Source organism: Rhamphochromis sp. 'chilingali' (genome assembly GCF_963969265.1).
Source record: "Rhamphochromis sp. 'chilingali' genome assembly, chromosome: 2".
In the NCBI taxonomy this organism is placed as follows: Eukaryota; Metazoa; Chordata; class Actinopteri; order Cichliformes; family Cichlidae; genus Rhamphochromis; species Rhamphochromis sp. 'chilingali'.
Genome location: NC_137930.1, coordinates 34,150,334 through 34,211,281, shown reverse-complemented (window position 1 = coordinate 34,211,281; position 60,948 = coordinate 34,150,334). Strand labels below are relative to the sequence as shown.

Sequence of the window (60,948 nt, the reverse complement as noted above, 5' to 3'; positions counted from 1 at the left end):
AGTCCATGCAGCAGTATATGAATGACTAACCTCGTATTGTGGATGGATTATCTCAGTTGTTCTCCTGGCTGAAGTTTGGTCCTTTTACAGCATCCTGCCATGCGATTACATTTGTTCCTGACCACCGAGAACACTCACGTTAACTTTTATCGAGTGGAAAAAAAGTTAGCTTGTTTATATTATGCTAACATAGCTGTGTCGCTAGCGGTCACATAGCACATCATTATATACCAGCTAGCCAAACTTCAGTAACCCTACAAACGTCACTGCTGTTTAGTTTTCTGTCTTCATTTATGCTGGAAGTGATAACAGAGCTGTACGTTTTAATTTGTTTCCAAAACCCCGCAGTCAGGACATGCTATATTGTATTTAGATAGAAGCTAGCGAGCTAACTTCCTGCTAACTTCTAACTCCGTTAAATGTCATAAATTCCGTTTTCATGGATGCCTGGATGCTAAACTCAATTGTTACACCTGGTAGAGCAGAACGCTGATCATTTTATTAAAGATGAAAGACTTTAGACAGTTTTTCAACTCTCAGTAATGCCATAGTGATCGTTTGATATATGGACCTGCAGCGGAGTTTAGGCCCAGACACGGCTAGTGATGTCAGACTTAACCGGATACGAAAGGGTGCATTTTTTGAAATGTGCTCCTGCAAAAAAAAAAATAAAAGTGGATCAAAATGAATGTTAGTGCCAATCTTTGGACCATCTTAAGGCCTAATTATAATAACACTCAAATATTACTTCAAATGTATTTTATGGAAAATATTTACGCTTTTTTCAGCTAAAAAACCAGTGCGCTCATGTAATGAAACTGGGATTTAAAGGGTTAAAACCTCCGAAATATAATTAAACTTTATATGAATATTTCAGGGAGAAGTAGTTTTAAAAGACTGACTAATTTAAAGTGGAAAAAAATATGAATATATAATATTTTTATAGCACAAACGTGGCTGTTTTGTGGCCTTATGCTGGGCTTACACTGTGCGATTTATGGCCCATTTTGAGACGATTTTTGAGTCGTTTTGGCGATCGGCCCGATTTTGGCCTTCATCGTGCATTGTGTAGTATACGTGGGGTAACGAGAAGCGATTAACACCTCACGACCAGGTCCTGATCCCTCGCGACCGTTGTGAGGGTGTCACCGCAGCTTCTCACACTGCGCACACGCAAACAAAAATGTCAGCGAAAAAGACGGCGCAGCACGGCAGTGCAGCGTGTGATCTGGACACAAGCGATGGAGGCACAACTTGTAGAACTATGGCAAGCTCATCCGAGCCTTTTCGATGTGGCTTCACAAAATTATCACGACCACAACAACCGTGAAAATAGTTGGATCTACACTGCTGCTCAATCACAGCTGCCTGATCAATGTTTTTCATTAGCAATTTAGCAAAGTTGATGGTGGTGGTGTGCGTGTCTGTGTGAGTGAAAGACAGAAAGGGAGAGCGAGCGACAGAATTTCTGTTGTAACCTTCATTTTATGGACGCACAGTGTGAGCACTCAGGTCGCATCAGGCCGTATAGTGTGAGACCCTGCATCGTGACCTACGAACTTCCAACCCCTGCAAGTCAATCGTACAGTTTGAGCAGAAGCTGAATAACACGACTGAAAAAATCGCACAGTGTAAGCCCAGCATTAGGAACATGAAAGGGTGCATTTTTTAAGGAACAACCAGGGGTTAAGTCTGATGTCATTAGCCGTGTCTGGGCCCAAACTCTGCTGCAGGTCCCAAAGTCACTCGATCACTGCGGCATCACTGAGAGTTAAAAACTGTTTAAATCCTTTCATCTGTAATAAAATGATCCGCGTTGCTGCTCTACCAGGTGTAACTAGTAAGTTTAACATCTAGGCATCCATGAAAGCTGAATTTATGAAATTTAACGGAGTTAGAAGTTAGCAGTAAGTTAGCTTGCTAGTTTCCATCTAAATATAACATACCATGTTCTTACTGAGGGATTTCTGAAACAAATTGGTAAAGGGTAAATGGCCTGTATTTATATAGCGCATCACTGAGAGTTAAAAACTGTCTAAATCCTTTCATCTGTAATAAAATGATCCGCGTTGCTGCTCTACCAGGTGTAACTAGTAAGTTTAACATCTAGGCATCCATGAAAGCTGAATTTATGAAATTTAACGGAGTTAGAAGTTAGCAGTAAGTTAGCTTGCTAGTTTCCATCTAAATATAACATACCATGTTCTTACTGAGGGATTTCTGAAACAAATTGGTAAAGGGTAAATGGCCTGTATTTATATAGCGCATCACTGAGAGTTAAAAACTGTCTAAATCCTTTCATCTGTAATAAAATGATCCGCGTTGCTGCTCTACCAGGTGTAACTAGTAAGTTTAACATCTAGGCATCCATGAAAGCTGAATTTATGAAATTTAACGGAGTTAGAAGTTAGCAGTAAGTTAGCTTGCTAGTTTCCATCTAAATATAACATACCATGTTCTTACTGAGGGATTTCTGAAACAAATTGGTAAATGATAAATGGCCTGTATTTATATAGCGCTTCACTAGTCCCTAAGGACCCCAAATCGCTTTACATATCCAGTCATCCACCCATTCACCCACACATTCACACAAATTAAGACGTACAGCTCTACTATCACTTCCAACATAAATGAAGACAGAAAACTAAACAGCAGTGATGTTTGTAGGGTTACTGAAGTCGGGCTAGCTGGTATGTAATGATGTGCTACTTGATCGCTAGCGACATAGCTATGTTAGCATAATATAAACAGTGAAGCTGGATGATGAACGCTAACTTTTTTCCACTCAATAAAAGTTAACGTGATTCCCGAAGGTTCAGGGCAAATGCAATCGCATGGCAGGATGCTGTAAACAGGCTGAACTTCATAATGACTGAAACTAGCACCACTGAAGGAACAATCAGTATTGCCAACTCCTCAGTAAGGAAAATTGCTATTGGTTGTCCTAAAAGTCACTAGAAGTCGCTAAATGACGTCATTGCCTAATTTGCATAATTGGTCATGCTAATGTGATTTAATCTAACCTACGTTGTTGAAGAGAGAAATAACATAGTGGAAGAGACAAGAAGTGAGTAAAAACATTGTAAATGCATTTAGAATTTATTTAGAACTATAAATTAAATTTCTTTTAGCAATTATTGTTTTTTAATGTCACAATTCCAACCCTGCTCCTTTACCCGGGCTTGGACAGGCATAAGTGACCCGAAATTGGCACTCTGGTGGAGTTACTGTGTGTGTGTGTTTATAAGTAGTAGTGGTGTGCGGATCGATCCTGAAATATCGATTCCTCCGATACCAATCATTTATGTTCTAGAATCGATTCTCACATTAAAATATCGATATTTTAGTAATTTAGGGTTAATTTGTAGTTTATCATTAACAGCAACACAGTGGAAAGAAACTGTAACATTCGGATTGTCTACATTCAAAGGAACTACTTCCTCTTCCGCCTTTCATAGTCATGTGTGAAATACGGCTGTATAAATGTCTGGCCGCCCCCTGGCGCGCACTCACAACAATGGCTGAGCGTAATTGTGCGGACGTATTTTACCTCCACAAACAGCTGAGACGTGGTTTGCTATACATGTGGCAAAAAAGTGCTCCAAGAGTGAGGTGTTGTGGCCATACTAGGGAGACATTCAAAAGGGCTGCTTGGGGGGGGCATTTCTGTACCTTTTACAGGGTTTATTTATCGGATAAAATATGTTAAATATCACCGTTATTATTGGCCGGCCCGGAAACAGCGGGGGTGTCCAAATTCAGAGGCTGCTTCCACCTGAGGACCCGCCCTTCGCGGTCTAAAGAAAGCCGGGTAGTACGTCACAGGCTCCATTGGTGGAGTGAAACTCTGCCGTCTGCTCCTTGCTATCTAAAATATAACCGGACACTGGCGTAAACTCTTCTGTTTAATTAGTTTTCTGTTTGATGTTTATTCAGCTTTGTGAAAACCCTGGAGGAACCCACCCGATGGATTAATAAAGTTAAATTTAATTTAATCTAATCTAATAATTTTAATCTCAGCCAAACCGATTTGCTCACGAACAAATAAAACACTGAAAAAGCCAAACAATAACATTTTTAAGTTATCAAAGTGACTTATATATCATGTTTAACCCGAGTAGCGAAAGCCCGCGGGGGATTGAAAACGATGTGTCAGTTGGCTCAGATATTTGAAGTTTACACAGCTACATTCTGTGTAAATATGTTAAAAGGTTTTTTGCGACCCAGAAAGAGAAATAAGAGTAATATTAAAACTAAGTAGCTGCCACCGTTGTTGGAAACTGGAATTGGCTGGGCCGCGCTATGAATTCTGCGATATGGTTTTTCAATGTTGTTGTCCGGGTGGAAAATCGGGAAAATTTCGGGAGAATGGTGGCTCCAGGAGATTTTTGGGAGGGGCACTGAAATTCGGTATTCTCCCGGAAAAATCGCGAGGGTTGGCATGTATGGTTGTGGCAACATCACTAACCTTGTCAAACACCTCAGAGTAAATCATATCACAGAATATGACAAGCGTATGTTGAGGCGAACTGAAGAGGAAGAGAGGGACAGGTGCTGCTAGGGCGAGACAGACGTCTCTCACGGAGTCCTTTAGTGCTGCAGGCAGGCAAGGTGTTCAGATAGCCACAACTTCAGTTTTTTTATTTATATATGATGAACTCTGCATTAAGTGATAAGAACAAGTAATCTGATGTCCTGCAATCATTATGATGCTATAATTTGAGATACAATAAATAAAATACGTTTTTGTACAAAGTATCGGTATCGGATCAGTATCATCGATACCACCCTGAAAATTACTTGGTATCAGATCGGAAAGGAAATCAGTGGTATCGCACATCACTAATAAGTAGTTTTAAACCTTGTGATCCACAAAACAGCATCACAGTAAAAGAAGAACTGACTGCGTTACAGTCAGTGCGGAGCAGCGGCTTCACTCATACGCACTTTAATTTGCAGTTTGGACGCATAGGTTTGAACGTCTCGTGCCCTGATAGCAGCTGGGGGAGGACTATCCTCCGTCCGTGAGCGCTTTGGCACTGGCGAGGTGCCCACGGCAGCACCACTGCTTATTTAGCGTAAAAGCGATAAGCATTTCACGTCAAAACGTCGTCATAAATAAGTCTCCAATAACACCAGAAAATGTCGCCAGATTTGTTGCTAGTCGCTTTTTAGAAAAAAAGTCGCTAAAGGGGTCTGAAAACTCGCTAAATATAGGCAACACTGGGAACAATGGGCTGGGAGCAGTAGCGGAGCTGGGGTGGGGGGGGGGGTGGCTTACTGGGCTTAAGCCCGGGTTGTTTTTTCAGAAGCCTGGCGTCTTTTGGAGTGTAATTTTTTCATAGTTAGATGCCTGGCTGACAACTGTATAAAACAAAAACTACACACAATATTGTAGTGCACACTGTGGGAATTTACGACTGTGCGTAAATCCCCCCTAATATTGGTATGATCCGAGCTCAGACACTAAACGACTGAGCGAGGGGGCGGGGGGAGCTGCTGCCTGCGAGTTTGCTGTTGGAGAAGTGGAGACAGGCAGACAGAGGAAAACTGAAGTTCGACCAGGTACCAAAGCAAATCATTCATACTGTACAAATAATGTAAATATGACGGTGTATCACGAAAGATTGATATCAAACTGATCACTTGACCCATATTACGTTACTTGTTCAAGTGAATCAACAAATGGCGAAATGAAAAGCCGATCAACAACAATGCTGCTTCTTTAGAGAGTCTTAGCTTACGTGTGTTTATTTCATATTTTCAGTTGTTACCCTCCACGGCTAAATAAATCAGTTTCAGTAATGTACTGATATACAAGAATGGACATAAGGAGCTTCTTTCAAAGAAAAAACTCTGGTAGATGTTATTTTCTATATTATGCTTCGTATGTTGTTCAGTATATTTCTATGCAAAACAAGAGGAATTTCAATACACAGCAGTATATTCACAGTTTAAACCAGATATTTACGTACACTTTATGGAAAACACAAGAACATTTTTTTACTGTACAACATCAATTTAGAGCAGGGGTAGGCAACCTTTCTGATGGTGAGTGCCATTTAAATTTTCCTCAGAGGTCAGTGTGCCATATGATTGCATTAGCAATAAATTTAATAACGCTCTATATTAGCACTTACACACTATATAGAACTACTTTATAGAATTATATTTGTTCGAAGATGTTATCAAGAATGATAAGAAAAATAAACTGGGCCAATATGGCATGTCTGTTAATACAGAGACACACATGTTAATGTGATCTCTGGTCTCCCACTCAGAGACACAGGTCTCCGAGTGTCCAGCATTCAGACCTGAGGACACTCATGTGAGAGAAAATCTGCTCACACAGATATGTAGAGCCAAATACTGTCAATAAGGCCTCTGCAATGTTCTGAAGACAGTTAAACTTGTCAGGTAGTGATGTCCAGCAGGTGAAAATGAAAGCTCCATGAACACGCACAGCTGTGGATTCTAGCTGCTTCGATGTTGCATTAACTGGCATTAACCCAGCCAGTTAATGCGAGACAAACCCAGCTGCTCATTAAAGCTTTCTGGTTTGATCAGAAAATAAAACATTGGTCCATACACCTGAAAGTCCCAAAAATGCATTGTGTCTCGAGTCTACGGATGTATCCGTGTATTTCCGTGGTGCTGATGCTGTGCTGAGCGGAAAGCTCCTGAAGCTTTGAAGTGTCAGAATGTGGAAAGCTAGCAACGTCCCTCTCACCAGTAGGCTAAGTTATTTTTAGCCAATTACAAGTTGAATCTGGTAGTTGGGGTTGTTAGTTAAGATACCGTCATTAAGAAGAGGCACAACTAATGTGTCTATGCGAGCTGATTTGCGATGTGATGCACCTTCTCAGATTAATTCAGTGCATGTCGTGCCCAGGGCTGGACTGGGACAAAAAAACAGCCCGGGCTGTATTTCTTTGTGCCCCCCTTTCCCTGTTAATGCCGCCACCCCACCTGGCCCCCTGGCAAAACTTTGCTAGACCCACCCCTGCACAGTTACCAGCTGTCAGCTACTTAGAAAATGATATTGGTGTTATTTGTCTCTCAGAAACAGTTCATAACTTCCCTTCAACTCATTCATGTCACCTAAAAGGTAAACCTGTTTCTCCATCACCTGTTCAGCTCTGATGATTCAGTAAGGACATCTCCTGGTTTCATCTTCATGTTTCCCTCTCACCACATATCCAAACCGATATCATGACCAGCAGCTTTTACAGCTGTGGCTCCAGCAAACATCAGCTGATACTAGAAATTAATATTAAATAAATTCTAACAACAGCTGATCAAGCTTAAACGTGCTGCTGTTGTTTAGCGTGACATCCAGCAATTTCCTCTTTCTGGCGCAAAGTGAGCAATAAACAAACAAGAGAGAAAAGCTGATCAGCTGATCATTGATCAATTTCATGATTAAAGTAGCAACAGGAGAGAATGGGAGGAGAAGAGGCAGCTGTGCAGCAAAGACAAAGAATAACTCCACCTTTGTGTCTTTTTTCATTGTAGCTGAAATCCGGGACAAACTGCGTCCCCTCTCAGCTCAACATGAAACGCACAATAATTTCTCTGAATGCGGGACGATTCCGTCTTTTTACGGGACGGTTGGCAACTCTACTAACTAACCTTATGAATAAAACAAAGTTCACTATCAGTAACATAGTAGCACCCACCCAGCTGTATAGAAACTCCGTCATGCTAGCTAGAACGCAGTACGAGTTATTGTAACTGGCTGTAAAAAGTCAGCACAACGAAAATAAACTCCACCTAAACTTGGTTTATATCTGACCCAGATAGACTGCAGGCCATAACTTCTTACCTGAAGTTCAGTTCACCTGACACTCGGACCGCCCCGCCTCGGGTCTCTCCTCCTCCTGCCTCCAATCTCCCTCATCCAAGTGCTGGCCTCCACCACTTGTTAATTTTACTGAATCTGTGGAAGCTCCGCGATGCCACTACCAAACAACTGAGTTATTTTTACACACCGGCCAGCATCTGGCCAATCCAACACCTTTCATTGTTTATACCGTTACAAAAAATATATAAAAATCATCGGGCCACCGAGCAAATGCCCGGTATGCCCGATGGCCAGTCCAGCTATGGCCGTGCCATCAGTTAACCCTTTGCGTGCCAACTATGGCACGCGTGCCCAGGGTTGCCGACCCCTGATTTAGAGTAAACTTGTTTTGTTTTGGATAAATAAATATTGAAATATCTTTTGAATTAGTTAAATGTCAGAATAAAGAGAGACAGAGCTGTCTATTTTTTATCACTTTCATCAAATGTAGGAGTACATATACACCAAGTTTGTTGTTAATTAATAAGAAACTCCAGACGATTCCATTCTGAGCTGAAGAAGCTTCTGATAGGTTAGTAGAGTCCATGTGAGTAAACTGGTGGCACACCTGTGGATGCATATAAGGCAAAACACAGAGCCTGTTTCTATGACATGGGAAAATCAAGAGATGTCAACCAAAACACCAGGAAAAGAATTGTGGACCTCCATAAGTGTGGCTCAATTTTGAATACAATTTGGTGCCATGTGCAATTAAGAAATACAGATTCTCTCTTTACTCTTAAAGTTAACAATTATGTTTTTTTATATTTATCAACCTAAAAATCTGTTTTCAACTTTATATTTGATGATGTTGGTGTTTGGCTTGATTGTCAGCACAAAGAGGGAGAGAGAGAGGAACAGAGAGGGAGATGGAGAATGAGGACAAAACAGAAATGGAACAGGAGCAGGTGAAACAGACATGTAAGTAAATATGGTTTGTTTCCTGAGCGCAGAGCTGCTGGTGCTTGTTTCCCTACAGAGCACTTTATAGGCAAACCCACTTTATCAGCGGCTGATATTCAGTCACTGGCACACAGCTTTGAACCCTCTGCTGAGTTTTAGCTCTCAGTTGAGTTTAAACAGGTTTTAAGCCTTCAAGGCGTGATTGTAGATGCCGTACAGGTGAGTATTTCTCACCTGCAGTGGCATTGCAGGCCACGCCCCGTCACAAGCATTTTCTATTTAATTGACTATGTGCACGTTAGCATATGCTACTTCTGGTGCGGAAACTCCTGTGGGGAGCTTTGTTTCCGGTGTCCTATTCACGCCCTGTTTACGGTCCAAAACAAGTTAAGCAAATGAATGAATCAAACAGCGATTTACATTTCTATAGATGTCTTGGGCATTTACCCAATATATCCGTAAATGATGTTCATCGACTTGTCAATATTTTTTCCCCGTAGCCAATTTTATTTTTTGACGGTGCAAAACGTTTGGTGGACATCGTGGACATACAGTACTGCACTTCAGAGTCACACCGCTAGCGATCGATGCAGCGATTCTGTACTGTACAGGAGAGACGTCATGGAGGAGATCGTCTGCAGCGATCAGGATGCGGGACACAATGTGATGTAAAAAGAAGTAAGCATGCAAACTTGCACTAAAAAACTGCAAAACAGCGAGGTGAAAGGTGAACCGCGTTATTATCGAGGGACCGCTGTAATTTTTAAGGTAAGTCACAACATACCCTTCGTAAATACTAATGTATAGAAACCGTTACCAGCAATCATTCATTTTTTGTGTGGCTTTTTTCACAGTTTGTTAACATGCTGTGTAGGTGTGTACTTGACTAGCTGATATCGACATAATGGGAGAAACATCTGGTTTGACTATTCTTCACCTGTAGTTTGAATGCTGAACATTTGCCTGTTTAAATCATAAGACCAGTCACTATACAGAGATGTGCTTCTGAATGTGGATGATGTGTCTTCTGCTGCAGTAATGCAGTTCTGCTTGTGTTGAGTGATGTAAACAACTGATCGATCTAAACGCTTTAAACATCAAAATTGATCATTAGATTTTTTATGACACAACAGTGGTGAGTGTTCCCACCTTCTGCTCTTTGTAACTTAACACGACCTTTCCATTTTTCGAGTTTTGGACATGATTTAGAAGTTAGCATTTTCTCGTGCACAGGGTCAATTATAAACTTTGTCTAAATTATGTCCTGGGTTTTAACTATTTAATAATAAAAAGGAAACACAAAAAACACTGAAGGTCATGAAAATTAATTGAGATTTAGCAATTCAAGAACACACCCACCTTATTTATTGAAAAGTATTGGTATTGGTATCGGCGATACAGGTCCGTATTTACTTGGTATCGGCTCAATACCAAAATATGCAGTATCGCACACCACTACGGAGCATTACGGCTATTGTAGTCAGGAACCTCGCGGAGTAATCTGGGTCCAAAACTCCGTCTGTTTCAGGTCCCAAAGTCAAACGAACACTGCAGCATCACTGAGAGTTAAAAACCATCTAAATTCTTTCACCTTTAATAAAATGATCAGCGTTGCTGCTTTACCAGGTGTAACAATTAAGTTTAACAGGCCAGGGATCCATGAAAACAGAATTTATTAAATTTAACAGAGTTAGAAGTTAACAAGAAGTTAGCTTGCTAGTTTCTTTTTTATTTAATGCAAAATTATATTTTGTTTTAATTTACTTTCAAATTCTTCAGTTGCTGAATGGGCTGCATAGTTTTCAAAATTGCATAGTTCAGAATAGCTATAATTGTACCAGATGGTTGCATTCAGTTAAGTTGGACTAGACTGTAATACAAACCGTTCAAGTTTGTCAACAATAAAACTTACTGAAATGAGAGAAAGACTGAGTGCGAGAATTTGATATTAGATAAAATGAATATTGATAAAGTTTACCTTTATGTACAGACTCTGAATATCGCAAAATATTTTTAAAAATTGCAATAATATCGTATCGTGCGTTAAGTATTGTGATAATATAGTATCGTGGGATGTATGGTGATTCCCACCTCTACTAAACAGTAAAGCTGGAGGATGAATGCTAACTTTTTTCCAAGTTCCAAGGGTTCCCAATAGTTAGGGACAAATGCAGTTGCATGGTAAGATGCTGTAAACGGACCAAACTTCAGTTGGGAGAACAACTGAGATAATCCATCCACAATACAAGGTTAGTCATTAATACACTGCAATAACATGGGAATAGAGCAGCTGCAAGAGAATTCAACATTAATGAATCAATAGTACGGAAGTGGAGGAAGCAAGAAGAATGAATTGAGTAAAGTTTGACTTATCTGACTGTTTTGTTTCGCTTAATGCACCTTATAATCTGGTGTGCCTTGTGGTACAAAAAATACGGTACGCATTACCATTTTTTTTTTGTTGTTGTTTTCCTGTCATGCCTGTTTCATTCATTCTGGAAGTACCGTATCCACTAGGTCACTGACTCTGGGAGAGACCAATAGTTATCAGTAGTGTAGGAGAGAAAGGGACAGGTAAAACACAAAATAGTATATTTTACCAATTATGTAACTGTTATACCTAAAAGAAAAAAAAATCTTTGTTTTGATAATGTGGTTTCAAGATCTAATATTTGTGATAGAGATGGATCGATCCGATATTACGTATCGGTATCGGTCCGATACTGACCTAAATTACTGGAATCGGATATCAGAGAGAAATAAAAAATGTAATCCGATCCGAAGTATCACAAAATCACCTCACAAACCGCGCTACTTGGCGTAACCCAGCTCGGCGCATCGGAGCAGTATGTGTCACGTGATAGAGCGGCTGTTGTCTGCGAGACCTGTCGGTGGTCTGTTGGAGTATTTGGAGCTTCGCTACATGCTTTCTAACCGCGGCATTTCATCTCGGCGAAAACTATCCCAGAGAAGTAAAACAAGTGTGTAAGTTCATCCCTGAATGTTTGCATAGTATTTCCACGTTAAGCTTAATAACTGATAACTGATATATTGAGCCCCAGCTGGACTGGCCATCGGAGTTCTGTATTGAGGTGAAAAGGAAGCGATTTGTCCCGTACTTCAGCTAGAATTAAAAAATAGACATTTTTGTCTTTGCTGCGCAGTTGCATCTACTTCTCTCATTCACTCCCCCTTCCTCTCCCGTTATTACTTCAAGCATGAAACTGATCAATGATCAGCTGATCGGCTTTTCTGCCGCAAGTCCCGTCTTTCTTGTTTGTTTATCACCCACTTTGCGCTAGAAAGAGGAGACCAGCGGATAAACAGCAGCGCGTTTAAGCATGATAAGCTGTTGTTAGAATGTATTTAATATTACTTTCTAGTATCAGCTGAGGTTTGCTGGAGCCACAGCTGTAAAAGCTGCTGGTCATGATATCTGTTTGGACATCTGGTGAGAGGGAAACATGAAGATGAAACCAGGAGATGTCCTTACTGAATCATCACAGCTGAACAGGTGATGGAGAAACAGGTTTTCCTTTTAGGTGACATGGATAAGTTATGAAGTTATGAACTGTTTCTGAGAGACAAATAACACCAGGATCCTTTTCTACGTAGCTGACGGCTGGTAACTGTGCAGGGGCCAGGTTGGGCATTAACAGGGAAAGGGGGGCACAAAGAAATATTTTTCTTTGTTATGTCATTTAAAAACTTTGAATAAATAATTATCTGAATTTTACAACAAAAGTGGCCATCTGATTAAATGTATAGAAATCCATTATTGTATATAGTAACTAATAAGTCTAATATACATCCTAGTAAGCTATAGTACTTTATCCTTTGGGAAGGTACCATCTGTGCAGTCTGCAGTTCTGTTGAAGAAAGATGTAGAGTCTATTTAATTATTGTAGAAAAATAATTGATTTCTGTGCATTTGTTTTACACTTGCATTAAATTAAAGTTGATTACATCGATTAAGGGAGCGAGCGCAAATGCAAAAACTGAGCGAGAGGGGCTGCTATTGTGTGTATGGATAATAGCAAACACTGAAATACATGTTTTGCACACAGCAACGAGTTTTGTTCACTCAAATTTAGCTTTTCTTCACTCAAAATAAATTTCTCCTCAAAATGCAACACGTGCACCTGCAAATGTTTTTTACGTGCGCTCAGAATAATGGCACAAAAATAACGCCATACACCCCTAGTTTTAATGGTTTGGGGCATAGTGGGAAGTATATTACATGTACTTCCTAACTGTCTGTCTAACACTGTCATTTGTGGAAAAGCCCAATGAACCTCTTGACATCAACTATGAAACAATTTGTTTTTTGGTGAATGGATCATGAAGTAGTTTGTTGGCGCAGTTATAAATTACATTTACATATAGGACAAAAGAGTGCAAGATAAGTATACCACTAGAAATTTGGACTTGAGTAATGTTGTCAATTACTTTGCTGAGTGCAAAGCCAGAAAGATGACATTCAGATTCAACAATAGTTTGTTTTTTGGAAGGACTGATGTATGTAGGATATATCGAGAAGCTGGTCCATTAGAAATAGTTATTGAATGAGGAATTCTATTCATTAGTGTGCTGGTTTGGTACAGTGACCACAGTGAAGACCTGTAGTTAATGGACTTCACCCAACTTCCGTTTGAGATTGCTGTTCATGGCACTGGAATGATACAGTTAATACTGTTGATTATTCCTGTACTATACAATTTTTGCATTTACACAGTGTGTGTCTGTGTGAGAGAGAGACAGAGTGAGATAGTGTGTATACTCGGGTACAAGTTGGTGGGAACGATAACCACTGTTTTTGTCTGCTAGAGTGGTTTTTTCACTGCATATTCTGCACCAAAACTCTGTGCGTTCATCATTTGTTTGAAGCCAGCTCACCTCCTGCAACCCCTTTTCCGAGAATACTTTTTGCAGTTCGGACTCCTTCTGACATTTCTTTGGAGGTGGAGGAACACCAAAGTAATTACGTAAAGGAGCTTGCTTCTTGGACATCTTTAAGAGTTCTAAACAAATGTTTGTCCTCCTCCAGAAAATCTTATGTACGCAAACGCGTGTTGCAACTTCTTATCTGGTGCGCGTCTTTTATTTTGACAGAAAATGCACACCTGCGGACCACTTATGTGCACCCCTGGTCATATTGTAAATCCAAACACATGATCATATAAACCCAACAGATTAGTATTTTTGTCTGCTATCCATTTATTTTTTTATGAGCTAGTGATGCAATACTTGTCTACACATATCCACAGGTGACAGCACATGATGCTTATTCTGAAACAACTGTGGGAAGGCTGGGCAGGATCCTGGTCCAGAAATTCACGTAAGGCATCCTCATTTTCTGTTGCACGTAGTTGTTGTTCATATCAGAATGGATCTCCAGGAACTGTGGTGCACTTCTGGTGAACGTTGGCCAGTTAACAGGCACGCTTGAGCCTCCGTTGTTGGGATCTCTGTGGACATAAAAAGAAAAAAGTAAAACATAAATACAGCAGCTTAATTTATATTTCAATACTTGGTTTAGTTGTTTGGTTTCTGTGATACTCTGACAATCGTTTGTGTCTGCAGAATTATACCCAGTTTTGGCAAAGTTGGTCCAGTAGGAGATCATGGCGCCGGAGACACGGCGATGGCTTGGCCAGTATCCAAGTGGTGTGGTAAAGGGCTTTCCAAACACGTACTGCAGGTCGTCAGCGTGGTCAGCTCCCATCCAGCTTGGGTAGGGCATGATAAGACCACCCATACGGTTGGGCTCAGAGAAGAGGTAGGAGTAGGTGCGCCCAGTTCTTTAATGAGAAAAAACATTGATGTGACAATAACTACACAACTGACAAAAACTATTTGACTTTCATTTCTGTAATTATTTATATGAATGAAATTTTTTTTTTTTTTTTTTTTTTTGGCCTGTCCCGTTTGGCTCTTTTGCCCTCAGAATTGTTGTCTAAAGGCAAAGAAAGATGCCCAACGGATTTACTTTATATGAATGAAATTTTACTGAGACCACTATTATCTCATTAAACTGTGACATCTGTATTGCAAGATAATATTCTCACGTGGCATTGTCAGCATGTAGATAAAGGGCAGCCTGTGTAGGAACCAGGAAGATGTAGTCCGTTCCTACTCCCACAATGGTTTTCTTGATGGTCTTCTGGCTGGGATTGCTTCCCCAGTTTGAAGTATAGGTGGAGTAGGCATTGTTCAGACCAACCGTGCCCTTCTCCTTTGTGTACGCTCCCAAGAGCCTCCTCACATCGTCACTGAAATCCGAAAGTGAGGATTAAGGTCTGATAAAACACCTTACTGTCACCTAAGGTTTGATATAGTGTTACATCCATGTTGGCATTGTTATTGTTTCAACTGATCAAATGGCTCAAACTCACATAGGGGTGCTAATTAGATCTGAGTTGATTGACGGAACATCTAAAGCAGTGAAAATATGCCCGTCCATGTCATTGACTCCAGCAATGTAATCAATTTCAGCTGCATTGTGGAACAAGTGGGAAGGATCTTCTGGCAAGAAGTCCCCATCAATCACAGGAGACAGGATCAGGTTGAAGACAATGGGGTCTGAGAAATGCAGACAATTAGAACATGTACTATATGCAGAACAAACTTTGTTTTATATATACTGTGTTAGCCAGCATATAGTTTAAACTGTTGGATTTGCTTGTATCCCATTGAACTTTGTGAGCAATCTTGTCAGAAAAGCTTTCATCGTGTCTAAAATGAGAATGTAAAGTAGGCTGTGTGGAATGTAATCCTTACTATCGGGTGAACCGGACAAACTGATAGTGCCTGCCAGTGTTAGGGCTCCAGGATCAGCCATCTTCAAACAGGCAGCCATTCTGTTATCAGTTGGGCACTTGACCTTCTGAGCAACCTGCAGAGTGGGTGTAAATTAATAATTATGTGCTATTGTTAAAGCTGTTTACACAGATTTTGTATTCCTATTATTTGTTCCGAAAGAGTGATTATATCCAGAGAAGCTGCTATGTACCTCCTCAGCGAACTTGCGAGGGTTCTTGTTGATTCCCCAGGGGCAAAGTGCCACTCCACTCTGGGAGATGGCTCTCCTGATGATGCCTTTATTGTGGGGAGTGAGAGTCTGTGGGTGGAAGGTTAGGAAGAATACTTAGTTTGATCTTGTGCAACAACTTTATGGTTTCCAGTGCAAATAGCAAGCCAACAATTGTAACCACTGTAGCAGATGGGTGAGAACCAGGTCTAGGTCTGCTGTAAGTGTCACCTCAACATAAATTACTAAATTTGATCTGTTGACTGTGATGTTGCTGTACTGCTTACAGTGTTTTTATTTTAGCAAACAGTTTGTGCAGGAATTCGCTTCTTCAGTTCCTTGCAAACTAAGTTGCCAGTGTGAGTTTATAGCTCAAAACTCTATAATCTTGTCCAAATATGGTCACTGGTTCGAACAACCAAGGATTTTGATATATGTGTGTATATATACATATCTGTGGAAATGTATTTTCACCTGGAAGCTAACACTAGCTCCACCTGCAGATTCCCCAAAGATGGTGATGTTGCCAGGGTCGCCTCCAAATGAGCGGATGTTTCTGTGTACCCAAGCAATGGCAGCCTGCTGATCCCACAAACCGTAGTTTCCTGAGGATCAAATATATTTCAGCTCATGAGAAGAATCACTGCTTTAATGGAAGTATTTTTTAAATGGCAACCTAGCATGTACCAGGCTCTGTAAAGTGTGTGTAACTTACCAGGCAAGCCAGAGTCTCCACTGCTCAGGAAGCCCAGTGTTCCCACACGGTACCCCACCGTCACTACAATAACATTCCCTCTGTCTGCAATCTCCTGTCCGCTGTACAGGTAATTATCCAGGAAGTTCGCACCCATGGAGCCTCCAACCAGGAAGCCTCCTCCATAGATCCAAACCATGACAGGGAGACCGGCAGATACTAGAGGACAAAGTTAGTGAAATTTAGTCTTTGTCTAATTTACATTAAAAAATAAACAAATAACCTAGGGCTGCGCAAGTTAATGCGTTATTATCACATCAACGCATTCATTGATTAATAACGACAATTATTTTATTTTGAAGGTCCATGCTAACTGCCTCAGAACATAAAAAGCCACGGGTCACAGGAGGGATGGGATGTTGATCTGTGCAGGCTTGAAATGGGTGACATTATGCATCTCAACCAATGAGATCATTTATGGTGGGCTTGATAGTACTGCAGGGCAGAGTTGATAGAACTAAAGTTATTTGTAAGAGCTGCAAAGTTGAGTTTTCTTATCATCGGAGTACAGTGGTCTCTCGCTATAACGCACCTTTTGCAGCCTCGCTGTTTCACAGATTTTTTTTTGTGTGTGTGCAATTTTGCATCCTTTTTTCCCCCTGCGCATTGTATTCTGCGTTCTCATTGACTGTAGACCATTGTCAATCAATCTCATGCCGTGTCTCCTGTACAGTACAGAATGTGTTCAGCTTGTCAAATTAACATAAATCTTTGATCGCTAGCAGTATGACTCTTACGTGCTGTACTGTATGTTTGTAAGTTATCTCCCCAACAAACACAACAGTGTCAACGAAACCTTTTTCAAAGGCACCTGTGGTAGCACCCAAAAGGCAGAGGAAGATGCTAACCACCGCACAAAAAGTTGGACTTCTGGATATGCTGAAGGAAGGTATAAGTTACTGTATTTTTTGGACCATAAGGCACACCAGATTATAAGGCGCATTAAACAGGGTTTGATCTTTGGTTTCATTCTATAATACTGGATTTATTTTTCTACGAAGGTTTGAACTTTGAGAGTGTTTAAACAAGAGAGAAAAGTGTGAAAATGTTCATGTCTGTCTGAGAAAAGTGTCTAAAGCGTGTAGTGAGGGGTTTTACAGCCTTAACACATCTATAATAACTGTAAAAAATAAAGCTGACTACTTCATGGATTTCACCTATCGCTGGTTATTTTTAGAGCGTAACTTGCACGATAAACGAGGGACCACTGCACTTCAAGTCTGAAGTATCACTTAAATGCATTACACGCTATTGATGCCAGCAAAACACCCACTCAAACAAACAGTGGCAGGAGGATCGACAGACTACATTGGATGCAGCTTGTAGGAGAAGTATAGTTAAACAAAACGGGAGAAGCTAACAATCGCCATAACAAAGTGGCTAGCTACAAACTGCAAGTCAATTATTATCGTGGAAGATGTCGGTCTGATGAGCCTCCCTCAAGACACACCAGAATTCACAAGCTGTACAAAAAGGAGAGCACTATGAAAGCAACTGTGTCATTATGTGCACTAGCTGTTGCTCCCTCTGGAATCTAGTGGATGTCACTAGGTAACCATAATTACCTGAGAGTTGCAGTACATTATATTGATGAACAGTGGGAGCTGCGTTTGCATGCTCTGACTGCAGCGAAAACAGAAGAGAGTGGCAAAGAGTAAGAAAATTTCAATTTAGAGGAATAGATAAATGCAGTAAATTTTGTCAACTCAATCTAGATTAGTGAAGGTGGGTTTTGGGGCGGGGGGGGGGGGGGGGGGGGGGGGATTCTCATTCTCCACCAGAAATCAAGAATAAACAGACTTCACAGAATAAAAGTCCTTTGACAGTAAATGATCTTGAACATCTCCCTGACAACAGAAAATGTTTCTGGTGGTACCTGAAAAAAATCAACATATTTATAAATGTTAACTTGCTGTTGATCAAAAGGTGCCTGTTATAAAGTTATGCTCGTGATTCTTTGTTGGATCTGATTAGATTCATGTTTATGTTGAGATCGACAAGAAGTGTTTTAACTGCTACTGTGTTAAGGAAATAGTGCTGTTAAAAAGCACCTTATTTCTTTAAAGGCGTTGCTAACTGATAGCAACGTTGCTAACTCATATAGCACATCCGCTATATGAGATGTGCACTTCTCATATAGCAGTGCTATGGGTGCCGGTTTAGCTCAGTGGGTGAGCAGGTGTATGGCTGGAGAGCAGTGGGCCTGGGTTTGAGTCCGACCTGCGGCCTTTTCCTGCGTGTTCTCGCAGAGAATCATGCAATTCATGCGATCACAATTTAAAAAATTTCATCATTGCCCAGCACTAAAATAAACTTTTGTGCATTTCTGTTTTTACCTGAGCTGCCATGAGGAACCCAGATGTTAAGGTACAGGCAGTCTGTACTGCCAATGTAGTCAGTCATCACAAGGTTCAACTGAAGGCATCTGGGCTTGTAGTCTGTGGCCTGTAGAATACCTGACCAGAAACACATTAAAAGAGTTAAATATTACATTTGAAAAATTATCAGGATACATGTGTATGTTACTTCACACAGCGCAGGTCTTAGCTTGCCTACCTTTGCAAGTAGTAGAAGTAATTTTCTATTGACTGATTAAAGTTAACCGGAGACATGCAGAAAAGGCTGCTGAGAGTTTCAGAGATAACAGCTAAAGACTGATGAGAAACTTAATCAGTCTACCTACCATCCCAACCACGGTGAGGCCTTGGTTTCTCAAATGTTCCAGGAGCATCAGCAAAGGGAATCCCCAAGAAGATATCCATGGATCGGCCTGATCCCAGACTCTTCGATTTTCCCTCAACCTTCCCTCCCTCGGTCTGCACCACACCAAGCTAAAGAGATAAAGCACAATGAGATAAAAAAAATGTTGATACGTTTGTAGCTAAATAGTCTTTGCACAACAAGATGACAAAAAATCCTGTAAACATGAAAAATACACATTTTGTGTAACACTTACAGAGGCCGCAGAGGCCGTCTCTAGAAACAAAGCAACAGCAATCAAAATCCCCAGCGTCAGCATCATGAGTAACTGGCAGAATGGCACCGATTGTCACCCTGACTTTTATAAAGCGGACTCCTCCCCTGGACAACATCTGACCTGTGTGAAGTTCGTGGGCCTGCTTTTCTCACAGTTACATAATATTTAACCACCTTGTGTACATTACACCTTCCCAAATACTTCCCGTGTATCATATCATTATATCATTAATTTCCATATTTTCGAGAAGGAAAATAAGTTGTTTTAGACTCAGTGAGCAGAGAGACAAATTTAGCCAAATGTTCATGTAAGTTGCCTAATGTGTAAGAATGACCACAGGTCAGGATGTATTTTGAAATATTTCACGCAGACAAATAATGACAGTCTGATTCTGGACATGCAAAGAAGGCTACTAGTAGTATGTTTGGCATCTCGTTTTTTAATTTAATGAATTACTTCAAAAATAGAGAGCTGGTTCAAAAAAACACACAAACAAAACAGACAGAGATTGTGTTACAGTCCTGACCAGAGCCTTCGTAAGACATGCAAGTGATTAATCTTTCACGTGTGACTTGTGAGTTTTCCCCCACTATTTATCAGGAAACCATCCTCTATTGAGTTTACACAGCTGTCAGACTGTGCACAGAGTCACACTCCTCTAGCCAATCTGAAAAGTTAACCATTATGTTTTGAATGCTTCAAAACTAAACTGTAAATACCTTTATTGTAGCCTACAATTAATAACTATTTCTACTATAAAGTGCAAATTTGCTGAGTCAGCGTTATCTCTTATGTGCTTTTCCACGGCTACTGATTTTATCTGTGACATAATCTATACACCTATGGGGTCCATGCATATACAGCAACAGTGTCTGCATGTGCATGACACTCACCTGCCACATATCTAGTCAGCCAATCACATGACAGCAACTATTGCGTTTAGGAATGTAAGCATGGTCCAGATGACCTGCTGACCCCCAAATGGCAAAGAAAAGCAATTTAAGTGACTTTGAATATGACTTGGTTGTTGATGCTATCCTATTTCAGAAACTGCTGATCTACTGGGAGTTTCCCTCACAATCATCTCTAGGGTTCAAAGGCATGGTCTGAAAATGAGAAAATGACCAGTGAGCAGCAGTTCTCTGGGTGAAAAATGCCTTGTTGATGTCAAACATCAGAGGAGTTGACTTTTAGGTTTGTTAGGTATGAAGCTATCATTAGCTTGCTAGCCCTGGCATCTCCACATATATATATTTAGAGCTTCAGGTGTAAATTCAAATAGATCAAATAAAACTAAGACAACCATATTTGTCTCTGCTATGCTAATTTTTAATGAACTATCACTGATACTGATACTTTTAGATCAACATGTCTGCACATGTCCACAGTGGACAGCACATGCTCCTTCTTCAGAGCCCACTGTGGGAAGGCTGAAGCCCTCGGTCTGCACCAGCTAAAGAGATAAAGCACAATGAGACTAATATACATACCGTATCCTGATGTTTTTTCAAATGTAATATTCAACTCTTTTAATGTGTGTTTCTGGTCAGGTATTCTACAGGCCAAAGACTACAAGCCCAGGTCATCTCAAATTGGTTTCCAATTGAGTCCAATGTGCTTAAATGGCCTCCACAAAAACAAAACCTAAATCCAGTTGAGCACCTTTGGGATGTGCTAGAATAAGAGATGTGCATCATGCATTTGATGCTAATATTGCCGGCGCTGGAGGAGAAAATAAAATCCTACTAGCTGACACATTTCTTACACAAGTCAAATCGCTGTCTCCCTTCGTGACATAATAACAGGTGAATTATCTTTTAAGGATGAGGTGGCCAAATTTGCTGAGTGAGATACCCATTATGAATGTGGGCATTGGGAGGTGACATGATCGGTATCTGGGACCACAAAATCACTAAACACAGAAAAAAAGGAACCATTTCACTTTTTAAGAAGAGAAAAATATGAGGAACCGTAGAAAATTTAACCCAGTGTTAAAGCACTCTGAGCTGTATTGTCTCTTGTCCTGTCCTTGTTTATCTTACATAGATATAGTTAGTATTAGGGCCTTTTTATCTTTTTCATTTTATTTAAATTTTGTGAGTTATTATTATTTGTAATTTCTAGTTTTATATCTGTTGCAGATATATTTTGATATTCTTATAAATGCACCATGGGCGGCTTTGGGTGAAATGGCATTTCGATTCGCTGTATACTGTGTATATTGTTGTATTAACAACATGAATTGAATTGAATTGAACTGGCCTTTGAGCTAAGGGTGCTTAAACTAACTTTGCAAGGTATGAAGCTATCATTAGCTTGCTAGCCCTTTTGTCTCCACATATTTAGAGCTTCAGGTGCAAATTCAAAAGTCATCTTTATTTAGCACATTTAAAGCACATCAAGTGTCTGCCAAAGTGCTGAACAGAGGGATAATATAATCAAAAAGAAAGAATTAAAATAGATATGATGAAAACATTATAGAAACCCCTGATAGTTGATCAAATAAAACTAAGACAACCATATTTTCTCTAATATGTTTATTTTTCATGAACTAGCACTGATACTGATACTTTATTTAGATCTACATGTCTGCACATGTCCACAGTGAATAGTACATGCCCTTTATTCAGAGGTGACTGTGGGAAGGCTGGGCAGGATGCTGGTCCAGAAATGCACATAACGCAGCCTCATTTCCTGCCTTATGTAATTCTGGTTCATGTCAGAATTGATCTCCAGGAACTTTTCACCACTTCTGGTGAATGTTGGCCAGGTAGCAGGCACGGCTGAATCTCCCTTGTTAGGATCTCTGTTGATCAGAGAAATTGAAAACATCACTGATGTGTTTTTAATTTGTATTACAATAAGTGATTCAGTTGTTTGATTTCTTTGACGCAAAAATCTGTGTTTGCAGAATTATACCCAGTTTTGGCAAAGTTGGTCCAGTAGGAGATCAAATAGTCAGAGACACGGCGATGGCTTGGCCAGTATACAAGTGGTGAGCTGAAGGGCTTTCCAAACACGTACTGCAGGTCGTCAGCGTGGTCAGCTCCCATCCAGCTTGGGTAGGGCAATAAAGGACCGCCCAGAAGGTTGGGCTCAGAGAAGAGGTAGGAGTAGGTGCGACCAGTTCTTTGATGAGACAAAAAGAACAGGAAAATTAATGTGATGATAACTCCACCACTGCTAAAAAAATATGTATTTTTATTTCGTAAGTAATTAATTAGATAAACTGTGACATCTGTATTTCAAGGTCACATTCTCACGTGGCATGGTCAGCATGAAGATAAAGGGCAGCCTGTGTAGGAACCAGGAAAATGTAGTCTGTTTCAATATCAACAATGGTTTTCTTGATGGTATCCCAGGTGGGAAAACTTCCCCAATTTGAGGTATACGTGGAGTAGGCATTGTTCAGGCCAGACTCACCCTTCTCCTTTGTCAAGGCAGCCAAAAGCCTCCTCACATCGTTACTGCAATCAGAAAGAGAGAACTGATAAAATTCCTTACTGCCACCAAATCATGGTTTACCGTTTTGCGATGTGTAAGTTGTTTGAAATTGTTTCATGATGCAATTCCAAATCACTCCAAAGCTGATCAAAGCACTCAAACTCACGTAGGGGTGACAACCAGATCAAGGTTGACTGATGGAACATCAAAATTGGTGAACATATGCCCGTCCATGTTGTTGACTCCAGCAATGTAGTCAATTTCAGCTGCATTGTGGAACAAGTTGGAAGGATCGTCCGGCAAGAAATCACCATCGATCACAGGGGCTATCTCCAGGTTCAACACAAGGGGCTCTAAGATATGCACACAATCAGAAATCATTATATATATGCCAGAAATTGTGCAATAATTAGTATGAATATAATTTGGTGGGTAATTTAAGCAGAACTGTTTTCATCACGTATAAATTAGGTTTTGTGGAACGTAGTCCTTACGATCAGGTGAACTGAGCAAATTCACAGTTCCCGCCTTTGTTAGGGTCCCAGGATCAGTCATCTTCAGACAGGAAGCCATTCTGTTATCAGTTGGGCAGTTGACCTTCCGAGCAACCTGCAGAGTGGGTGCAAATTATCTGTAATTACCCCCATGTTTTATGCATGTTTCTATTATTATTTCCTTATTTGATCAAAAAAAAAAAAAGAAAAGTGGTTATATGTAAAGAAGCTGCTATGTACCTCCTCAGCAAACCTACGAGGGTTTCTGTTGAGTGCCCAGGGGCAAAGTGCCACCCCACTCTGGGAGATGGCTCTCCTGATGATCCCTTTATTGTGGGGAGTGAGAGTCTGTAGGTGGAATGTCAGGAGAAATACATATTTCACTATCTGCTTTGAAATGAGTTCCACCTATGGATAGATGGTCAGAAAAAGAACAAATACTCTCACCTGGAAGCTAACACTAACTCCACCTGCAGATTCTCCAAAGACGGTGATGTTGTCAGGGTCGCCTCCAAATGAGCGGATGTTTCTGTGCACCCAGGCGATGGCGGCCTGCTGATCCCACAAACCGTAGTTTCCTGAGGATTAAATATAATCAAGTTTGTAGAAAGAATCACTATTTAAATGGAAGTATTTCTGTATTGGCAGTCCATCATGTACCAGGTTCTGTAAGATGTGTGTACCTACCAGGTAAATCAGAATCTCCAGTGCTCATGAAGCCCATAGGTCCCACACGGTACCCAAGTGTCACTACAATAACATTCCCTCTGTCTGCTATCTCCTTTCCATAGTACATGTAGTTATCCAGGTTGTAAGGCCCCATGGAGCCTCCAATCATGAAGCCTCCTCCGTAGATCCAAACCATGACAGGGAGACCAGAAGATACTAGAAGGATGAAGACAGTTAGCACTGGTCTAATTTAATATATAAACATTTTTGGCTTCTGTCTTTACCTGAGCTGCCATGAGGAACCCAAATGTTAAGGTACAGACAGTCCTCACTGCCTACGTAGCTATTCTGGAAGAAGTTCAGCTGAAGGCACTCGTCTCTGTACTGTGTGGCCTTTAGAACACCTGACCAGAAACACACATTAAAAGAGTAGTGTGTTATCATTTAAGATTACCATGAAGCATCAAGTATGTTATTATTACATATTTCTTCACACAGAGCTGGCCTTAGCGAATACTTATTTCACTTTGCAAGCAGAAGATGAAACATATTTAAAAGGAAATGAGCAGAAAAAGCTTCTGTGAGTTTCAAACATAATTGTTAAAGAGGTCAAATCTAGTGAAAAATGCTGTCCACCCACCTCCCCAACCAGGGTGACGCTTTGGTTTCTCAAACCTTCCAGGAATGTCAGCAAAGGGAATTCCCTTGAAGATGTCCATGGAACGGGATAATCCAAGACTAATTGTTTCACCCTCAACCATCCCTCCCTCAGTTTGCACCACGCCAAGCTACAGAGATTAAGGCAATAAATGGACTAAATATGTGAGCCATAAAAAAAGATGGATGTTTGGGTTTTTTACCACACTGATTAAATTGAGCACAATATGTTTCAATTTGAACACTTAGTGTAACAAAATTACACATGTTGTAATCACGCAGTCACAGCTGAATTATCAGTGCACAACCGAACTTGAAACATATTCTGCACAGTGAAACCTTTAGAGATATCCAAAAGAAAGTCTGTAAACATGAAAAATACATTTTATGTGATACTTACAGAGGCTGCAGAGGCCGTCTCCAGAAAAACAGCAACAGCAAACAAAATCCCCAGCTTCAGCATCATGATCAAGCTGTCAGAATTTCCCTGATTGTCAGCCAGACTTTTATAAAGGAACCAACATTGCACAACATCTGACCAACGTGGAGTCCGTGGCCCCTGGTTTTCTCACTGTTGAATAATATTTAACCACCTTGTATACACTACATCTTCCCCCAAACTTCCCCACATTTAACTAGAAAACCAAAATCGACTAAAAAGAATGGTTAATGGTAGTTATCATGAGTGTAAGGAAGAGGACTCCCTTACTGCATTTATTTATATTGTATTGTCTGTATAGCACTTTAGAGCACACCTTTCACTTTATTAAAAGCACCTTATCAAGCACTTTATGTAGCATTGCACTTTAAGCATGGATTTGCACACAAGAAGTTTAAATATTTATTGACTATTTATTGGGAATTTTAAAATCAGTTGGTGGCCTTGTTTCAGATCCTGCACAGCTGCTCCTCATCAAGGAATGTGGTGGTTGTCTGTCAGGAGAGAAGAATGGTGATTGAGATTGTGATTAAGGTTTACCAATAAGGAAAACTAATGCAAATGTGTGTGTGAAATCTAGGGAAAAGTGTTGCAAATAAGTGTTTGTAAGTTAATGATTACTCACCTTTCTTGCCTGTGTCCTCTTCAAGGTGTTTGGGCAAATGTTTCCCCGGGGGTCCAGACACCATTTAAAGGTTCCGGGAGAGACCATGGGTAAAGAGTGTGGTGAATCTTTTTGTGCTTGGGTTTCTGGGTTTTTATAATATTGGGTTTGGTGTAACATTAAAGTGTGAAGTATTTATTAATATGTAAATGTGAAAATGTATTTATGTATTTATTTATTCTTATTGATATATTGTATACTGTGGTGGAAGGTTGGGATTTAAGAATTTACCTGAGAGTGGAATAATGGTTAAGTCTGTGACAGCTGAACATATTTAAGGCTGCCAGTTGTCATTAGAGGATGGATTTTTGTGCTGTGAAGAAGCTCGACAAGTTAATTGTTGTAAGGAGAGCCATATAGCAAATAAATACTTTGTTCCACTACACTTGCCTTGGTCTGTCTCACTGTGTTTCCAGACGCTAAGGGCTGCCCTGTTACAATGAGACATCTCTTTTAATGTCTGCTCTAATAAGTAGGTAAGCTATTTATAATTATTTATAAATATACAATAAAATTACAAATGATAAACAAGGAGCACAAATACTTTTATTCTTAGTCAACAGAAAAACTAATTCCGATACATACTCGTGAAAATTAGCTGGAGTTAACTGGTGTTATTAAAATCTTTCTTGGGGAAAAAAAAGAAAAATAGTCTCTTTTTATTTTATGTTCTGCACTTCTTCTATTTGCAGGTTTTCTCTACATCTAAAGAATATCTGGAGGTGCAGATGCCACCAATATTGTGTTTGGCTTGTATTTAGTTTAAATACTTCAAAAACAGTCAGTGTATTAAAAAAGGAATACCATGACACAATATATATCTGTTTTTCTTTACTTATCATCTGATACTCAGACTGTGTCTTGCCTTAACCTTTAACCTCTAACCACTTGGCTTGGAAAGGAAAAGTGGGCAGGAGAATTGCAAAGGAAAAGACAAGGCGTATGCTGAGAATCAGAACAGCCTTACACTAGTATCTCCTTAACAGGGTGAAAACTATACAGAAGATAGACTACAAAACATGCATGTGACTTCACCATAACGTGTTCAACCCCCCTTTTTTTCAGTGTTGGTCGTATAAACAAGAACAGCCAAATATTCCTTAATTTCAAAGGTTAAAATTTTAAAAAAGAAGGAACATTCAGGGCCACATGAACTGACAGCAGCAGCACCACAAAACCAGCTTTTGACATTGGAAAGCTGCTGGATTTACTAGAACGCCACAGTGTCAGTTTTATGACTGAAAGTTGTGAACAGAGATGTTTTGGTGGCTGGTCTCATGCATATGTATTTGTAAGAGTTTCACTTTCAGGACAAGAATTAACGTGATTGTGATATTTGCTGCTAAAAGAGTTTATTTCTAGGAGCGGGAGATGAAGTCATCAGGACCAGGTCCTAAACGGCACTTTGCTTGGATGGCTGAAAGCCGCGCGCGTGGTGCCAAAACGTTCGCCCTAAAACTCTTCACTTATTCCTCAGGCTGAGTGTCTAGACACAAGCCCCACTTACTCTCCGTCAGAAGCACTGGGAGTTTCACTGGGACAAAAATGAACTGAATTGAGCTTTTTTTCTTGGCATTGCGCACCCAGCGAGCTGCTTTTCTCTGCTGAATCTGTAACAAATAGGAGTGTCAGCCTTCTCACATTTATCTGAATTGCCAGCAGAAGTGTCAGCAGTGTCTTTGACTACAGCTTAAGAGAAACTGCTTTTTGGGGCTCCTCTATTTACCCAAAATGCCTGAACATATTTAGAAAAAAAAAGAGATCCACAAAAACAGTACAAGTACAGGACCAAAGTTCATGTTGTTCTTCAGTGTTTTGCAGTTCATAGTTCAAATTGAACACTCTAAATATTTTATTCATGTACTTTCTGAGTGCCTTGTTCAGTAAAAACAAACAAACAAAAAAAACTTAAAACAGGAGACTGGAACAGTGTTGTTTGGTTTGAATCTCAATTTTGGGCCTTACGGTCGAAAATTCAAAATTCAATTTGTAGTCGTTTGTTGCAAATTTTAAGTAATTACCCGTTTATTAGTTACTTTGCTATCTTTTTTTTAAATCTTTAATTTAATACGCCTAAAGGAGGAAGACCACAACAACAGGACATGGCATCCGGCGATTTTTAATGTTGGTTATGAATGTTATTTGGTCAGAAAAACTGAACCTTTATTTGTGTCCATGGTGAACTCCAGTTATACTGTAACTAACAAAAATGTCAATTTAAACGCAAACACAAACGGTTTCTCTACATTAACAGCAAAGGGAACACAACTATTACACAAACCTTTCAAAAGAACATAATTTCTTTATTTACACGGTCACATTTTTAAAGAAACTGATGACACAACATATTAACAGTCAAATTTATGTCAACACGTGGTTTTATTGTGTTACATGTAATCTAAAATTTCGGTCTCCATCTCATTTTCACTTCCTTCAGATGGCTGAAATTCATCTTCCTCATCCTCCTCTTCATCCTCCCTATTCTCATACTCCCCCACTTCATCTTCCTCCTCCTCTGCATAAACATCTTTTACGCTTTGGCCTTTACGTCTTCGTCTTTTGGGTAATTCCGGCAGCACTGAAGGACAAACAGAACAAAAAGCCAAAACCAAAAAGTAAAAAGTGGGTGCCAGGTGGTCTTGTTCATGACTCATTTACTTCAAATACTGAAAATAGTCACTGTTAAGTTTTGCCTATGAGTTTTGGTTTGTCATGATAATCCATAATCAGTGCTTCAAAATGTTAGTGCACAAACAAACAGGTTTATTTTTAGGGTAGCATGTTAGCATTTTTCTATTAGAACAACGCAGGGCATCAATGTTTCTGCAGGAATTGTGACTCCAATCATGGAACCAAAAACATAAAAAGTTGACCTACTATCAAAGAAAACATTAATGGATAACAAGAGCTGCTAAAACCAATTTTGCTCGAAACATGGATGTTTTTTTTTTAAAGATTTATTGTTGGCATTTTGCAGATATTGGATAGTGACAGAAAGAGAAAGGTGCCAAGCAAAGGTGCCTGGGCTGCAATCTCAGTTGGACCACCGGTTGACTAACGTTAATATCTGAACATAGTTCATTCCATCCAGTTGTTGTTCACACTCTTTTACTTAAAACTAGACTATGTAACTGGAGTAGCTGCTGGTCATAAGTAGGCTTAGAGGGAAAAAACTTTGCAGCTAATGAATAGAGAAGAGCAAAGAAAACTATCAGGTGAGAAACTAAACTAAAAGCAGGGCATGATTTGGAGTAAAAGTAAAACAAGTTCTGGGTGCACACTGTGTCAAGTTAACATACTCTAATGATCAAGGCGGTTACACAGTAATAAGCGTCACAACTTTTTCCTTACCTGGCTTCTGCGCTCTGATCACCGCCTTGATCATGGCTGAGATCATGTCCCTCAGCTTGTCTGTGGTGCCAACGACACACCAGCCGTCACGCTCGTCACAGTGCTGCTCGTTTCCGTTGTTCTGCTCGATCTCCTTTTGGATGCTGCAAAATGGCAAACGCTTACATTAGTCATTCTAATGGAACCACGACATATTTGATAAATCCACCAGATAATTAAAATGCTACACTGGATACTTTAAAATAATAAAATCTTATTCATTGTTGCTCCTGTTATGTATTCATAAAAAATAATTTCACAGAATCGTACATTCATGTTTTCCTCCCTATTAACATTAGCACATCTTGCTATCTTCTCTTATCCCACCAAAAACAGAAACAGCCAGCACTTCGGAGTATACAAAATATATCTGAAAAGCAGTTAAATCTACTCTTTGAGAATCTTTAGATAACAACATTTTTAGGAGTTAGGTGAAAGGACCTGTGGAAAACCCAGACATCAGTTTGATCAACTTTATTTAGATGAAAAATGATGACAGATGCGAGTAGATATGACCGTTATGAACATTACTGTGTATTACCTTTCCACATCCAAATCACAGACCTGGTAAAACATTTGTCTGTGAGGAGGCAGCATGCCCTCTCTGAAAATGTAGGATGATTCCTGTGGAGATGAAACAGAGGACACAGACAGCTTCTCCATTACTTTTTTTGCAAGACAGCTTGCATTTAAACTGTCATTAAATGCCTTTGTAGCTTCAGGCATTTTCACTATCATGCTATAGAAATGTCAATGTGTTCAAAAAAGGAAAAAAAAAGATTTCAATAAATGAACAGAATATACAGCACTGGGCTAAAGTTTTGATCCACCCCTCATTTCCTTTTGAGTGTCATCTGTAAAACACGGTGGCGTCTCTGTCATTATTTGGGGCTGCATTTCAGCCAGTGGTGTCTTGTCAAAACTGACTGAATTATAAACACAGAAATGCGTGTTTAGATTTTAATCCAACATGCAGTGGGATCTGGAAAGTATCCAACTGACAGCAGTTCGGTTTTCAGCATGATCCCCGACCCACTTCCAAACAGTAAAAGAATACCTGGATAGAAAATCATGTCATGGATTGGCCTCCCCAGAGCTGTTTCAGTCTTTAAATGCTGTATGTATTTCAAGCGAAATGTAAAGAAATAAGGCATGGCTTCAGACTCAAGACCTTTGCACAATACTGTAAACTCTGGCCATACAATCATGAAATTCATCCCATCATATATTCTTTTTTAAGCATGCTTCTAGAAGAATACTCAGGGTCCCATGAAGAAGGAGAGCTTTAATTCAAGTTGGGTTCAATTTAGTTCTATTTACAAAGCCCCAGTTTACAACAATGGTCACCTCACAGTGCTTTATATTCTAAAGACACAAAAATAGAGAGAATTTCAAAATGAAAAATCCCCTCCCCATCCTGCAAGAGGTTTGTTTAACAGGAAGACACGGCAGAAAAACTAGGTTCAAGGCTCTGACTGGATGGGGAAAAATATAACGGAAAATATGAACATATAAAAAACAATTAACAAGCAGCACCAAACACAACTTCTGAGAGAGCAGACAAAACCTACTGACTATCAACAGAGGCTTATAAAAACACGAGGAGTAAAATGAGGGGAATGAAGGAGAAGTACATCATGGGAAGCGTACCTCATCAAGCCTAAATATAAGTGTTATCAAAAATGTTTTTTAAAGCCTGATATTGTAACTATAGAAGGTGTGTGTGCTTAAAACATCTGGCATGTTTGCTCTGATAATGGTCACTGACCTTCAGCTGGTATGTGACTGGAGCTGGATCTCGACTGCTGCTGGGACCCTCCTGAGTGGGAAGATCCATCACACTAGCTGGCTGGGGTGCTGGGGAAAAAAGGACAGCACAACACTGAATAGAGCAATGACTTCATTTACTAACTTAGTAACAAGGTTACTTTTAAAACACTTGAGTCTTGACAATTCATACACTGCACTCACCGCTCTCCCTTTTGTGTGAATATATGTGCAAATCAGAGGCTCTGATAGGCTCACAAATAATATTTGTGTGCATTATCCTCCATACTTCTAAAACACTTACCCGACTTGTTTAATGTGTTTGGCAGACTGTAGTTCAGGGAGCTTCTCTTGGCTTTTATTGGTATGTTGGATAGCAAGTAGCCTAAAAATGGGAACAAATGAAATCAAAAATGCTCATCATAACAAACTAGCTGATTTTGCAAAATGACTAAATTGCTCAAGTTTGTTTTTTGCCCTTTTGAAACACAAACGCTGATGTTAAATGTAGAAAAAGTTTCAACAGAAACGGAGAAATCCTGCTCTCACCGTGCTTGGAGCTACAACGGATCCTGAAATCCAGCATCTGATATTTTTTGGCCTCTGGGGTCTTTCGGGGATCGTAGCCGAGCTTCACCCACAGGCTTCTCCACGGCCCTGTCACCTACATACAAAAAGTCTACCTATGTTAATCTCTTTTTACAGGAAATGAGAGACTGCACAAGTCTCTCATCCAGCAGATGGACATAATAATATCAACAAAAGCATGTAATCTAGTAATCTTTATTACTTTTGAGCATTTATTTTTTAGGACTTGTGGCATTTTAGGCTTTGACTTGATTCAATGTTGTATAGTAAATGGATATTACTTATTCAGTGTCATATTAAATAAGTCATAGCCTTAAACCAATGGCTAAACTTTTAGCCAAATAGGGAAATGTAAAGTAAACTATTATAGCTAAATTACCTCTAAGCTTAAATTCACCCTACAAATATAAATTCTGCTTATTGCTATGCAGTAAATTAAATATTAATAGGTTAAATTTGTCTTTTTAAGTATTTCATTCACTACACAGTTGTATAAGTGTACATTCTTATTCATGACAATATCACTGGTATTTGATTAAAATGGAAGCAAACACAGACATTTCTAAGATTTTAGGGCAGACTGAGTAAGTACAGCAGATTTTTTTAATTAAAATTTCAATATTTCAAAACACCTGAGTGAAGTCGTTGATAACCTCACCATGTAGTAGGCATAGAAGGGCAGCAGCAGCTTCAGTTTATCAGGGTGGAGGTTGATGTTGGCTTTGACTGCGTTCCGTGACCAGATGGGCCGGCTCTCAAACATCTAGGTGCAAAGTATTTTGAGATTAGATAATAACCAAACATGATGGAAAGCAATATTTATGTAACATTATATAAAAGATAGCCTTGTAACATTTTGCTATTTTGGAGAGAAAACTGCTGATTATTGTTGGTTGACCTGCGCTTCTGAAATCAGGTGATGGAAAATGAACAAAAATACCAGTAGATGCAGATTGTGAGCCAAAAAACACAACAAGACAGAGTTTTCAAAGTCTCCGAGCAGATGTAAATACAGCTGTGCAATCTCCCCTCAGTTCCTGCGCTTATCAACTAGTGACCCTTGCAATCAGAGTGTGGCTGAGTGCTGGACACACCTTTTTCAGCTGCTCTTCAGCCTTCTTGTCACACTCATTCATGCAGATTCGCTTCCAGGTCACTTTAGCTGCCTCGAGGCACTCTGCAGGCACGACGGGATCAGTGAAGCTGACAAAAATGGCGTTGTGGGGCCGGCCAGCGCGATTTAAACCAATGAAATTCTTACTGTCACCTGGCATTTGGCTACAAACGCAAAAAAGAGGTGAAATATTATAGGTATCACCCTGAAACTAAAGATCGATAAAGGCTTCCCAATATTGCTGTTTGGGGGTTTACAGTGGTTTACTAACTTTAGATGGACGTCAGGCCGATAGAAATAATCCACGGGACTGTCGAGGCGTGAGAAGATGGGTGGGGGGAGAAAGTAAGGCATGGGCTGCTCAAAGAACTCTTGACTCTCGGGTTTGCGGAGGATGATTTTGTCATACAAAGACGTATGTTTTCCACCTTCTGAATGCACAGCGAGGCACTGGAAGTCTGCCAGCCCTGCAAACGGCAAACATCAGAACAAACATTGTCACTTGCATTATTTGTACTTTTTCTGATACGCTGTCATCTTCTGTCTGAGATCAAACCACCCTGTGACAGGAAGCATTGCCATGCTGGAATTTAAGACAAAGGGATTGAGTGCATGGACATTTTTCGCTTTCAGAAGTGTGGCATGCCAGAAACCACTGCCTAAAACAAGTTAATATGATGTTTGGTAAGATCATGGGAGGGTCCCCGTGTCAAGACAATATATAATATAATTCCCACAGATGTGACCCCCCATTACTGAATTTCATTGAAAGAAAAAAAAAAAGAAATTCTGCGCCCAATAAATTGCACCGATAATCTTCATATTTCATCTCCTTGTTTCATGTGCTGGCATTTGATGTCTGAAGCAATCTTCCTAAGTTGTCTAAAACAAAAAGTAAATAAATAAATCTGCCATTTGGCCACTGGAGGGCACTGTAGTAAACATGTACAGCATCAGTCAAACTGGATTTCCTTTGATTGTTTAAATTCTCACTTTTAACATGATCAAGATGCCACATCGGTAAGATCATCATGACTAAATTACGTATAAACTGTATGAGGAACGAATAAATATTAGAGATTCTTAAAAAAGTGAAACCAAACATTGAAAGAGGACCAAAGGCGAACAAAATTAACACTTTATTATGCTACAGGTGGATAACTGAGAGACACACCCGTGAATTTGTATGTGGTTCCAATGACTCCGAGCATGTCCATGTGGATTTCAGCATCCTTGGGGTCATTTTTTCGCGCCCGCCGTCGCACTCTGAGGAGGAGGTTGCCTGATGAGACGCGGTTTCCGTACAGTGAGTGACAGAAAGGGTCTTGGGGCCGGTAACGCAGCTCGAGACGCTTGCTGGGGTTGGAATAGGTCTGTGGGATTAATGGGAAATAAAGGGTACAGGTATTAACCACAAAAGTGAGAAAGATTTGAGTATCAGTTAATTACCCACAAAAAAAAAAACAATTTAACATGCAAAATAGACAATACATTTTAAATAAAACAGCTCTCCCCTCCAATCCCACAAAGCTACAACCAAGGGCAGGAACGTATGTTTCATATGTTTTATGAAATATTTAAACTTCAAAGAAATTTAAATACCAACTTGTTATTTGTGTATCTCAGTGGAGCACAGCATTCAAATTTCTCTGTTTCAACCTATGGGAGCCAGTGCACCTGGCTGTAATTAAGCCAGGTTGCAGGAGAGGGCGCTCATGAGAAAGTCTTCAAAGGATTGGAGCTAAAGAAGGTAAAAGGCAAAATAATTCTAATAATTTGTGCTAATTGTTTGGGTAACAATTTACGAATGGCCTTCCTCCCTTCGTGACAGCTTTTTTATCTGGAAGGTTAAAAATGTTAAAATGTTGTTGTTATAATCATAAAGATGGAAAAAACAACTGGTGTTACAGTTTATTGCCTTTCCACTGTGATCCTAGGTTCTGGTGGTCATGAATGAGCTTTTCCTCATTCAGCAGATGTAGATTAGATTAGAGATTAGATGAAACTTTATTAATCCCTCGGGTGGGTTCCTCCGGAAAATTCCGTTTCCAGTAGCAAAGCACCGAAAGAAGTTGCAAGTTACAGATACATTAAGGGGAATGAGAGTAAGGATATAAGCATAAATACACCATATATACACATATATAGATACAGAATATACAATATGGATAAACAGGATTGCTCATTTGAGTGAGTATATTGCACAGTGATTATTGCACAGTCAAATATAAGAATAAAAACAAAACAAAAACCAAATATTGCAAATATTGCACAGTGTAGAAAAGCCCCTACAACTCAGTTGTTCCCCCCTCCTTTGTCCTCCTGTTTCTCCTCCCTCTCCCCTCCAGTGAGGAGTTAAACAGTCTGATGGCGTGTGGGACAAAGGAGTTTTTAAGTCTGTTGGTTTTTGACTTTGGGAGAAGCAGCCTGTCGCTGAATAGGCTCCTCTGATTGTTTACGACCGTGTGCAGAGGATGCCCGGCATTGTTCATAATGTCCATCAGTTTCTTTAAGGTCCTCTTCTCTGCCACTGTCACCAGAGTGTCCAGCTTCATGCCGACCACAGAGCTTGCCTTCCTGATTAGTTTCTCCAGCCTGGATGAGTCCTTCTTTGCTGTGCTGCTCCCCCAGCACGCCACGCCATAGAAAAGGACTCCTGCGACCACTGACTGGTAAAACATCCTCAGGAGCTTCCTGCAGATGTTGAAAGACCTCAGCCTCCTGAGGAAGTACAGTCGGCTTTGGCCTTTTTTATACAGGTGCTGCGTGTTGCATGTACTGAATGAGGAAAAGCTCAGACACATTGTTGCAATGAATCTTTTTTTCTTCTTAAAATATCTCAGGCTGCCCTTCATCTGTTTTGTTAATGGTTCAGTCATTAAGGCATCAAACTCATTTAACAGGGAATAATACCTTCTGATGACTGGCAAATTTTAGTGGAGTTGAAAAATAGGATTTTTTTTATTTTTTTTTTTACTTAGGCTCATGTTTTATATGCATACACATATACTCACTAGTCGTGTTCAACTGCTCATCTAATCAGCCAATCACATGGCAGCAACTCAAACAGTAATTCAAACAACTGCTCATTACAACCATGTTTTGCAGAAGAGCATCAATGAATGCAAAACGCATCGAACTCTGAAGCAAATGAGCTATGGGAGCAGAAGACCACACCTGATGCCACTACTATCATCTAAGAACAGGAAATTGAGGTTATGGTTCACACATTGTCACAGAAATTGAACAACAGATGACTGGAAAACTGTCTCCGGCAAGATTCTGATGTGACGGTCCATGTCACAAAGCTCAAAGATCATCTAAAATTGGTTTCACTGCACTGAAATGGGCTCTACAGTAAGCAGAAGTCAATCCAAAAGAGCAGCTTTGCATGTGGTGCAACAGGAGATTTGCATCATGAATGTGACGCTGACAAATCTGCAACAGTGTGATGCTATCATACCAATATGGACCAAAATCTCTGAGGACTATATCCAGCAGCGTGTTTAATGTATGGCACAAACTATTAAAGCAGTTCTGAAGGTAAAAGGGGGTCCAACCATGTACTATCAAGGTGTAGATGGTTCATTACATGTGAAAATGTGGAGGTTTTCAGGACACACGTTTACGTCTTTACATTTAATATAGAAAGAGTAAATTATAGGGAGGTGTGGCCAGCTTGATTTTAAACTGGAACTGTATAGGAGACCCAGCCCTAAAATGCGTTTTACAGCGCTGATCCAAAGCCTGAAAAGATCCCGGTTTTCCTCACAGACCACTTGAATTACAAAATGCTGAAAGACTGTAACTGATATAGTTTAAAACACCAAGTAAATAAAGCGATACATCAAATAAAGCGATGTATTTAAGTTACAATGTTTAAAAAAATGAAAATATATTTTCTATGCGCTCATTAGCCGACACAATGGTTTTCAAAATAAAAGCCCGAGACTGATCTGTGTCCCAGCTTACTTTCCGCTTACTTTTGTTACTTTTTGTTCACCACCCAAAGTGGCCAGCATCCTGTCCGCGCTGCTGAAGACCCCCGGATACTCCACACACACCAACTTCTTGTCCTGGAGCTCCACGGTGGACGAGCTTCCCGGGACATCCTCGTGTTCGGCGGGAAACGTCAGCTCTTTGAGAGTAAAATCCAGCTTCGCGTCCCTCATATCCGCCATACTGACTCCTTAGCTGACTAAAAATTAAGAGTAATGTAATGAACCAACTACTTTAGCCAAAAAGAACACGAAAGAAAACACATCTAACTCCTGCACCAACAGCCGTACGAGCATGTGTTCAAGTCCAAAATAACTCCGGGCGGAAACATTTCAGCACGCATGACGTTCCGGTAGCCTTTCAAAATCAGGACTCAAGACTCAAGAAGTTTATTGTCATTTTGTATGGTGTAACCCAGGCAAAAACGAAATAGTGTTTCTCGCCAGCGTCTACAGTGCAATAAACAATACAGTTTAAAAAAGAATAAGCTTAAAAAGAGCAGTAAAAAATTGCAACAATGGGTATGGATAAATGACATAAAATCTAAGTTATAAAACAAACTCAAGTCACATTCATTTGGGTAGGTAGAAGCAGTCCTTTCACAGAAAGGGATGGTTAAATTAGGTAGTCTGTGTGTCTGTGTGCATGCGTGCGGGGGCATTACAGTCCCTTTGTGGACCTCATAGTGTAGCTGTGTGAATAGCTGAGTGGGTGGGGAGGGGGCACAGTCTGTTTATCACTCTCACAGCTTGTGCAAAGAACCCTTCCAGCATCCTGGTGGTTCTGCAGCTGATGCTCCTGTACCTCTTGTCAGACGGCAGGAGGTAGAACAGGCTATGCGAGGGGTGGTGGGGGTCTCTGATGATGGAGATAGCTCTGCATATGCAGTGCTGTTTGTAGATCTCCTCCAGAGACGAGAGAGGGACACCAACAATCCTCCTGGTAGTCTTAACAATCCTATTGAGTTGACACTTCCCATAGGACTTGCAATTGCCAAACCAATATGTAAAACTTTGTGTTAGGATGTTTTCAATGGTGTGAGGTGAAGTGTGGAGAATCCTGCTTTTCTGAGTCTCCTGAGGGAGTAGAGACACTTTGTGCTTTTTTGATAACTGCTGCGGTGTTAATGGAAAAGGACGGGTCATCAGCTAGGTGTACACCCAGGAACTTAACACTGCTGACCCTCTCGACAGCAGCACCATCTATGATGAGGTCTGTGTGGTGATCTCTGCCAGACTTTATGAAATCGATCACCATCTTCTTTGTTTTGTCCACATTGATGGTGAGCTTGTGGGATCTACACCACACTTCCAGCTGCTCCATTTCCATTCTATAGGCAGACTCGTCATTGTCAGTGATGAGACCAACCACAGTTGTGTTGTCTGCAAACTTCACAATGTTTGTTGTGATTTATAAGTACACACCACTGTGAATTTATAAGTACACAGTGGTGTGTACTTATAAATTCATTTTAAACAACTTAAAATCCCATAACAACACTATAAATACAAGCTTTTTTCAGACTCTTTTTTTTTTGCCTGTCCCGTTTGGCTCTTTTGCCATCAGAATTGTTGTCTAAAGGCAAAGAAAGATGCCCAACGGATTTACTTTACCAAATTGACCATCCCAGCCTTTCCATAATGGTCCATTTGATTCACCTTTTATTGTTTATTTTATTTTCACTTGCTGAATACAGGACAGACTTGACTGGGGGAAAGAAAGGGAGAAAGAAAGAGGGAAAGAGAGACAGCTGAGAAGAGGGACGGGGGAGAAGGGCAAAAAACAAAAACCAACAGAATGGGCAGAAAAAATAAAAATAAAAAAAATGCATCTATCGATCACCTGGGTCACCTGTTGAGAAAGAAAAAAGAAAACAAGCAGAAGAGAACAAGAGTAATAGAATAAGCAACATCACAATGATATATGGGAATATGACAGTAAATACTAAATATTAAACATTATTGTGCAGCACATAAGATCAACAGAACACAGATTGAGGCAGAGGCAGCCAGAAGGGGACAGAGAGGGGGGGGGGGGGGGGGGGGGGGGGGGGTAGCCTCCTCTGCACCCTGGTGACATACCCCTACTCCAAGGTCCTGCATGTGTGGGTGGTTGTGGTGGAGCGGGAAGAGGGAGGCAGCTGGAGATGGGGAGGGAAGGAAGGGAGGGGCAAGTGACCCCTCCCTGGGGCCAGCTCCCCCGCTGACCCCAGTAGGCACCCCCATACTCCGCGACCCGCCCGGGAAAGGGGCCCAGGCCCATCCAGACCGGGGCCCAGTGCAGCAGCGCCGCCCGGCCCCACAGAGCCCGGGACAGTCCACCCAACCCCACCAGAGAAAACTGCACCCACCCCACCATCCACTCCTCTTCCAGACTACATAAGACAATAAACACCCAGGCTGAGATCTTCCTCCACCTCTCCTGTATCTCCCCCTCCTGCAGAGAGAGTTCCTGAAGAGAAGAAAGATGTGACAACCTCCCCCACCAGTTGAAGAGCCCCCCAGGTGGCTCGACGCACCGGCGGCACCCTGGGCCAGGGATGGGCCCCCATGCACCCACCCGCCCACAACCCCGGCAACACACCAACCAGGACCCAAGCCCCCGAGGCCCGGCCAGGGCCCCAGCCCAGAGACGGAGCACCCCCAGAACCTCACGCCCATCCCGGACCCACCCAGGGGCAGCCAGGCTACCAGGTCAGTAACCCATGTCCGTCAGCACAGACCCTCCCCTAGCCCCGCTGCACGCAGCCACGAGGAAACAGTCACCTGAGAGCCAACAGAGCCCCTAATTGGACATGACCGCTACCCCGGGTTGAGCCCCCCAAGAAAGATGCCTCCGGGGAACCCCCCGACGCCCTAAGCCTGTCCCTACCCCCACACCAATCACAACAGTGAAGGCGGGACCAAACTATGACCCCCCCACCCCCACTAGGTGATGAAGCTGATCAAAGGAGCCCAGAGCAATTGATCTGATGTGGTGGCAGAGGCTGTATCAAGACTAATGTAATTGTAACGCTAAGTTATTAAAGGACTAGTTTATGTCAATGGATGAATTTACTGACTGACGCGCAGAAGAAATAGTTCTTTATGGAGCCTAGATGGTGTGAATGATGAGACCAAAAACTGCAATGTCTTGTACCAAAAATATATTGAATAAATAGGGGAAAGGGAACAAAATAATTAACACAACACACAACGTAAATGTCCACAATTAAATAATAAATCAATGCTGTGATTTTTCTGTGCAAGAGTCCTTTTGCTAAGAGTCCCTTTTTTTTTTTTTGGTCCTTTTCTTTTTAAAGTTCACTTTTAAGGTATTCCTCCTTAGGGTCCAGCTTCATACAATGGGAAATATGTCCGTAATCCAAAGACGGCTAAGTGGGGGAAAAGAGGGGAAAACAAAGAATGGTCCTACCGGCTCGCCACTTCAATATGAAGAAGATCAATTCAAAGGGGGGAAAAAAACCTGACCTGTAGGTCAGAAAAATGTCCATTAGCACATCAAGTTCGATTCAGTGTACCGGTAAACAAATATATTCTTCTGCAAGTCTAGGTAACAATGCAAATCATAAATCATCATCAATCAATGTACAACAGTTAAATCATTAATCATCTTGGCTACGTAGCTTAATCTATACATTCCAGTAGCGTTCGCTACAAACAATACAAAAACAACAATAAAGAAAAACCACTGTCTAACAGACAGCATAGCCGAATTCAAGGCAACACATAACAATAATCATTCAATCGCACTTTGTTTCAAAGTAAGCCCATAAAAATGCTTAAGTAAACAGAAGTGTTCAAAAACAGCGGTTTTTGAACCGAAGTTCTGCTCGCGGTGGGAACGCCGCCGCACAGTCATTTTTTAATCGCGAAAACGATCGGCTGGTTACTGACAACCAAAGGTTGTAAGATATTAAGGACACTTGCCGCTGAGTTTAAAGTTTAAAGATGAATTGAGGAGAGAAAACGCTTTGTTTTCCAATACCGCTCTAAATGCCATAAGCTCACAGCCACAGCAGGAGTCGAACCCGGAAGTATCCCTCCACAGCCGGTTTTCAGAGTTGCCGCGACGTGAAAGGAGCCAATCAGAAGAGGGACCTCAAATCAGCTGACGTGGGTCATGTGACAGGCAGTAGTTGATATGGGTTACATAATCTAATAGATAATTTCTATATTGGTTAGAATTAAGATTGTTTTTATTTTTCCAGTTCATGAGGACTGTTTTCTTGGCTATGCATAGGGCAGTGAAAACCATATGGGCGATATTCTTTTCTGAAGTGACATTATCTAAGCTGCCCAACAAACACACTAAGGGGGAAGTTGGAATGTTACATTTCAGACACTTTGATAAGTCTTCACATATCTCGCGCCAAAACTTCTGAACTGGTGGACAGAACCAAAGAGCGTGGATATAATTGTCCGGTGAATTGGTTTGGCAGTGTGAGCAGTTGTTGGTAGACGTAAAGCCCATCTTGAATATCCGATGACCTGTATAGTGCACTCTATGTAATATTTTGTATTGAATTAATTGAAGACTGGGATTTCTGATTAGATGAAAGGTTTTTAAGCAAATCTGAGACCAGAAGTTTAGGTCTAAGTTAACTGATAAATCCGCTTCCCATTTTGCAATAGGAAGTGATTTAGAAAACATTCTGTATATTTTGGATAGTAATTTGGGGGTTTTAAGAGTAAGAAATTGAACCACACTTGGTGGTGTTTGTAGTTCAACTTGACCCGGTTTAAATTTCTTTTTTACTATGGATTTAATTGGTTGATATTCTAAAAATCTTTTCTTGTTGATCCCATATTGTGTAACTAGTCCGTCAAATGAAATAAATTCTGTTCCTTCTAGTATATGTTCTAAATATTTGATTCCTTTACCACTCCAATCTGAAAAGTTTATCATATTATTGTTTTGTAATATGTCAGGGTTGTTCCAGATAGTGTACCCAACGACTGTCTAATGTGACGCCGTATCTACTTTAATTCTTGCTTTTCTCACAAAACATGACAAAAGAATGTCATGTTTTGTGAGAAACAAATACAACTTTCTTTTTTTCAGAGTTTTCCATCTTTCTTTTTCGCTTTCTTTGTTAAAATACATTTATATGTTTTGGTAGAATATAGTACTTTACATCACAGTAAAAACAAAGTACAAAAGGCAGCCAGAATGGAGCAATGCTTCAGGCTCCCGAGAGCTGGATTCACTCATGTATTTTGGTTCCCCTTTAGTTTAGCATTAATAATTGGTCTCTGTATGTTATACATAATATACTATACATACTATAGACTATATATATGCTGTTAACATGTAATATGTTTTTTGGTTTATCCCTTAATGGGGATTTTTTTTTAAATATTTCCTTTTCATTCACTGTGCAGAAAGAATAATACTAGAAAATACTTGACTGTAGGTTCTTATGCTCACTTTATTTTTTTATAGGTACTGTTAAAAAAATGCACCTTCCTGTACAACTTTTAGCCTCATGATGGTGATGTGCAGGTCTTCTTGGTTGCTTTAACATAATGTAAAGTCTATGTATTTTTAAATTGTATTAAACGCTGGGCACTTATACAGTCAATAAATGTATCTTTGATTTGACTGAGAGATTCACTGCCGTCACTGTCTTTCTGTCCCGTACCCCACAAACTGCACACTGTTGAGACTGCTTTCTACTCCGAGGGGATGACAGTGTTTGCTGACTTATATAGGCAGATATATATATAAATATCTGCTGTGACACTCTGTTTACATAGATTCTTGTTTTTCTTCTTTTTGTCATACCTTTAGGGGAGTCAATATTTTTTAAGACTTTTCATAGGATCATCTTACTTTTACTTTTTCCTATAATGTTAATTTGTGATAAAGCATAAGATGATTTATTTTTCCAATTTGGTAAATTACTTTGTGACATTTTAGTTAAATATTTTTACTTTAAAGAATAAAATAGAAGAGGTGAATGCAGGCTACAGAAAGTCACCGAGAGCTACCATGACAGAGAGAGCACAGGGAAAGGTCAGCTACTGGAAGACACAGAGATAAAACTGATTACGACTTCTTCCTGTAGTTCTGAGGTTTCTTTCACAGTGGACTTTTTTTTTTTACCTGGCAGAAGAGATAAAGTACAACTCCATTAGCCCATTATGATATGCAGTTTGAAATGTGCAAAAACTAAGTGATTATAAATTATGGTTGCATAACAGGGAAGAAAACATTTGTCCCAGAAAAATTTACATTCATCTGACACCTGTTACACATCTTGTTAATAGCAGCTGGATCCTTTTTGCCTAATCTTGCTCCTAACTCTAATCCTGTTCCATCCCCAAGGTGCACTTTTGGCTTAAGATCTGGTGACTGTGGAAGCCATTTTAATGTTTAGGAAACCAGTTTGCAAATGATTTGATTTTTGAGTTTTACAATCTTCTATGGTCTGGTTTTGGTGAGCTCGTGCAAACTGTAGCTTCAGATTCCTTCTTAGCTGACAGGAGTGACACTGTGTGGTCTTCTGCTGCTGTGGCCCGTCTGGTGTTTTGTGTTTAGGTTTGCTCTTCTGCTGACCCTGGTTGTAACTAGTAGTTCTTTGGGTAACTGTTGCCTTCCTATCAGAATGAATCAGTCTGGCCACTGAGTATATAGTAGTGGAAAATAGAAAAATAGATGGCTGCTGTACTACTTTTGGCCTCACGATGGCGGTGTCTTGCTAGACAACATTAAAGCTAACACAAGTAACCATCTTTTTGAATCCTCTCAGTCTGACTGAAGGAACATTATTTTTTGCACAGCATTAACAATCATATAAAATCTGATATTTTAACAGTTGATGAACATGCAGTTGTTCAGAAAGACAGAACCACAGTTGCCAGAGGCAAAGAGGAGTGGTCTCTGCCCCTCCCAAAAATGCAAACTGACTGTCACCCCCTCAGAGAAGAGAGCAGGCTCGACAGTTTTCTGTGTTTACCAACGTAAATATGTGTGTGTCTATAGTGACACTGTGTTTACTTTGATTCTTGTTTGTCTTCTTTTACTTTTTAAGCGAGTCCAAGGCTTAACACAAGATTTTAACAGTCATCAGTAGCAGCAGTTTTATTTATTTATTTTTTAATTACATGCATAGGTGTTCTGCAACTATACAGTATAAATGATCAAACTGTTGGTTACACTGCATGCTTCCATTACAGGAAGATATATACTGGAAACAGAGATAAAACAGATGATCACTTTCTCCTTTATGGTAGACATTTTGCCTTGGTGGAGCAGATAAAGCAGAGCTGTATCATAATCATTAACTATGACTCTATAAAGTGCTTACATACTGGATGACATGAACAGAAGAAAGGCTTTAATGATGCGGTTAGTAACGCCTGCATGTACGTTTCCTAATGTCCTAGTGTCCTATCCCAGTAGACGCTATTGTAGCTCATTGTTTCATGATAAAGAGGAGGGGATAGAAGACACACAAGACTCTGACTGACAATCTGTTGTGTGCTGTGGTGAAGTGAAGATTTTTTAGTCTTTCTGCCGTCCCTTTTTTCCTCTAGGGGGGCCATCATCCACTGGATATCCAACCAGCTCTTGGTGGTATCTGGCTTGAGAGCCTCTGCACTCCTCCCTGTCTTGCTGCTGGCCTGTTCCAGCCGTTACAGCGTGGGGAGGCCATGATAAGGTTATCAGTCGGCCTCCACAGCTCAGTTCACTCTGGAAGAGTCTGCTGCCCACAGATTTCACCCCTCCTTTCCTCCCACTCATTCTGACTTCTCACTCAGCACATCCCTTCTCCTGTCAACTCATCTCAGCAGCTGGCGGTTTATCAGCTGTAAAGGAAATCTGTATTTATGGTCATATTTGGATGTGTTATGTGAACTTCAGGCCACTCCTACAAAAGCCCAATCATTTTCTGTATGTAAAGCACAAGATTAGTATCAGTGATTTCTTTTACTGCTCTCTAGTTCATTTAAAAAGTGTCTTTTGCATGTTTTCTAGATGCTTATTAATGCTGAAAAGACCCTAAAATAAATCAATGACCTGCTGTGACCTTCTGTCAAATGTTGCATGACCAGGTAAAGATATGAAGGAATTTATTTCCCTGTGTTATTTGATTTAATCAATTTTTTTGTGATTTTGTGTGCCTAATGATTAATGGTTAATTTAGTAGCTATTAGCACATTTCAGTGAAATCAAACTTTCAATCCCCCTGGTGAACTGCCCAATATTCCCCAGAGTTTTATAGCATAAATAGGGAAGATCCCATACTCACAGAGGCCTGTGAGCTCCATCTGTGTGCAGGGCATAATGCAAATCTCTGTGTTTGCTTTATACAAGAGGCCATTGTGACAACTCGTTCACATATTAGTTTTCCATTTCAGGCACGGAGAAAGAGTTAGAATTAGGGTTTGCTCTAAAAACATGGGATAATATTTAACATTTAACAACAGGAAGCTTAATGTCTGTGAGGGCCCTGAGACAAAGACAGATTCTCTCTCCTAGTGGCTGAAAATGTAACACTATTCCTGGCAATGATCAAATATTCCAGCAATCAGTGTTTTCACATCATCACTATGTTAAAATTCAAACTTTCTGCTCTTTCATTTGATGTATATATGTATATGTATTCATAGAACAAAAATATGGTCACTGGTAAGTTCAACACAGCACTCAGGCAAGGCCAGTGTGCTTCATCATCTAGAATATGTGCAGGAGCCTACTGTAGTGATTCATTAGTGTTTCTTACAGTACCACAGCAGGCTTCATCCTCTGGGGACTATGCCTGCAATATTCCTAGAGACTGATGAAAAATTGGAGATAAAACCTGAACCTGTAGGATCTCATGGTGAGGTCACCAAACTTTAAAGAGCTCTCAGTGACCATCATCAGAACAACAAGTGGGAAAATATCACTATTGAAGAAGATAGATTCAAGAGACTTTAAGACCCTTATCAGCCACGGCTAAACACCTTATATAGAGATGTTTTTTTATTTATTTGTTTGAAATTTTTGTTTTTATTTGTGACGTGAAAGACCAACAGACTGGCCCACAGCATTAGACTAAAATAACATTAAGCTGTATCGTCTTGATGAATTCTCAATCATCCAGGTAAATAAATCTCCAAAGGTTGAATCTGCTCATGAAGAAGTCACTTGGATGAGTGATGAAACATTTCTCCCACTGAAAACGTTACGTCCAGATGAACAGAATCAACCTTTGGAGATTAAGCTGTATCTGCTTTTAAAATCATCTCAAGATCTCCTACTGGAAAATAAGCCATGATTAATTACTAACCAATGTGACTTGTTTTGTACAAAGAACCTTGTTTTGGCAGGAAACAGTATAAATATAAAATATAACTACATGGCTAACATCCAAGACTGCTGGCCAACCAGGACATCCCAGCAAGTATTAACACTTATCATTGCTTACAATTTTGTTTTAATTATGGTGGAAAGACAACACAGTGGAAGAATCTTCCACATCAAAATAATATTTTATTACCTGCCTGTACTTAAAAAGATCAGTTAAGGAGCTGAAGAGCCAATAAAGGTTACAATTCCTAAACTAAACGAAAATATTGCAGTGCTGAAGCTCTCCTAATAATTATTGACAGTCTGGATGCAACTTGAATGCAACATGTTGTTTCTGCCTCTAAAAAAGACGAAAAGCTCCCTCAAACATGCCAATCTGTTTTTTTGTTTTTCTCATGACTCTTGTGGAACATTTTGTAGGTGTGTCCGTTTGTACACGTCATCCCTGCACTTATCTACACTGTAATCCCTAACAGTTGTTCTAGCTCATAACTAATAAGCTCATAACACTCAAATGTCGTTTTGTAGTTGAGCAAACTATAAAGTATTGAGCTCTGTTGGCTTTTATGCAGCTTTAATTGAATAGGGCTCAATATTTTTTAGCTAAATTTTTTGGAACGCTCAAAAAGTTTAAGAAGCATATATTAGTGACGTTCTGGTGGGTGGAGTCTTGTCGCTCCCTCAGGAAAGCTTAGTCAGCCATCTTGAATTTACCTTGATACGGGGAAGTTTTGGCCAGCCCGTGTGGATTAAGAGTCCCCAACTTCAACCCACCACGACCACCACCTTATTTTTTTTCATCAACTGCCCTAAATTTGGTAAGTCTAACGTGTTTTTGTTTTGTTTAAATTTAATTTCGATAAACATTCTTTTTTATTTTTTACTGGAAATATATTCGTACTTTGTGCACAGTGAATGTTTGTTATAAATGAATTCGAATCCAAGTAATTGTAATTTTAGAAGTTTTCTAATGTGACAAATACGTAATGTTATTTCAAATTAGAATGATGTAACGTTTTGGCGGTTTTCCGTGGGGGACAACATTTCCCATAATGCATTGTATTCTTGCCCGGGAAGTTGACGGTGGCAGTTCTAGCTCCATGCATTTGAACTTTCTACTAAAACTTTCCACTGGTTGTCGTATTCGCCGGTAATGTACGTGCGTATTGTGAGTATACTTATTTCAATAAGTGTCCGTGTTACACAGTCAGTAGTTTACGCTGTTGAGCTGTGTGTGTGTGCTAGCATGAAGCGAACAATAATAAACAACATGAGTGTGTTATCATGATGGTAATTAGACACGTTTGTATTTTTTCGTAGTCTCAAATGTGTGGTTGTGAGATAATCTCGAAATCCTTTTAACAGTTTAGAGGGGTATTCCACTAAGCGAGCTCTACAAGTCAAGGCTTGCGGAAAAATGCATCGCCTGATTCAGCCTAACATTATACACTGGTCGAACTCGGTGCTACGAACGAAGTTCAGCTAAATTGTTCGCGCTAATTCGACAAGGCTCAACCAGCCAGACTGAGGCGCCTCCTTGACACCTTTAAGCCAGACCCTATCGATCTTTGCTAGATAAATTGAAATGAAATGAAAATAAAGAGCCGCGTTCTGCTCCCAGGCTAAGAAAGAATCATTGATGCAGACTGTGCGGATCACAAACACTCCCTAACCTGTAAGGCTGGGGTGTCCAAACTTTTTTCACTGAGGGCTACTTACTAGAAATTAGGTAAATAACCTTAACTTTAGTGTATTAAAGTGTATTAAAGATCACAAAATCACTTAAAAGTGGTCGAATATGTTATATTGTTGAATATAATTAAAGACAAAACTGCTTTCATCACAGCTTTCCATAAATGGATCTTTATTGATTCATTCAGAAAAAGCTTTGGTAGCTTATTTTCAGAACAGCAGCCTCAGATTTCTTCTTAGACAGAAGATTTACAGCACAGAGAAAAAACAATAAAAGGGAAAATAGGACGGGTAAATTTCAAGTTTGTTATTTAAGTTATTAAGCTTAGCAACACACCTATCAACATTAGTTTGAAACGGTTAACATTAACAGACTGAACTGGACTTAATAACAGGAGTGCATATAATCTTAGTAAATTATTGTAGTGAGTATCAGCTGCGCTGGGTATGTAAATCGGGCCATCCAGCTGCGGTGCTGATTCGACGTCACTCGTGCCAAAAATCCGGACAAATGTCACTTGATCAAGGAGCAGATCTGCATCAGATGAGATCAGCTGACTACTTGTGTGTGTGTGCTGTGCAAAAAATGTTTTTGAACATTAATAAGTCGTCTTTGTGCACATATTGTTTACAGATATCAGACTGCAAAGAGCGCTACAGAGAGTCAACATTTCACCAGTTGTCAGTGGGTGAGTTTTATAATTTGTGTCCCAATTTAAATAAAAAATAAATACAAAGAAACTAGAGAATTTTGCCTTGAATTATTCAAAATTTTTAGATTTTTTTTGGGTTACCCTTCTAGATTGACAGGTTTAGCCCGTTACACAAAAAGTTTGGACACCCCTGATCTTTAACAATGACAATCAGAACATGGCTATCCAACACTTTGTTTTTACTCTGCATTTGTGTAAATACTATTCTAATAGATATTGTGTGTTCATCTAGGAACAGCATGATGTAAATACAAGACGGGCCCTCGTCCTTCGTGCACTTCCTGTGTACCTGCGTGAAGATGCCTCCACGTTATTCAGGACTTGTGATGTAAGTGTACTGGCCTCAGCATCAACCATATGACATCGCTCAGAACTCAAGGAGAACCAGGGTGTATATCAGGAAGGATGTTCAACACAGTCCTCATCTGACTTGTTTTCTCCCATATATCAACTATTGTTGAATAAGATTGCAAGAAGATTGTTACGCATAAACCAGAAAACATGAAAATAGTTGAAAGATTATTATACAAAAAAAATCTGCAGATAAAAACTATCTCCCTTTTTAAAATTCAAGTGTTCTATTTTTTTGGAGGTGCCATGTTGTGGTCAGAGAAATGTTTGGTAAATAACAAAAACAAATATCTTGGCATATATTTATTATTGAAAACATTTATTTACACATATGTTTTGAAACCAACCCCAAATTAAGATTATTGTAATGCATCATGATGTATCGCAATATCAAATTAAATCGTTGACATTATAATCCTAAAAGAAACGTGCGACTTATGAAGATTCACACCTCTAATCAATAGCATGATTTGTGTCCTTGTGGGGCTGAACTCATTCTTGTATTATTTTTGTTTTGCAGTCAGCAGATGGTCCAGACCTCACTGACACTCCTGTGGCTCTGCTGACAGTTGTCACGGATGACACTACTGATTCGGCCCTCTTCAGTCCCGAAAGCATCTGCATTGTCGTTGAGGATGAAATACTTGTGAATGGTCCCACAAATCTGGCTGAGTCATTTCTCCTGCTCTTTGGGTACATCTATGCATTAGACCTACAATACCCAAAGAAACTTGAGCTTACATTCACATTTATCCAGAAGGTTGTGATGTGCCTTGAGGACAACAAACCACTGAAAGGGCGTCTACTGATGCTGAAGAATGATTTGTTCAATGAGTGAATCACTCAGAATGGACTACTTGTTAAGCTGAGTATTGAGGAAGCTTTTTTGTTTGTTTTTTTCCTAATCATTTGCCTCTTCTACCTCACATTTAAGATGAATGACTGTTCAGTTCACTATTCATGTTTAATGTTCTGTTGCCTAATACGTAAATGCACTGCCTTGATGTTTGTTCCCTATAAGTACAGCAGTGGAAACCAGTACTGTTTTTTTTATGTATTTTTAAAAAAGAAAGTGAGCTGCAGCTGTCAAGGTACAGTAAGTGTTAAATGCATCAATGTTCTAATAGCTGCAATTGCTGTTAATACTGAAAATGTTATTGAATTTTAGAATTGAGATGGAGACCCTTGGAGTCTTTTTCTCTTGTTTTATTTATGAAGCACTTTTTTATGAGTGAGCTCTGTTGTTTGTGCCTTTTTAAAAGCACATTGTGTTTAATAAAAAGTTGTTAAATTGTTAGTGTTGTTACTTTCATGTTTTCTAACACTTTTAGCTGATTATAATTTACTGGGTAAACAGTTTAGAATTATTTGTAAGTGTATTTCCCACAGTATTTTAAAAAATATTGAAGATTTTAAGTGTTATTTCCCATATTATAAGTTAGAAAATATGAAAAAGTTTGAGTTTATTTCCCACATCGTATGAGTTGCAATATGTAAAATATTTTGAGTGTATTTCCCACCTTAATTAAGTTGAAAAAATTGAACATTTTGAGTTTATTACTCCCTAATTATAAGTTGAGGAATATCAACATTTATGAGTTAACATTGAGGTAATTTAAGGCAACTGCAACTATAATTTTTATTTTAGTTAAACTTAAAACTTTTAAAAACATCACTAAAAAATTGTTGTGTAATCTGTTACACAACAATTTTTGAGTTCTGTGAACTTATTAGGTTTTACAGTGTAGAGGAAGGCAGGACCACAACACTGTGCCACTGGCAATCAAATAGCATCACACCCCGAAGTTGTGTGACAGCAGTGGTTGTGATCGGTGGAGGCATCTGCCCCCAGTCCAGTCTTACAGAGGAAATCTGCTGACAGTTTGTTTTGTATTTGGTTTTTTCTGTTTGCCGATGATGGATCGTTGGCATGTCACACAAGCCTGACTCCACAGAGACAACAAACGTCTAGCTTCCTTGTGTTTTTTTAAATATATTTTATGGCTTGTATTTTAGCACTTGCAGGCTATATATATTTTACACCTCCGAGTTATTTATGAACCGGTCCAAAAATCCACCTAAAAGAAGTGTTTATACCAAAATTTTGAGTGCATAGTAATACATTCATGGTTATTATATTTTAATGCTTTACACCACATTGGCTGTCACACGTTATGTCCTGTAGTAGACACAACCTTAACAGGCATAATTGAATAGTACAGTCATGATGGTGAGAGATCTGGTGTCATTAAACTGAAACTAATAAAACCACTCTTGTTCAGGGTATTTTCGGCATGATCTTATGAAGAACAACGAGCTAAAAAGGCAGGAAAGCTATCTTCTTAAATATTAAGTTGTTACACTAAATCTGTGAGACAAGTCATTTCAATCCTAAATCTGTCAATCACCAGGAATGTCAAATAAAAAGAGGAACAGGGACATCCGTCAGCCATAAAGCTTAAAAAAGAAAAAGAAAAAAAGGAAAAAAGTCTATCCCTTGTTTCTGGGATCAACTGTCACAGCCAGAGCAAGCTGGAGATGTGTCTTGTGGCACAAGTTTTGTTTGGTTACTGGTATATTACAACAGTAATGACTGAGAGACCTGTGACGTTCCTTTGATCTTACAGGGAAAGACACACCACTAGGGGAACTCCCACTCTGTCTTCCATGAATATGTCATTGATGCCTCAGGCCTTCATCCTGCAGAGTTTCCAGTGTACTGGCTGAGACTCATTTGCATAGATCAAATTTGCAAGACAAATTCAGCGCTGTGCTCTATCACCTCGCCTGTTGCTTGTGTCTGTGAGATAGAGACACACTCAGTACCTGCGTGTGGATTAGGGTGTGTTGTTCATAACACAAAGAGCTTATGTTTTAGTCTTGATTTTTTTTTTTAAATTTGTTGGTTTGGTTATTTGCTGGATGGATCAGATTTGGCAGATAACTCTGGCTGCCAGTGCTGAGACTGTTTCTGGTGTATGATTCTGACATTTGACACCACCGGTCAGACAGAAACTTGAAGCCATTTTACAGACATCTGAGACACATCAAACAAGTACACTCAAAATATTTCACTGCCCTGCACTCCATGCAAACGTGCAGGGATTTTGCATATCTTTACATACAGTTTCTAAAAAATGTTGTTTTGGGAGAGTATTTCTGACTGTTTCCTGTTTAGTAGATTTACAACTTTGAGGATACAGCACCTCAGGCAACAAGATATACAAATTAACTGTGGCTCCCACTTTGGTCACACACAACTTTAACACAGCTGCTATGTCTGGCAATTGTGTTAGAAAATCAAAATTACTCCCCTTAATTAAGGTTTTGTATGCCTCTGCTTTCATGTGGGATTGTTGCAGACACATGCAGGCATGCATGCTACCTTCATGTTCTCTGGTTTTCCCCCAGGCTTCCCCAGGCAGCACCACCCCTCCTCTTTCAGGACCCATGTCCTGTTTGCTCGGTTCCACCCAAGATGATCCTCTCCTTCCCTTTCTGTTGGTTTACCTGGGCAGGATTTTGATTTGCTCAGTCTCCTCACACCCACAAGCTGCAGAACCAGTAAGTCTAACTGTTGCAGAGGCTAACAACAGACCCTACTGTAATATCAACAAATTTTGCATAGAGACCTCAGATTTGTTTGCCTGACAGTAAGCCCTCATGTTTCTACTCGTCCCTTCACAAACACTGATTTCTGCACCACTAACACAACTGAATACACACTTGCTCTTGAATTTATAATGTACGTTTTTATACTTTTTGTACATCTATTTATCTACAAGCCATCTAGTTCTTTAACTGTACGGTGGAGAGTTGCTGTATGTGGGCCACTGAGGTTGGTAAACTCAGACGTACATACAATAACAAAATATGTAATGCGCAACATTTTTAATATCAATGAAAATTGGAGAACAGATGTGAATTGTTGCAGTTTTGCATAGTGGAAAAACTGTAAGACTGGAGTCTTGTAGCGTGCCAGCTGTTCATTTTTTCACAGTCTTTTAGGCCCATGCATTGTGGATATAGATGCATGCATTGAACAACAGAAACTATTCGTTCTAATATACCAGTAACGATCCACTTACCTGAAAAACTGATATCATCATATTTACATCACAGCATGGCAGGGAAGGTGGTGGTGGGTGGGAGCTTCAACTTTGGGTTCACTTTAAATGTTCACAGTGCTTCTTTAAGTTCTTGTCAGATTTAAACAGAGCAGGTGAAGATCTGATTTGCATTTAGCAGCTTAAACCTAACAGGTTTGGTGTTTGGGGAGGGCGGTGTGTCTTCGTTAGAATCGCCATTTGTTTGTTGAAGTAAATCCAACAGGCTGCCTGGGTGTGGTTAGAGCTGAGTAAGTAATCGGTACCTTTTCAACAACCTTTTATTAATCCCTGTATCCCATTAGGCTGAATGCACTGCAAAGGCCATTTAAAGGTGTGTAGGGAAAACATACAGTATGGCGGGGCAGACGGTTTGTGTTATTCTGATTTTTACTGAGATTACAGAGCTCCTTTTTGCTCTTGAACATAAAAACTGGACGATGTATTTGCTTCTAACTTTCCTTTAGCTGCTTTCTAGTCGACTCTCTGGAACGAATGGCTCCCTGCGCTTGGATTTGCATAATGTTCTGGGTGTTATTTGAATGCAGGATAACTCCACTACACACTATATCTAGTCTTGCGAGAGATTTCCACCTGGGGCCTGAGTCACAGTTTCATCCTGTATGTGTTTCTAACTATGAAAAGCAGAATAAACCAGTCAGGAAGGGAAAGTATGTTACAATGTTCATCACACTATGTGTGTATTTTACTGTGGGGTGACAAAGGACCAAGTATTATATTTTGCCTCATTCAAAAACAACAACCACAGACATTTGAGATTGCTTCAATATTTATTGGACTCTAAGCAATGGAACATTGTAACACTGCAACAACACAATGAAAAGTGCATCAGAATAAACATTCATTCATATCTTGAAAGATTTCTTTCAATGTAACTTACATAGTGCCTTTTAACCTTAACTGGGTTCTACTGAGCACTTCATAATGTGTTTCTCATGTGCCCATTCACAGTCACACACAGCTGCCGTGCAAGATGTTTGTAGGCCAAGAGGATCTTCCCCAAGGACACCTCAGCATTCGAAGGGGTCAAAGGCTGAGCCCTCAACCTTGTGATATGTTAAGAAAATGCTCTACCAGTTGAGCTACAGCTTCCCCCAGTGTCAGCATATTGTTAAATATTATTTATCACACAGGTTAAAAAACAACAACAACAACAAGAAAGAAAACACTTCCTCTTCAGTTTATGCCATGCTGGCTCTCGTGGTGCCTGCGCAGATCAACCTTGCGTTGGAAGCCCTTTGAACAAATGTCACACCCGAAGGGCTTAAATCCTGTGTGTTTCCGGCTGTGTGTGATCAGGTTGGAGCTTTGGCTGAAAGCTTTGCCACAAACTTGGCATTTGTGAGGTTTTTCACCTACAAAAAGAAAATGAAACACACAGAAGAACACATGCCGTAAGAAATCTACACCAGGGATATCAAACTCATTTTACATCATGGGCCACATACAGCCAGCTTTCGTCTTATGTGGATTGGACCAGTGAAACTCCCCTTTCTGTCAGTTTAAACAGCATTTTACAGGAGAAAAAGAAGCACAATGTCCACAATGCATCTCAGTTTTTCTACATGAGAAAGAAATACTGCTGGAGTGAATGAAGGAAATCTGTCAGTACAATTAAGTAGCTCACTCCCCACAACTCCCCAAATCCAAAATGTATGCCCTTATACATATTTCCCAAACCTGTCAAGTGGGCCAGACTGGAGTCTTTGCCAGGCCAACTCTGGCCCCTGGGCCTTAAGCTTGACACCCCTGATCTGCACAATCAAAACTTGGACAATTTTCAAGTGATTTGTATAAAACTGTTATAGTTTTCTTTTCACCGCTTTGGTAAAATCAGGTTTTCCAACATTACCAAAAATGGTGCCAAGCGTTTTCGTCATACAGATAACGTTTTTCATTAAAACCATGAGAGAAGAATCAGGCCATTGTTCAGATTTGTCAGAGACATACTGGCAACAAATATAAACTAAAGTTCCTTTTACAGAGCTCTGTGAAGAGGAAACCCAGATATGCAAATCAACAGGATATTTGTTTAAGCTTCTTTTTTCTGATTTATCAGCAGTTATATTACTCCTAGAAATAGTCCCTACATGCTTGACCTGGAAAGCAGGTGATTGCTGAAGATGGATCATATGCAGGGTCACACTGATGGTCACAAACTGTGAGAATGTTAAGACATTTACCAGTGTGTATGTAGGTGTGCTTTTTCATATCAGATTTCTGATGAAATCTCTTGCCACAGTACTGGCAGGGGTAAGGCCTGGTGTCGGAGTGGATAAGCAGGTGTGTCGAGAGCGTGGATGAACGCTTGAAGGATTTGCCGCACATCTTGCACTCGAAACTTTTTTCCTGATCAAGGACAAAGACAAAAAAAGTGAGGCACAATAATCAGTTAGTGAATAAATGTCAGAAAAAAATTTGTCTTTAAAAGTTCATTCCAATAATTTTAGTAGATTTTTGGGATCTTTTGATGGGGAAAATTGTAATAAAGGAAATGTATATGTTCACATTTCCTTCATTGTTTCTACTTTAAATGATCAAGAGCATTTTACGAATAGGAACTATAGTTGTGTTCACTAAATGTAAGCATGAATCTTGAAAGCTGTCAGCATATCAGACAAGTAGAGTAAAAAACTGAAGCCTAATCCACACTAAAGATTTAAAGGCCAAGATGTGTTGTCCTCTGCATATTCAGGTCCCTAAACTCTTTAAACACTGAAATAATTCCTGCTTCGTCAGTATACCTGAGAGTGGACGTTCATGTGCTGCTCCAGGCTGACAGCATGACCAAATGTTTTTCTGCAGATGCTGCAGCCAAACGGCCTCATTCCACTGTGAGACCTTCTGACATGAACCTCCAGTCCATGGGAAGTTGAAAATACCTAGAACACAGTTTGCCCATAATTGCACTCGTCAGTGGAGTCAAAGTGACAAAGTGAAAGCCGTGAAATATGTCTGCACCTGACATAACAGCTTCGCGAGCTGCACAACCAGTTTTAAGCCTTTGATCTTGGCCTAAGCTGCGGTACCTACCTTGTCACAGGTGATACAGTGATAGGTGTTCGAAGAAGGCGAGTAGTGAGTGCTGCAGTCTAGAGGCTGCTGAGGCTGAGGACTACGGTTGATGTTGGTGCTGTACAGGTTACTGGCATGCTGCAGCACTGTGGGGCTGAAACTCATCTGACGGAGCTTGTAGGAAGGAGACAATGTCTCCCAGGCATAAGGTTGGAAGTCAGCCAAGTGAGGCTCTAAAGGGCGCACACATAAGAGACAAAAAAAAGCATATCTTATCTTTGTTATAGATGCCTTTTTAAAAAGTTTGCATCAGGGGTGTTTTTCTAGTAGCACAATTTTTTCAGTGTGATGGTACAAGGTTTATGAAGACTGAGCTGGGGTTCATTGGAAATAGTTTAAAAAGGCTTGAAAATTGTTTGAAATTCAGCGAGTTCTAATGATTTTAACTGTGAATAGACCAATAGTCTCTAAAAGCATGCATCAGATGACATGGCTGCCACGTAACAACAGTACACATATGTTGGATTCTTTTAGGTAGCAGAAGTTAAAAAGCTTCAGCTAACCTAAAATTCAACTAATTAGAAAATAGTTGGCAGTGAAGCAAACCACTGTAAGACATGAAAGGGCCAATCCAGCCTAAAAATATATTGCTTTATATCTGTTAAATCACACCCATGTCATTTTTTTCTCAATCTCGTAGATGTAAACATAAGGCTATAATTCTATTTCAGCATGAAAGCATGAAATATTACTGTTTTTCCTTATAGTATTTTTCTTGAAAACAAAAAGGATCCTGTACATTAAAGGTGTACATATCTGTTTCTTATTTGGATCAGAATCAATCAGAATCAGAATCAGAATACTTTATTGATCCCTGGGGGAAATTATTTTTTGTTACAGTGCTCCATTTTAAACCAACATTAAGACAAGACAGACAATACGCTAACTAAGAATAGTACAATATATACATATATATACATACATAAGTCACTTATAAATAAATATTTGGAAAAGAAACATGTGTAGTTGTAGCAGCAAACAGTGTGTTAAGATGTAATGCAAAATTGAGTGGAATGCCAGTGCAAACAGAAACTTCTACACATGAAAAACAAAGCCAAGGTGGAAGTGCTGGATACCTCCTAGCATGAAAAACATGTTTAACAACTGATATTAAAACTTTATGCTGACAATGGAGCTGAATATTTTTACAGTGCATTCACCTATATACTGGGGTTAACTGGACTGCTGTCCTGACACACAGACAGCTTTTGTGATGTTAGTGCTTTTTCATGCTCATTAATGGAACAATTTTCTTTTTTTTTTTTTTTAAAAAAAAAACACTTTTATTTATCCCTTAAGAGTAAATCTTTTTCAGAGTAGACTTGGCCAAGACTGCACACCATTACAATGTTACAAAATAAAAATCAAATTACCTCAAAACACATCAAACAAAATATTATGTCAGAGTCAAAATAATACAAAAACTAGGTCCAGCTTATGAATAGCAGTTACACTCTTCAGTTACAGCAGTCTGATTAATAATCTGATTGATAACCATGTGGTACAGACCAAAGAGTTTCTACTTCAGGTTTTGTGAGTGAAATTAGTGTTTTGTTAGTTAGCTACTCAGTCTAAGGGAATAACCTTTAACCCTTTTTCAACCCGAATATGCAAATCTTTAATAAAGAAATAAATATATAAAACTGTGGTCAAAATGCCAACTTTGAAGCTTTAAAATGCTTTCCAAAACTAATGGGCCACGTCTACTTCCACCTCTGATATGCAGTCTCTATTCCAGCCTAGTCTTTTGACTTCCAGATGGCAAGTTTTTAAACTTACCTGGCAGGTAGTACGGCTGTGTCTGAGTCATGAGAGGTCTGCTTGGCTCTGGGTGAAGCGGTAAGGGACATTCAAGCTCCGGTTCCTCCTTAGTAAGTAAGCGGGGGGCTTCAGGGGAAGATTGCCCCTCTGACTTAGGCCTGTCTGAAATGTCTGTGGTCTGAACGGCTGCTGGGATTTCTGCAAATCCAAAACAAAGTGAAGTTCGGTTGATTAGAGAGAAAGTAAATCTAAATTAATATCTTCTTTTGTTCAATTAGGTATTTTCTTTAATAAGAAAAAGCAACAAATAACATCAGAAGTTTTTTTTTTTAAATTTTAAATTTTAAATTTGCAAAACAAATAAAAATTTGTTTAAGACGGCAAGGAGATTTGGGGTTGCGATAAAAAGCAGTTACATCCCGCAGCAGTAATTTCATTTAATTATTTTAATAGGGCCCCGTTCTTCACCTATTCAGATCAACTCACTTCTTTTTTTAAAGACTTACCAGATGTTGCGGAGGCCTCCGAGTCATCTTCATCGAAATTTTTTTGCCTGTAGGAAGTGAACTTTTTGCTTCTTACCATAAACGACAGAGGCATGGTGATCCTAGACCGGAAAAGTATAATAATTAAAAATAATTTCTTTTTTAAAAAGGTGATGCTTTTACGTAGGCTTTTACGTCAACGTCAAGAGTATAACAATAAATAAATACACTTAAACTCCCGGAAATTCTCCTCTTATTTGAATTTTAATGATCTCAAAGCTTCACATGAAATGATTTCAGTGCGTCTAATTATTTCATACCGTTAAAAATCCGCGAAGATTAGGAAAAAAGAAAAAGTCCTCCTGCTGATTTTGTAGCTCCTCGCAGCTTCTAGAGACGAAAACAAACGCAAACGGGGAGAAAAATAACCCAGTTAATATTTCCTTTTTTCCTGGAAGAAAAACAAGTTTCAGAGGAGAGATGCGTCGATTCCAAAAGTCTTTGAAAAGCAGTGTAAACCTATCAGGTTTATACCTCCCGCTCATCCCCCCTCCCTGATTTTCAATCTTGCAGCGGAATCTGACTGTGGTTTTAGCCAATGAAAAGGCCAAACGGCAGGTGGAAATTTGCTTAGAAAAACACAGGGCCTTAGGAACAGTTATACAAAGCACACAGTACTCACAGGACCAAAAACAACAAAAAAATGCCGGAACTAAAGGTAAAATATATGTGCAGTAGGTTTACAGGCAAAAGACCAATATAGTGATATGCTCGGCGAATTATTATTTGTTTCTTTTTTAAAAAAGGCTTTTAGACTTCGACCGTCACCAGCAAAGCAAAACCAAATTCAGCTAAATAAAAAAAAGCTTAAAATAATAAATATAAACTGGAATTTGAAATTACAAAACGAATTAATTTAATAAATAAATATTTTCATCGCTCCGTGTTTGATTTACAGGATTTAATTGCAGTAAAGATGTATGATTGCGTGCAAGATTTAAACGGCTAAAAGATCCTATGAGATTGTAGGACCTCCAAAGATACACACACCAAACCAGTCCGGAGATTAACCGTGTTGACTCTTTTTGTGTACTTTTATCGAAGCTTGTCTTTATTCGTGTATGACAGATTTCCCGGCAGTCTGTTTTAGATTCACACAAGAGGAGGTCCGAATGACAGGAGACCTATAATGTGAGAGGTCTGGGCTTTTCTGGTTGAAATGAAAATATCAGCTTATTAAATCGCATAACTGTCGTCAGATTAAAGGAAGGAGGGAGAAAACGTTTTGTGGAGAAGGGCGAGAAATGCGAGCGCGCCATCTTGTGGATAACGTGTGCATTTTCAATGAGGATCATATATTTTTATTCGGATGTTACAGTTTTTCTCGATTGGCTTGGCTCATTTCTTGAAACCGAGATGACACTCTCAAAACCATAAGGTCATTTGGCCAAACAGTCTTACAGTTCTGCCCAACATTATAGCTCACTAGCAAAATCAAATATCTGTCCCCAAACTCTTCGTCCATGCTTCAAAAGCAGATTCCTTTTCCATATAAAAGGTCAGTACAGTCAAAATAGCACAGATCCTTCTCAAGTGCCTTGGCCCATGTGCATTCATTTAGTGTTTTTGTCAAAATAACCTGGATGGTTTAGCACAACACCATGGATCCCCTGCAAAAGCTCATATCTCTCCCAAAAGAGTTTATCCATGTGTCAAAACTAAATATCCTTCCCATATAAATAGTCAATGCCCCCAAAATGCATTATACCTTTGGCATTGTTTAAGCACTGCAAGTCAAAATGCTTAGACGTTTTGTCACTGAGGCACAGGTCTAGCAACAGAATACCACTATGAATAAAACTAAAAGATTTTACAATAAAATCAGCCTCCAATAAACCACTCATACTCAAGGAAACTGTAAACATTGTCATTCGTACAAAGAAATGTTAACATTAGAGAACATACTGTGAAAAGAAAACATATATACAGGATTCTGTAAATGTGAACAGTTATAAACACAAACAAAAAACAAAAACCCCCCCACAAATAACCCTAGCCTACCATACTGTACATAAAGTTTCAGAACTATAGTACAGTAATATTTTCAGTGGTCGCCATTGTCACCCTCTCTTTCCTGGCCACCATCCTCATCCCCCTGGCCATCGACGCACTGCTCTCTGTCAGAGTTTCTCTCAAATGGTACCCTGTAAATCTGTTTCATGGTCATCTGATGTTTCTTCAATACCCGGTCTATTGTGGAGATGCTGATAGAGTTTATATTTTGGAACATTACATTGTCTAGCAGGATTGCATTACGAATCTGTCTCAGTGTGATGGCATTATTTGCAATGACCATGTTGCATATTTCTCGTTCTTGTTGTTCATTTAGAAGTTTTCTTCTGCCACCCACTTGAGGCTGTCGTCCAATCCTAGACATACAAGTCAAAGGTCAACACTGTAAATTTGTTATGAAATGAGTTACCAATGTAATTGTACTGCTGTTTTTATGGTACTAAAAGTGTGATGCACTGCACAGTGACTGGAATACTATTCACAGTATTTTCTCCATTTGTTTTCTTTGTCATTGTTATAGTATCATATGACATCACATGAAGATATTACAGTACTCTAGGCCTACACACACACCAACACTGAATAGTTCAATAGCATAGTTCTGTACCTGTTTGCCCTGCGAAAGGTTTGGATGATGGA

The 60,948-nt window shown here is 39.7% G+C and overlaps 4 protein-coding genes across 9 annotated transcripts; 1 reads left to right on the top strand and 3 right to left on the bottom strand.

Annotated features, from left to right (window-relative positions):
- Positions 1-13,829: 13,829 nt before the first annotated feature.
- cel.2 (carboxyl ester lipase, tandem duplicate 2) lies at positions 13,830-26,609 on the bottom strand. Its single transcript, XM_080875461.1, has 11 exons — positions 25,172-26,609; positions 24,755-24,902; positions 24,399-24,518; positions 16,492-16,689; positions 16,251-16,381; positions 15,759-15,866; positions 15,527-15,641; positions 15,142-15,328; positions 14,815-15,018; positions 14,338-14,547; positions 13,830-14,214 (listed from the first exon to the last, which is right to left on the bottom strand). Exons 1-11 carry the CDS (start codon positions 25,235-25,237, stop codon positions 14,031-14,033), a joined length of 1,671 nt encoding a protein of 556 aa, XP_080731587.1. The 5' UTR covers positions 25,238-26,609; the 3' UTR covers positions 13,830-14,030.
- Positions 26,610-28,109: 1,500 nt separating this feature from the next.
- On the bottom strand, positions 28,110-37,067 carry gtf3c5 (general transcription factor IIIC, polypeptide 5). The gene is made up of 11 exons (XM_080875462.1): positions 36,717-37,067; positions 33,908-34,106; positions 33,005-33,200; positions 32,714-32,897; positions 32,278-32,382; positions 31,581-31,695; positions 31,336-31,416; positions 31,033-31,121; positions 29,806-29,888; positions 29,226-29,368; positions 28,110-28,452 (listed from the first exon to the last, which is right to left on the bottom strand). The coding sequence occupies exons 1-11, from the start codon at positions 36,912-36,914 to the stop codon at positions 28,262-28,264; spliced, it is 1,584 nt and encodes a 527-aa protein (XP_080731588.1). The 5' UTR covers positions 36,915-37,067; the 3' UTR covers positions 28,110-28,261.
- A 9,575-nt stretch (positions 37,068-46,642) lies between these two features.
- On the top strand, positions 46,643-50,085 carry LOC308393016 (uncharacterized protein). Of its 6 annotated transcripts, none has more exons than XR_013970897.1 (4): positions 46,643-46,850; positions 48,359-48,409; positions 48,670-48,765; positions 49,309-50,085. XR_013970897.1 is itself a non-coding variant. In XM_080876450.1 (4 exons), the coding sequence occupies exons 1-4, from the start codon at positions 47,186-47,188 to the stop codon at positions 49,624-49,626; spliced, it is 480 nt and encodes a 159-aa protein (XP_080732576.1). In that variant the 5' UTR covers positions 46,877-47,185; the 3' UTR covers positions 49,627-50,085. The 6 variants fall into 6 exon arrangements, 1 of the variants encoding a protein (XP_080732576.1); XR_013970898.1 differs by having other exon boundaries at positions 46,667-46,850; positions 48,359-48,413; XR_013970899.1 differs by lacking the exon at positions 46,643-46,850 and adding an exon at positions 46,870-47,187.
- A 3,597-nt stretch (positions 50,086-53,682) lies between these two features.
- Positions 53,683-58,727, bottom strand: gfi1b (growth factor independent 1B transcription repressor). Its single transcript, XM_080875246.1, has 7 exons — positions 58,557-58,727; positions 58,258-58,358; positions 57,770-57,949; positions 55,949-56,163; positions 55,660-55,797; positions 55,099-55,264; positions 53,683-54,270 (listed from the first exon to the last, which is right to left on the bottom strand). Exons 2-7 carry the CDS (start codon positions 58,349-58,351, stop codon positions 54,092-54,094), a joined length of 972 nt encoding a protein of 323 aa, XP_080731372.1. The 5' UTR covers positions 58,352-58,358; positions 58,557-58,727; the 3' UTR covers positions 53,683-54,091.
- Positions 58,728-60,948: the final 2,221 nt, after the last annotated feature.

Bases quoted from the DNA above. Each gene is read 5' to 3' on its own strand.
- gfi1b (XM_080875246.1), bottom strand. From the start codon at position 58,351: ATGCCTCTGTCGTTTATGGTAAGAAGCAAAAAGTTCACTTCCTACAGG. The intron at 57,950-58,257 runs GTAAGTCTTTAA...TTGGATTTGCAG, and splicing joins GGAGGCCTCCGCAACATCTG to AAATCCCAGCAGCCGTTCAG. The intron at 56,164-57,769 runs GTAAGTTTAAAA...TGCGCCCTTTAG, and splicing joins ACAGCCGTACTACCTGCCAG to AGCCTCACTTGGCTGACTTC.
- LOC308393016 (XM_080876450.1), top strand. The intron at 48,410-48,669 runs GTGGGTGAGTTT...GTGTTCATCTAG, and splicing joins CAACATTTCACCAGTTGTCA to GAACAGCATGATGTAAATAC. The intron at 48,766-49,308 runs GTAAGTGTACTG...TTTGTTTTGCAG, and splicing joins CGTTATTCAGGACTTGTGAT to TCAGCAGATGGTCCAGACCT.
- cel.2 (XM_080875461.1), bottom strand. From the start codon at position 25,237: ATGATGCTGAAGCTGGGGATTTTGTTTGCTGTTGCTGTTTTTCTGGAG. The intron at 16,382-16,491 runs GTAAGTTACACA...TTTGATCCTCAG, and splicing joins TGGAGACTCTGGCTTGCCTG to GAAACTACGGTTTGTGGGAT. The intron at 15,329-15,526 runs GTAAGGATTACA...TGCATTTCTCAG, and splicing joins TTTGTCCGGTTCACCCGATA to ACCCCATTGTCTTCAACCTG.
- gtf3c5 (XM_080875462.1), bottom strand. From the start codon at position 36,914: ATGGCGGATATGAGGGACGCGAAGCTGGATTTTACTCTCAAAGAGCTG. The intron at 32,898-33,004 runs GTTAGTAAACCA...TTGCGTTTGTAG, and splicing joins CGGCCTGACGTCCATCTAAA to CCAAATGCCAGGTGACAGTA. The intron at 31,417-31,580 runs GTGAGAGCAGGA...TCCCATTTTTAG, and splicing joins CCGTTGTAGCTCCAAGCACG to GCTACTTGCTATCCAACATA.